A 72089-nucleotide genomic window follows, 5' to 3' on the forward strand; every position below is an offset into this window, starting at 1 on the left:
AAATCCCCCCTTTCCCACCATACTACTGCTTTTGAATCTGGTGGGTGGTGGTTTAACAGTAAGTTTGTTTCCCTGAAACTTAAGTCTGTGTCATTTTCTTCCTTTAAGTGTAAATGGCTAAATCTTTTGAACACTAAGTGCCTCTCACAGAGTAAGTGATCCCCCCTTTCCCACCATGGATTTTCTTCAAGTTGCTTGCAACAAAAATTACACATTCCCACAAGTGCTCTAAAACCCCAGAACTCAGTTGCAAAAACCAAGAACACCCCGAAACACATGCAATCCTGCTGCTAGGGCTAACCCTAACGAACCCTAAGTTACAAAAAGTGCCAAAACCTTTTTCATCATGGATGTTGTTAAAAGCAGTTTTATCCGGTATTAGACCTTCCCAGCAATGGCCCCAGAGCCGTCAACCCAGGCGAAAACAAGTAGAAGACCCCCAAACAGCCAAAAAGCAAAAGTACAAAAATGTGTCACTTTTCTAAAAATTTGCCAAATCACTCCGCGCGCGCTCTGCAGCTAGGCCCTAACTCCCCTCTGCATCCATGGATTTCCTTCAAACCTCTTGCTATCTAAACTATCCATACCCAGTAGTGCTCCCAGGCCCCGAAACCCACCCACAAACACCAGGAAGCCCCCAAACAGACCCCTGGAAACGCTACATTGAGCAAAAAGTCAGAAAAGGCTAAACCTTTTTTCCTCATGAATGTTGTTTAAACCAGTTTTATCCGGTATTAGACCTTCCCAGCAATGGCCCCAGAGCCGTCAACCCAGGCGAAAACAAGTAGAAGACCCCCAAACAGCCAAAAAGCAAAAGTACAGGTGATTAAAGTTTTAATTATATTAACTTGTGCAAAACAAAGAAAGACAGAAACACAGGAATAAAAGTCAATAAGTACGAAAAAGAAAATGTCTGAATTCATTGGCTCATTTTCAGGCCTCGGTGTCAGGGAAGAAGAGTTCGTCCTCATACTCTGCGAAATCATCAGGCAGGAATAGGTCAGTGTCACCTAACGCAGAAGAAATTCCCTCATCTAAATTGCTGTCCTCCTCGTCTTCTTGCGTCGTGCGATCTGGTACTTTGAAATCTGGTGGTATGAGGTGCTCATTCATCTTGATCATTGTCAATATCTCCACATTTTTGGGCGAGAGGCGGGTCCGTTTGCAAGTTACAATGCCACCAGCAGCACTGAAAACACGTTCAGAAGACACACTTGCGAGTGGGCAAGACAAGTAATGTATAGCCAGGCGGGAGATCTCTGGCCACAATTCTTTTTTCCCATGCCAATACGCCAATGGGTCAGCATTAACATAGACCTCTGTTGAGTCATTCAGATAATCCTGCACCATCGACTCAAAGTTCTCCACGTTTCCTCCACTTTGCTGAATTTTCGCTCGGACCTTTTCGGAACCATAACCAATCTCAGCTAGCCAATCCTCTTCATCACCCGATATTTCTGTTGTGTCTGGTGCAGATGATGCGGTTGCCCGTGTCTTTAACGGCTGAGAGGTCACTTCTGCCACAGCCACAGGTGCAGAAGTGGAGTCTTCTGACTGGGGATGGCCTGCTGATGCTGATGTACTGCCTTTTCCTTCAATTTGCTTTCGTTCTTTTTCAAACCTGATGGCTGACCGGGCTATCCAACGTTTGTACTTTGTAGCATCTTCATCACTAAAAGGAAATAATGCTGAGCCTGCCGGCCATTTTTTTGGAGCGTGGATGCAGAATAGTAGCACAAATGTAATGCTGTTCTGAGTGGATCTTTTGAAGACGTTCATCGCCACGTAGACGCTCTAATAATTTCTCCGCCAAAAGAAAAGCGTCTTGCTTTTCTTCATCGTTTTGAAACTTTGAAGACACCGCCTTCAGTTTGTGCTCCAGCATGCGCAACAATGGGATAGCTTTTCCCAAATTACAGTCCTCCCTGCTGACTGACTGCACGCGTGAAGAACTCAAAAGGACGAAGCATGTCTGTCAGGCTTTTAACTAGCTCCCATTGCGCCAAATTTAACCTCAGGTCCTCCTTCACAGCTGTACCCATTGTTAAGAAATACTGATCGAGTACCGTAAACTGCTCATACAGACGCTCAAGCATGTAGAAGGTTGAGTTCCAACGTGTTGGCACCTCCTGGATGAGTGCTTTCACTGGCATTCGACGTTCATGTAGCAGGCTCCTCAGATGCTTCCGGGCCTTAAAAGAATGGCTGAAATGGTTGCACATTTTTCGGCAGGTGACCACTAACTGGCATGCTGGACTTTCTTTCTCCAAGAATTTTTTAACAACCAGGTTTATACAGTGCGCCAAACACGGCACTCTGAAATAGTCACCCAGTTCCATGGCCTTAACTACATTGGCGCCATTATCCGTGGAAACATAACCAATGCCGCGTTTTTTTGGAGACAGCCAGTGAAAGACCTTTGTGTTGAACTCATTCAAAATGTTTTCTGCTGTATGACGTTTCTCCAAGCCAAACATGGCTAGTGTTGCATGTTTCAGAGCAGCTTTAAAAACTTGGTCCAGGTCAGCACCTGCGTTTAGCTTTGCTTTAACCCCTGAAAAAGAGACCCAGTGTGCAGTGATGCACATGTAATCAGTGCCTGCGCCACTGGTCCACATGTCTGTTGTGAGATGTATAGTGTGAACAGCACTCTTCTGCAAAGCTGCCCCAATCACCTCCAGCACATCTTCATGTAGTGCTGGAACCGCAACTCGGGCAAAATAGTACCGGCTAGGAACCTTCCATTTAGGGCAGAGCGCTGCCACTAATTCGAGAAAACCAACCCCTTCGACAAAAGAAAAAGGGAGAAGATCCAGCGCTAGCATTTTAGCCAGCTTAGTGTTATACAGACGCACCATTGGGTGGTTGCGGTCATATGGCGCGTCTGAAAACAACATTGTTTTAACATTGCCCTGGACCATTTTACGGGACGATGATGACTTCTTCGACCCAGTTACGCTCGCTGATGAACTTTTTCGCATTGGTGTCTCACTCTGTCCCACACTCTTAGTGTGGCTCCCAGGGGTACTGGGTGTAAGTGAAGTGTGTGACACTTCTTCCTCCTCGTCATCATCAGATGGAACATCAACGTTTTCTCGACTTGCAATTCGGGCTTCCTTGATCTCCTTTAGGTGCGCAAAGCATTGGACAGCGTGCTGTCTCTCAAGATGACCTCTCTGGCCTCCAGTCCCATAGTTGGTACCAAGCTTACCACGACTAACTGCAAGCTTACAAATGCTACAAATGGCTATGTTTTCCCTTTTTGTGGAAACACTAAAGAAGTCCCAAACTGGGGACTTGAAATGTCTGTGGGGGCCGGAGGAGGCGATACTGGTGGTGGCCGTGCTGCTAATGCCAGATGAAGTGGAGGATGTGTATTGCTGAACTTTACTATGTTGTGCACTTTCACCACTACTAATTGAGGTCGAGGTGGATGGAGGTCCCTTCTGGCGAGTAAGAAATATGGAAGCGGTACGTTGTGGTGTACTAGTTAACATCAATGATTCTGGTGTTCCCATTGCCTCCTCGTCGACTTCATCATCACGCTCAGCAGCTTGTCGGGCTAGGAACAAAATGTCTGTTTGCTGCATGCCCGCTGGGGCTTCAGTGACGTTAGTGATGATGACTGCGTCGTCGTCGTGAGAGTCTTCAGCAGCAGGAGTATACGCCACTTCTTATTGAGCGTCATCATCACACTCCATAACTTTGAGAGTTTCGACGACCTTCCTTTTACGCTTAGCTACCTTTGTCAGATCATGGTGTGCCTCCTCAACCTCACTCTCAGACGGCAGTGGTGCTGGTTCCCAAGTAAGATCCATATCATCAGAAGGAGGTGGGCTTGAAGAAGATGTAGACACCAACACCCTTGATCTTTTCCTTGCTCGGGATGTGGACGACAATGAATGATCATCAGGAGTGGCTTCCTCGAATGATACCTCGGCTTGATTGTCGATTTCCAGATGTGCCCCTACTTCTGGAGGAACAACTATTGTGGCCACCTCTGCTTGCTCCTCTCCTTGCGCCGCCTCTCCTTCCACATGTACTTGGGCTTGTACTTGCACATGTGATTGTTGCTGCGGCTGTGGTTGTTCAACACTCGTCAGATGAGCTACAACAACCTGTGTTGATTGAGGGACATTGCTGCTGCTTTTTTGCGATGAGCCAACATCACTGGTCGATGGTGATTGAAGAACTATACTGGCTGCCTCTGAAGCACTCAAGGGCTTGGACCTAAGTTGGCGTGGTGTTGGTGGCACTGAGTCCAATGGAGCGGAGGTGCTGCTCCCAGCTTGGTCCCCAGCAGATCCCGCTGCTGCTGCAGGCGTACTTTTTTTTATCCCAAAAAATTTGGCGGTCGTCATCACACCACTCTCCTTGGTAAGTGGCGCCACTTCCTTCTTCTGCTCCTTACTGGCAACTTTCTTGATAGAGGAGCTACGTGCAACTTTTTTTGGGGCCATCTTCTTCAGATGTCACTCTGAACAGCAGGCCGCAGTTGCACAAGTTGCAGAGTTGTCTGTGGCCACACGTGACGTTGTGCTGCACACACCGCAGCAGGACTTCTTCCTGGCACTGGTGGTTCTCTTGTGCACCTACAAGCAATGGAAGACAGAGGAACATCAGTTATACTCCCCAAAAAAGCGACAAAAACCACAAAATTCAGCACAATCCCAGCCCATCCATGGCCTGAATGGTGTTTAAATTCATGAAGACACCCCACAGAAAGACTAGGCCCATGCAACACTCACCACCCCTGGGCATAATGGATGAAAAGTAGGCAAAAAAAGCGCTGGCCTCAGACACTGCCTCTCTTCAAAATGGCCCCTTGCACCCCAAGCACATGTTGCCTGTACCAGCAGCACTCAAGATGGCCACCACCACCAACCACATGGCCAGTCCACATCAACAGTACACCCCAAAATAAAACGAAAAACACACAAAAATCACCACAATCCAATGCCATCCAGGATGTTTACATTAAAGAGAGTGAGACCCCACAAGCAGACTCAGTCCATGCACCACCACCCCTGGGCAAAGGGCCCCACCAGCAGCCCCCAAAAAACGACAAAAAACACAAAATTCAGCACAATCCCAGCCCATCCATGGCCTGAATGGTGTTTAAATTCAAGAAGACACCCCACAGAAAGACTAGGCCCATGCAACACTCACCACCCCTGGGCAAAGGGCCCCACCAGCAGCCCCAAAAAAACGACAAATAACACAAAATTCAGCACAATCCCAGCCCATCCATGGCCTGAATGGTGTTTAAATTCAAGAAGACACCCCACAGAAAGACTAGGCCCATGCAACACTCACCACCCCTGGGCATAATGGATGAAAAGTAGGCAAAATAAGCGCAGGCCTCAGACACTGCCTCTCTTCAAAATGGCCCCCTGCACCCCAAGCACATGTTGCCTGTACCAGCAGCACTCAAGATGGCCACCACCACCAACCACATGGCCAGTCCACATCAACAGTACACCCCAAAATAAAATGAAAAACACACAAAAATCACCACAATTCAATGCCATCCAGGATGTTTACATTAAAGAGAGTGAGACCCCACAAGCAGACTCAGTCCATGCACCACCACCCCTGGGCAAAGGGTCCCACCAGCAGCCCCAAAAAACAGACAAAAAACACAAAATTCAGCACAATCCCAGCCCATCCATGGCCTGAATGGTGTTTAAATTCAAGAAGACACCCCACAGAAAGACTAGGCCCATGCAACACTCACCACCCCTGGGCAAAGGGCCCCACCAGCAGCCCCCAAAAAACGACAAAAAACACAAAATTCAGCAGAATCCCAGCCCATCCATGGCCTGAATGGTGTTTAAATTCAAGAAGACACCCCACAGAAAGACTAGGCCCATGCAACACTCACCACCCCTGGGCATAATGGATGAAAAGTAGGCAAAATAAGCACAGGCCTCAGACACTGCCTCTCTTCAAAATGGCCCCTTGCACCCCAAGCACATGTTGCCTGTACCAGCAGCACTCAAGATGGCCACCACCACCAACCACATGGCCAGTCCACATCAACAGTACACCCCAAAATAAAACGAAAAACACACAAAAATCACCACAATCCAATGCCATCCAGGATGTTTACATTAAAGAGAGTGAGACCCCACAAGCAGACTCAGTCCATGCACCACCACCCCAGGGCAAAGGGCCCCACCAGCAGCCAGGGCCGGACTGGCTACCGGGCAGTTGTGTGTGCTGCCGAGCAGGGGGATGATTTCGTTGATGGGGACCTGTGTGTGCAAAACGAAATTCGTTTTGCTTTATTTATTTAAAAGCGCACGCAGGTCCCCATCAAAGAAATAAGCCCACACCATGGAGAAATCATCCCCCTGCTCGGCAGCACACACAACTGCCCGGTAGCCAGTCCTGCCCTGCCAGCAGCCCCCAAAAAAACGACAAAAAACACAAAATTCAGCACAATCCCAGCCCATCCATGGCCTGAATGGTGTTTAAATTCAAGAAGACACCCCACAGAAAGACTAGGCCCATGCAACCCTCACCACCCCTGGGCAAAGGGTCCCACCAGCAGCCCCAAAAAAACGACAAAAAACACAAAATTCAGCACAATCCCAGCCCATCCATGGCCTCAATGGTGTTTAAATTCAAGAAGACACCCCACAGAAAGACTAGGCCCATGCAACACTCACCACCCCTGGGCATAATGGATGAAAAGTAGGCAAAATAAGCGCAGGCCTCAGACACTGCCACTCTTCAAAATGGCCCCTTGCACCCCAAGCACATGTTGCCTGTACCAGCAGCACTCAAGATGGCCACCACCACCAACCACATGGCCAGTCCACATCAACAGTACACCCCAAAATAAAACGAAAAACACACAAAAATCACCACAATCCAATGCCATCCAGGATGTTTACATTAAAGAGAGTGAGACCCCACAAGCAGACTCAGTCCATGCACCACCACCCGTGGGCAAAGGGCCCCACCAGCAGCCCCAAAAAACAACAAAAAACACAAAATTCAGCACAATCCCAGCCCATCCATGGCCTGAATGGTGTTTAAATTCAAGAAGACACCCCACAGAAAGACTAGGCCCATGCAACACTCACCACCCCTGGGCAAAGGGCCCCACCAGCAGCCCCAAAAAAACGACAAAAACACAAAATTCAGCACAATCCCAGCCCATCCATGGCCTGAATGGTGTTTAAATTCAAGAAGACACCCCACAGAAAGACTAGGCCCATGCAACACTCACCACCCCTGGGCATAATGGATGAAAAGTAGGCAAAATAAGTGCAGGTCTCAGACACTGCCTCTCTTCAAAATGGCCCCTTGCACCCCAAGCACATGTTGCCTGTACCAGCAGCACTCAAGATGGCCACCACCACCAACCACATGGCCAGTCCACATCAACAGTACACCCCAAAATAAAACGAAAAACACACAAAAATCACCACAATCCAATGCCATCCAGGATGTTTACATTAAAGAGAGTGAGACCCCACAAGCAGACTCAGTCCATGCACCACCACCCCTGGGCAAAGGGCCCCACCAGCATCCCCAAAAAAACGACAAAAAACACAAAATTCAGCACAATCCCAGCCCATCCATGGCCTCAATGGTGTTTAAATTCAACAAAACAGTTGTATCATGCACCCCTAACCAACCCTGGTCCTACTGGATACTGTGGCTACCCACAATATATTTTATTTAATGTTCTGAAAAAGTTCCAAAATTGTAGTTGCAGCAACTGTAATGCCCCAAACAAACTTACTTGTGAAAGTTGATTTCTAATCCAAAAGTGATCCAAAGAAAGTCAAAAAGGCCTCAAATCCAAATATCCAGCAGCACCCACAAAAAGTAATCCTTCCAGGTCAAGGTCCAAATGAAAGTGACCAGCACATGAAGAAAGCACTGGGAGGAGCCTGCTGGACAGGAACAGGAAGTTGGAGACTGTGGGGCACTTCCTTCCTCCCCCCCCAAAAATGGACTCCTTGCAAAAAAAAGGGCATGCAAATGTCAACCCGAGGAGTGATTCTGATAAAAATCATCATTTTCTGAAGGTTTATGCTGTTTGCTGGTGGATTTCTTGTGCAGAATTGCAAAATCTCTATTTCGCGAGTGCGAGATTGTTCCTGTCCGCCGCAACTACGTGTTCGCAATTGCGTACTCTCACGAGGGGTGCTCTGCAAGGTGGCAAGCCGCGATTACGTATTCGCGGGCGCCAAACTCCCGCGGGATCCCGCAGCAAGATCCAAAATGGCGCAGCACTCGCAAAATATGATCGAGAAAAACAACTCGGCAAACGCTGAATGATGGAAAGTGAACGCCGTGCACCACGCCGCACGCCGCAATATTGTATCACCAAGCAAAAAATCCGCCGCGTGCGAATTCACGGATTTTCGGCAAATTCGCGAGAGTTCGCGGATTGCGAATTTGCAGAAAATCCGCAAAATCCGCGAGCGGAGCCGATTTTACGCCCATGCTTAATATCATCCATAGACACACTCCATTCATACACCCACTCAATCACTAACACACCTACTCACACACATTCAACCACTCACATATCCACTCACTCATCTATAGAGCCACTCACATACCCACTCACTCATACTGCCACTCACACAGCCACTCATTTATCAATACACCTACTCATAAAACCAATCACTCAACCAGTCACTCACACAGCCACTAACTTACCCAAATAGCCACTCATAAACCCAATCACTCACCCTTACAGCCTCTCATTAGAGCCACTTTATCACTCATACAACTACTCATATACCCTCTCACACACCCATACGCTAACATACCCATTCATACATCCATATAAGCATTCACATGTCCACTCAATCACCCATACAGCCAGTCACACAGACACTCCCTCTCCAATTCAAGCCCACACACAACGACTCAGTTAACCACCCACTCAAATAGCCATTCATTCACCCATAAAGCTCTTTATATACCTAGTAACTCACCCAACCAGGCACTCACACAGTCATTGAGTCACCCATACAGCCACTCACACACCTACTCACCCATACAGCAACTCCCAGAGCCACTCACTCATCAATACAGCCACTCACACAGCCACTCACTCACCCTTATAGCTACTCACACATACACTTATTCTATCATACAGCTATGTACACACCTACGTATTCACTCATACAAACACTCACACACACATGGATACACAGTCACACAGCCACTCACTTAACCTCATAGCTGCTGCTGTCAGCCGCTGAAGCACTACCTGGCTGGTGCGGCGAACGTTCAAAGGCCGACGCGGCCCCGCCCACTCTTTGGAATGCCCAGCACTGCCCCGAAATAACGGCCACAGCTAAGGCGATGATATATGTTAGAAATAGTATCACTCATTAGTAGTACACAAAGTATACCAATTTAAATGTTGTAGTACCTTAGTATATATGTTTAACACTCATAAACATTTAGAAAACACTGACTGGATGATGTCATGCCATTTGAGATGTCATCAGTGATGCCACCAACCATGGACCACGTCATGAGTGATGTAATATGTGAGGTCATAAACAGTAAATTGCAGGAGTGAATGATATAGTACGCTCAGGTAACTATACCTACTGAATTTCTATGGTTTTGTGCATGTGTAACCTGAGCCTAACTATATTATCCCTCTAACCTTTTTTTTTCAGTACATTTTCACTATACAATTTCTTTTATTTCCTAACTATAACATCCCCGTAAGCTTTGGTGTTTGCAGTGAATATATATGTGTGTGTGTGTATATATTATTCCTCATTAAATAGATTTAAAATCAAAAAAACATTAGACATTAGTTATTTCTTCAATAGTTTTATGTAAATATACTGTACTTTATTACACACCTTATTCATTCTATCTTTTACCGTAACAGTTCAGCAATGTTATTATCACAACATTAGTACACTTCTGAGGATAAGAAGTCTCTAGATTTAAAAGAGGCTTCAAAGAAAACAACAAATGAATGTATGACGTTTCTACGCATGCTATTACCAGGCATTAGGTTATTACAACGCGGATATTACATCGTCCGCGTTGTTACCATGCATGGCTTTACAATGCAAGTCATTTCTACGACTTGCACTAGATGGCGCGCTCGACTTAGGAATAGTATAAATGACTATTCCTACTCCAGTTAGCGCAACAGCAGGGAATATATTGGATTTAAAATCCAACACATTCCCTGGTGTTGCGCACCCTCTAGTGCAAGTCGTAGAAACGACTCGCGATGTAATGCCATGCATGGTAACAACACGGACAATGTAACGTCCGCGTTGTAACCTATCTGCCTGGTATTACCAGCGTTGTAAACACTGTATCCCACAACAAATAGGAAGAGGAAACCAAAAATAAGAATGTCATTAGAGTTCCTTTACAATCATTCCTTAAAGTTTAATAAATTATAATTTGAGTAAAAGCACTAGGCCTCAGCTAACTCCAGACCAAAACATGAAACATGATTTTAAAAGAAGCAAGTGAAAGCGTGGGATCCACTGGCTGCAAAACTGCCTAGTGAGCTCTGCATGGTTAAAAATACAGATACAAATATTACTAAGGGGCCACTGAATATTATAAAACATGAAACTGCATAATAGAAAAAGTTTAGGAACAAAAAAAACACATAGCCTATCTAAGGATACAGAGGGAGTGAGTAAAAAAAAAGAGGAGGAAAAAATGGGAAAACATCACAAACAGGTGAATGTCATTGCCAAAGTTGATTCAGCGGCGGACTGAAAGAAAAAACTCGCTTGGCGCAGTCTAAAACGCTATCTTCAGCGGCCAGAGTTGAACATTCTGTCACTCGTCCTGGCCGCAATTCAAGTTTTCAGAGCACGGAAGAAGAGCCTTCTGAGCTGTTTCTGGCAACCGGAGCTCTCACGATGCAGCAGCAAAGGGATGATCCTGCAAGTATGGAGAAAAATCAGGTTGCTGATTTTACAGCAGGGTCCATCAAAGATGAGGCAAAAAGTGCGAAAGACTTTCCTTTATGTAAAAAAAAACCATGGTATGTCCACTTGTAGTGCGCACAGATACTCATGAGTGTCCCGGCGCAATGCCTGAGGGGTACAAGAGGAGATTAACAAACAAAGAAGTGAGTCTTGAGTTTCTTTTTGAATATGGCAGGGTTCTGAATAGACCGCAGGGAAAGGGGGAGGGCATTCCAGGCTGTGCTAGCCTTCACCGCGAGGGAGCTGCCCCCCATCCTCTGAAGCCTGAAGCGAGGCACCCGGGCAAAACATTGAGTCACAGATCGAAGAGCACGAGCCGGGAAATAGAAGGAGAACCTCTTCTGAAGATAGAGGGGACCAATGGTCCCACGAAAAGGGGACATTGGGCCAGAACTAGAGATTTAAACCTGACCCTATCGGCAACAGGAAGCCAGTGAAGAGAGCGTAATTGAGAGGTCACGCTATTCCTTGCCGAGAGGCCCAATAGCAATCTAGCGGCCGTATTCTGGACTACCTGAAGTTTTTTAAGCAGATATCCAGGGCACCCAGCAAAGAGAGCATTGGCGTAATCCAGGCCGGAAAGGATCAGAGCACAGGTGACAGTTTCTCTAGCCGCTTGAGGGAGAAGCGGGAAAAAGGTCCGCAGAGTATTAAGGAGACCAAAGCAGCAGCCTGCCAGTTTCTTAATATGGGCAGAAAAGGAGAGACTCTTGTCAAACCATACTCCCAGGTTTTTCGCAGGCTGTCCCGACACAGGGGGCAGCGGGGAGTCAGGGGGCCACAGCTGCTCGCGAAAATCAGCGGGAAACCTGCCAAACAATAAGATCTCGGATTTTTGTTCATTGCATTTCAGCTGTGCATCAGCCAGCCATTTAAAGATGGAGACTAGGCACTGTTGGGCTGCTGAAACGGAGCTGGAAGTCTTATCCCAGGTGAACAGCAACTGCGTATCGTCAGCATAGGCCATCACCTTAGCCCCAAGCTCCTCTGCCAGGTATAAAAGAAGTGTAACATAAATGTTAAAGAGGAGCGGGCTGAGGGAAGAGCCCTGAGGGACTCCAGTGGTGACCAATTGAGGGGAAAAAGAGAAAGGGGGGAGCCAAATCTGCTCAACACGCTCTTCCAGAAAGGACCTAAGCAAACCCCAAGCCGCTCCACATACCCCAATCTCAGCCAGTCGGGCCAGAAGGAGGGCATGGGGGACCGTGTCGAACGCGGCCGAGAGGTCAAGCAAGATTAATGCTGCCCTCCCGCCCGCGTCCAGACACTCCCGAATAGCCTCCACTACCTCCACTAAGACAGTCTCAGTGATGTGAGAGGCACAAAACCTTGATTGTGCAGGATGCAGGAGTCCCTCTGTCTGAACATACTCTGTGAGTTGATTGTTGACAACCTTCTCACAGACCTTAGCAATGGCCGGGAGAAGGGAGATAGGACGATAGTTCCCTGGAGTAAGGGGATCTAGAGAGGCTTTCTTAAGAAGCGGCAGCATCTTCGCCTGCTTCCACCTCGGAGGGACCGCTGCAGTCTGAAGGGACAAATTCACAATACAGTTCACCTCAGTATTCAAGCTCTCTGCCACTGCCGCCAGGAGCCTAGCCGGGCAAGAATTGGAAAGAGAGCCCGACTTAAGCCCCCTGAGTATTTTAAGAGATTCCAGGGGAACAACTGCTCTAAAAGCTGAAAGAGAGCAGGCAGGGGCGGCAGGTTGAACAGCCAAAAGTCCCATGCAACTGCCAATACCCGAGGAGAAGGAAGCCTGGATGGCCTGAATTTTCACTCTGAAACAGCGGGAAAGTGTATCGCACCAGGCGAGGGAAGATCGAATAACACTCGCCTGGGCCCGGGGTGACGTAAAATTCTGCACTATGGAGAAGATTTCGTTAGCAGTGTTCCTAGCTGAATCAATACGGGCAGCAAAGAATTGCCCTTTAGCCACGGCGATAGCCTCATAGTAGATGTTTTGTATAACTCTCAATTTCCTCTTAGCTATAGGGCAATATCCGCTCTGGCGCCAGGCACGCTCTAGAACCTTGCAGTCATGCTTGGCACCTTTGAGAGTCGCATTAAACCAGGGTTTAGACGGGGAATCTCTGGCAGGTCTAAAAGGCCGAGGAGAGGCTGCAGAAGCCGCCGCCTTGGCAACCCAAGTGGTGAACCCTGACAGACACTCCTCCAGTTCTCCAGACAAAACAAGTCTGGAATGGTCAAGAGCCAGTTTAAATTCCAGAGGGTCGATCCTACCAAGAGCAGGTTTCTGGTAGGATAGGACCCGTGGAACTGCACTAGATAGCACCCAGGAAAAATTAGATACAAAATGATCGGACCAGGGCACAGGGCAGGGATCTCCTATGAGGAGGGGGAATTTAGAGCAGATTGGATCTAAAAGATGATGAGTCGGAAGACGGACGTGCTGGACAAGTTGAGCCAGATGGAAAATATCCAACAGGTCAGCCGCTTCCCTAGTGTCAGGACAATCCAAGTGAATGTTAAGGTCCCCCAAGATCAAATAATGCGGGAACCTAACCGCCCTAGAGGCAATAGCATCCCCACAGCTCAGAAGAAATGGGCCCACGGGGCCAGGAGGCCTATAGATCAAAGAGGCCCCCAGAGTGAAGTGTGCTGAGAAGCGCACATTGAAATAAAGCACCTCACAGTTAGCCCAAGCAGAAGAGTCCCCTAGACGGAGTTCCCAAATGTCTTTAAAAACGACGGTCACGCGCCCCCTCTGCCCCCCTGGCGGTCGGGTCTAAGAATCTTATAGTCTGAAGGAATGGCAAAGGAGACAATAGGGTCGGAAGAAGCATCAAGCCATGTATCTGTGAGGAACAATACGTCTAGAGAGTAATCCTCCAAAAGATCATGGACATCAACGTGATGTTTCCTAAGAGAACGGGCATTGATCATAGCACCCCTAATGTGAACATCCTTTGCCCTCTGAACCGAAGGGCGACCCTCAGTAGCTAGAGAGGAAGGCTCGCCCTTCAAATAGAAGCCACATTCAGAGCAGGGGGCAAACGGGGACATCGCCGCATCCCAGGCCTGGGAATGGCAGCGAGCCAAGCGATCCAATGCTCCAAGAGATGCTCCACAATAGCTTCTCCTTGGCTCATTACCTGGGGGCTTTAGGGCAGCATGACTGGCTCTGGCCGCTTCCAAGATGGTGACGGGCGCAGACGGGATTGTCTTTAGCGCGTCTTTGGCGCGCCAGCGGCGCACCCGCTGCGCGCGTCCGCTGCGCACCCGTTCAGAGTGCATTTAAATAAGCCCGTGAGCTAGAGAGCTGGAACGCCAACTACCCCAAAATGGCATCTCGGCAGCACCACGGGATGAGCAGGAAGTCAATTGGAGCCCTCACCCCGAGAGCAGCAACAATAGTGAAGTGTGCAAATGAGTCAAAGACTCGAGTGATTTTAAAATGCAAGTATGCAGGCTGGTTTAACAAAATACAGTTTTTTTTAAATCAGGGTATCAAAAGAGCAGGCACACGTTCAAAGCACGCAGCCACACGTAAAATACAGGGAGAACCCCTCAAGCAATGCACGCCCGTTCAGCGCGCATTTAAATGAGCCCGTGAGCCAGAGAACTGGAACGCCAACTACCCCAAAATGGCGTCTCTCGGAGGCACCACGGGACGAGCAGGAAGTCAATCGGAGCCCTCACCCCAAGAGCAGCAACAATAGTGAAGTGTGCAAAAGAGTCAAAGACTCCAGTAATTTTAAAATGCAAGTATGCGGGCTGGTTTAACACAATACAGTTTTTTTAAATCAGAGTATCAAAAGAGCAGGCACACGTTCAAAGCACGCAGCCACACGTAAAATACAGGGAGAACCCCTCAAATGGCTCCCCTCAAATTCATAGCCCACTCGCCGTGGCTGATGAAAGAATGGACAGAATACATCCACATCAGCCCACGACAGACCTCTTCTACATCTTCACTACTACAGGTCCAGGCGATTGGACAGGCTCCCTTCTCAGCTGATTTGACAGCACAGGAATCCGGCCAAACTCTGGTGGGCCAGGCTGGACCTTCCACTTCAATTTGTACACCCCCACTACTGCATACCCAGCTTGTTCAGATATCGGCAGTAGAGGCAACTGAAATGCAACCAGGTGTCTGACAGAAACAATATGGGACCACCGGGCCAGCCCTGAGGGGTCAGAGGGGGGAAGAGAAAGTACAACAGTTCAAGCCCTCACTGAACAGATGGATATTAGGACCACGCTAAATCGGATCCTAGAAAAATGAAGAGATCCCAAGAAAACAAAATAGCTTCTCTTCATCAGCGCCTCGGGAAAATTGAAGAAGCAGTGACCTGCTTGCCAGTAAAAATTCAAGAAGCTGAGTCAAAGATTTCCCAGTTGGAGGACCAAATGAGTTCCATGCTTCTAAGAGTGAACAAAGCCAACAAGGACAAGAATATTTTAGAGAACAAACTCAAGGAACTTGAAAATCACTCACGACAATTGAACCTACCATTAGTGGGGTTCCCGAGGGGAGTGAGGGATCTCAGGCACTACAATGGGGTGAATCTTTTATTAAGCAGAAGGTTTTGCCTGAACACAATGGAGACCTGACAATTACAAGGGCACACAGAGTTCCCTCTCACCAGTTACCTAACTCTAAGATTCCAAGCACCATCTTTGTCAACTTTGCTGGCTATCATATTGAAGAAAGGATCTTGGCTAAGGCAATTTAGCAGAGACAATTTCCTATTGACTAAGTCTCGAAATGTCCTATATTTTCTGACATGTCAGCTGTAGCTGAAGTCAGGCACAAAGAGGTTGTCAAACTTCTTTACATCTTTAATGCTCACACGAGCATCAATAGCCCAACAATCCAAGCTGCTTGTCCTTGTGAGGGGGACATTTCATATGTTTTCAGATATAGAAGATACTCAGGGTCTTCTGAAGGAGATCTCTTCTTCAAGACGAAAAGATATATAGTATATCATTGAAGTTCTTTTTTGCCGAGGGGTCGCCCAGGGTGTAGTTCCATGACACTCAACAGAGAACTAGGGTGGGTGAGATGTGGCTAGTGTGGTTGTCCACATTTCTGGAGGGGGGTTTGCTGCGTGGGGGGGGTGGTTTCTGGGAAGAGTATAGCAGTACAAAGACAGGAGCAAATGGGGTAAGGAAAACAGGATTTTGAGATTTTTTTGTAGTATGAAATATTTTTGAAATGACAAGTAAGTGCCATATTATCTTGGTTAATGTAAATAGAATGCTAAACAAACAAAAGTATGGAGGGCCTATTAGGTGGTTGGCTTCTTTTACACCACAAGTGTTATTTCTTCAAGAACCCATTAAAAACCAATTCCCCAAAGCTTTTTCTCCCCAGAGTATTTTCCCATGCTTTTTATGCATCTGCTGGGTTGGCCAAAAGAGGTGTGGCTATTTACTTTTGTAGAGGTTTGCCTTGGGAATTTGGTCAAGTCCAGAGAGACCCCTTGGAAGATGGATATGGGCCGAGGACAAATTGGGACAACACGAAACTTTGTACACTACTATGGCCCAGTAATGGATGATCCCTCAGCACTATTGAAAGTCAGTGAGCTACTTAGGGGGACACCTGGCATACCATTTTAGGAGGGGATTTTAATTTCATTCAAGATTTGAGGAAAGACACCTCTAATAAAAACAAGAAGCAATTGAAGCCAAAAACCCCAGGCACCAAATTTACCAGACAAATAGTAAATATACATGCCATTCCCGCCAATTTCAAACGGCTTCTCGTATTGATTTTTTTCTTATATCTCAATCGTTGAACCATATAGATACTGAAATAGGGGCTAACGCATTCTCTGCCCACTCCTCTGTAAAATTAGAGCTGGAAATTGAGGAGGGAAGGAGGACAGGATCTAGGTGGCAGTTGGATCGTCTCCTCCTTCAGGACCCTCTATGGGTAGCTGATGTAAGAGAATGCATACTTGATTACTTTAGGATTAATGAAAGAACGGCAGAATTATTTTCAGTTTGGGGGTGTTTCAAGGTAGCTTTGCGTGGGCAAATGATTGCTTTTTCTGCCGCCAAGTCAAAAAAGGCGTGCAAAAATTGCCAAACTTCAGCAGGCTGTGGATAGTGCCCTGAGTCAGAGAAATACCCCGTTACAGGGGGAGGGGAAAGCAGGGGGTCAGCTCGAAAGGGAGAAACAGGCACTCAGGGAATTATTTTTCATTGAAGAAATAAATAGCTCCAGGACTTATCAACAATGTGTATTCGAGGAAAGCCAAATGATCGGTAAATGGCTGGCCGGGTTAACTAAGACCAAACAGAAAGCAGCTCTAATTTCCGAAATCATAGATCCTGAGGCCAGTGACACGATAACAGATAAGGATAGCATAACCCAAGTCTTCATGGAGCATTATCAACAGCTATACGCCACTAGCAATGAGGTTAGATTGGACTCTACTCAGGAATATTTTGAGAGGGTAAATCTTCCGAGCTTGTCTGATTCGGGCATGGAACAAATCCAACTCGACATATCAGAAACAGAAATTTTAACAGTTCTGAAATCTATTGCTGGGGCGAAAGCCTGTGGAAATGATGGGCTGCCTATAACATTTTATAAGACTTTTTCTAAGGAATTGATTGCCCTCTAGTTTTGAAGAGTCTATAATTATAAGCTTTGTGAAGAAGGGCAAAAACCACAAATATGTTAGTTCCTATAGACCAATTAGTCTTTTAAATGCTGACTATAAAATTCTATGAAAGTCTGGACCCAACGTTTCACTCCCCTAGCCCAGGAACTGGTTCATAGAGATCTGTCTGGATATGTGTCCAGAAGGTCAATGTTCTCAAATACCGGGTTCCTAATTCACGCTCTCGACTTTTAAAAAAATAATGAAACCCCAACGCTCATCATGATGGTGGACGCTGAAAAGGTGTTTGACCTAGTGAACTGCGATGCACTTTTCTTTAGTCTGGGGAAATTTGGTGTCCCTGTCCAGGTCATAGATATGTTGAGGAACATCTATCAGGGTGACCAGGCGGTGATAAATGAAAATAAAATAGGGACAGTAAATATTAATCGTGGGACCAGACATGGGTGTCCGATTTCCCCCTTAATGTTTACCTTCTTCATCAAGCTCCTGGCCACAAGAATCCTTGATAACTTAGAAATTAGCGCTCCAATACTGGGTATGGTGAAACTAAAGCTGTTCGCAGATGATATTGTTCTATATTTAAGTCCCGAGAGCCTGAATCTGGACCGGGTTTAAAAGAATTTAGCCGATTTGAATTGATTGGGGGCTATAAAATCAATCAAAACAGAACGGAGATTTTAACTTTAAGCACCGACTGTGATTTTCTCCCCTCAAATCTCAAATCCTAGGACTATTTGTCTCTAATCAGCAGCCATTTAGTTTAAACTATCAAGCAATGCGGAATAAAATCAAAGTATTGCTGGAAATCTGTCATTTTTACCCTTCACTTTAATAGGCCGTGTACTTCCCCTACTAGTATTTCTTTTTATTAATGTACCTTTGAAAATCAATACTAATTATTTTGAAGAGCTAGAGTCAATGTTTAGGGAATTTCTCTGGAGTAAAAAGGCTTCCAGGGTCAAGCTAGCAATACTACAGCTAGAAAGGAATCAGGGTGGGTTAGCATTGCCGAAAATTCTAACTTATTACGAGGTAGCGATTTTAGATCTTACAGCTCATTTGCTGGAACCCAATTGGATTATTAGACAATTTTTTCTTAGATAAAATGGTACAGGACTCTGCCTTGCAAATGCAGACATTAATAAAAATATCTCAACTGCAGAAGAGGACTAGATATAAGATGTTATAGGACTATGCCTCCAGATTGCAATCCTTTTTTAAGCAAGCCGGCTCTTCCAGATTCCACTGTTTAAAGTTAGCGGAATGTAAAAGTCTGGGTCTTAAAATCCATTCTAGTCGTCTTGAAAACTGGACAGATTGTAGCTTAGAAGAGCTGGGGCATTTCTTTTTAATAATAAAATATTTACCTGGCAAGAGGTCCAAAATATATACAGCGAACGTAACAAGCTTAACTTTTTCGAGTATCGACAGATTGTACATTTTATAAGCAGATATCATTTTTCATCAAGTGGCGCCCCAACTAAGCAGGTGATCGTTCTGTATCGAGCCAAACTAAGTGGGGTGGGCAACTGGCATTCTCAGCTGGGAAAACTCACCAAATCCCCTTTGGTCGAGAAATTCCTGGGAAGAGTAACACATGAAACTAATTGCACTTTGTCTAGCCAGGCATGACAGTTAATATCCCAGTTAGGTAGTAAGGCATTAAGAGCTGCCAATTTTAAAAGGATGGCCTTTCAGTCTCGGAGGTTGGCATACTATACTCCTAAAACACTCAGCAAAAGATAGCCGGAAGTGGAGAATAGAGGTTTCCGATGATGCCAGGCAGAAGGTGAAGGGGCCTGGATACACACATTCTTCACGTGTCCAAAACTCGAGTCATTCTCGATTAAGATCTTCTAAAAGCCAGGCAATTCAGAAGAGGTTTGATCCAGAGGCCAAGGTAGCCCTCTTCTGCATCTCTAGAGTGAGGGAAGACCTGACAAAAGCAGAGGAGACCTATATGGTGGTTTGTTGCCTTGTTGCTTGTTCTTTAATCCTCCAGAATTGGAGGTCTGAAGACGTATCCTCTTACTCAAAGTGGTTAAACAAAATGAAACGAACTATGATGTTTGAAGAAGCATATGCCAGGAGGGTAGGAGCTGCAAGAAAATTCACTGCTGGTTTGATGTATTTTGTGAACTTTGAAACTATGGTGGAATAGAAATTTTACAGATTTTGCACTTCAGCACTTTGGAGTTTTAGCACGTTGTACTTTTAGCGTGCTGGATATACACACTAAAAAGCACCTTAGCACTTCTGCCTGTAAAATTTGCTCATTTGTTAATGGTTGCGATACTGTTTCAAGTAGCGCCCAAAATTGAAGAATGTAGTCGAACCATAGTTGCAACATGCCTTTTTCTATCTTCTAATTCATGCTGATTTTATGCAAAATGTATAGGTCCTTGAACAGTTTAGTGGGATTTTCTCTGGTTACTGTAGAACTCTAGCACTTTAGCATTTTAAAAAAGTTTAGGATGGGGCCAGATTACTGTTGTAATGTGCTTTTTTCTATGTTCTGCTTTCTTTAGCTGTTTTAATCCAGGTATGTTCCAGCTGGCTATTTTTAGGTTATGGTGGGAGGGCACCTCCTCCAAAACTATATCAATCAAGTTATCACTCTCATATTAATTGAATTCAAAGTTTGAGGATTTCGGTTGACCCATATATGTACTTTGATTTCTTCCCTTATTTTGTTTCCATATATATAAGTTTTCCTTTTCTCATTTTTTTCCCTCCATATCTGTTCAGCCTGCCATACATATCTAATATGTTCGGGAGAGAAACATGCATGGCATTTTAGAAAAGATCCTTGTTGAAGCCTTTCTATTTCTTCATACACAATAATTTGAATTCCACACTCCTTTATTTCTCATTCCTCCTTCAAAAGTAGGTCTTTTATTAACATCACACCATCACACCATCCTAATTATTCCCTTACCATCTTTCCTTTTCATGAATCCAACTCTTCTTATATCGTCAGATGAAATTGCCTCAAAGTTTCTATACATCCTAAGGGGCAGATTTATGATGGGAATGCGCCACGTTTGCGTCACGCAACTGCGGCGTAAATGTGGCGCATCCCTACGACCCATTTACAACGTGACGCATCTAGGCAGATGCGTCACGTTGTAAAGCCCTGCGCCACTTGTGGCCGTTTCGGCGCAGGGTGGGCGTTCCGGGGCAGGTGCACCTTGCAAAAGTGGCTGAGTGAAATCTATAAGATTTCACTCAGTCACTTTCAGGCCAATGCTGCGTCAAAACCCTGCGCCTGCTTGAAGCAGGCGTAGGTCTTGATGCAGCATTGTATAGATGGGGCACCCCCGAGCCTTGCTGGATCTGCGTCGCGCTTGCGACGCAACTCCAGCAATGCGCCACCTTTACGGCACAGATGCGTCACGCATCTGTGCCGTTTTTGCCTCATGGTGCGCCGCATTGTAAATGCGGTGCACCATGGGTGGCGGAACAGCGGCGCAAAATAACTGGCGCATTCCTGGGGACGCGCCAGTTATCATAAATCTGCCCCTAAATGTCTCTTACGAGCCACTTTGTAGTGAAGAAGGTCCACTCAGGAAGGCTGTATTTCAAGATGCTTTATTCATGTAGTTAACAAGTAGTAAGGTTCAGGACATCATGTAGTTATGTAATAGATCAGAGCCTCACCAGGAGCTGCCTGTCAGCTGCTCAGCCCATGACCAACTGTCGCTCTGCCTCTATCAGTCCCAACATTCCGAGGCATCATCAGACTCCAACATTCTAATGAGTCAGAGCACAGGCACTGGCTGAGCAGGGGTGGTAAAACACCTTACAATGTAAATGCAGGATACTACATATCTCTTTTCGTTCTAACAGAAGCATAAAACCAATATGTGAATAACAAATAGCGAGAGAGAACCAAGGAAGAGAGATGAAGGAAGAACAGCAGAGGAACGGAAACAATGTCAAGGAAATAAGTAAGCAAAGCAGCGCGAAGAGACAGGTGGAAGAAAATGAGGAGGAAGAAGAAGAAGAGGAAGAGAAGAGTTAAGCAGAAACCAATAGAGATAACCCAAACTCACAAACATAGAAAAGGTGTGAGGAAATAACAAGTAACCAGAGGATGGAAACAACAAGAGGCAGAAGGACACAGATGCACCAAAGACTAACCTCCGAACGCACCCACTGGCCAGGCAGGCAGGAAGGGAAGACAAAACAAGGCACAACGGACACCAGCCTCCACACAGACACAGGAAAGAGGGAGTAACAGATTTCCTCCTGAAAAGGGGAGGAAAAGAATGAAAATGCGAATGAGGGAAGGCTGGAGACAAAAGACGACAACACTCAGTGTAGATCCAGAGACCAAGGATGACAATGAGAATGACACCACGAGGAAAGCCGGACGAAAAGGAAAACAGAGAAGAGGCAAAGTAGGTACATACAGTATAACTAATATTAAACAATAACAATATGATGTAAGTGTAACATTGCTTTATACAAAATAGCAAAATTATAGAATGTAAATGGACAATATCAGCCAAAGGGACTAAAACCCATGACCGTCCTCTACTCCTGTGCAAGAGTGTGAGAAGCACTGTGAATGGGACTGTAACCCATATGACGCCCTATGTAGGGAGATTGAGTAAATTTAAAAGGGTATAAGACCCATAAAATTGTGACCTCTGTAAGGGTACTATGTAAATGTAAAATGGGACAGTGACCCATGCAACGGTGCCCTGTGTAAGGGTAAAAAACATATGTGACCTAAGTAGGGAAGTGTGTATGGGCAAATGGGGTTAATACCCAATCCAATCCCTGAGTAGGGAAAAATTAAGTGTGAAATGTACAAGTGTGGTGTGACCAATGGACCCCAGAAGGTGAGTACCCAAAGTTCTTAATAACAATATTTAGCCCTTGAAGGCACTTACACTCTGTGATAAATGTGGGGTAGAACCCATTGCTATCCCTAAATAGGGAAGCATAAAGTATATGGTGAACACATGCGAAAGTATCCATGAAGGTGTGTACCCTAGGTCAGATGTAAGATAATGTAGGATAATGTGCCACTATATTTCACTGAACAATAGAAAATGTGCCAATGTGTGTCACATAATTAACAATCAGTAAAAGATACAGCCCCTAGCTGTATGAAATGTACAAAGAGCCAAAACTTGAGTCAAATAGCATAATCTTATCCAAGCAATACAATAGGCATCGATACTGAATGACATTGTAATGTAAACGGCTCATAGACAGGAAGCGTAAATTTGAATTATCACATGTAATGTGGAATGTCAGCTCGTAGAAGAGGTCCGATGTGCATTTTGAATCAGGCAGTCTAAGTAAGCTAAAAAATCAAGGACAAAATGTACATACAGAGTACAGGAGTAGACTGAATAAAAGGCAATTTCTTATTCCTAAAATGTTCCAGAGTTCCAAATCTGACGAGCAATGCCCAAAACTGAAAGGAGATCTGAAGTAAAATTCTTACTTTTATTTTGAATGTTGAAATCCACAAAATGTCTTTGATTGTCTTCTGCCTGCTACAGATGGAAAGAAGAAATCGAAAGGCAGCAGGTAATCTCACTATGTATTGCAACTTACAAATTGACGGTTAGTTTCTGTGCATTTCAATGGACCTTGTTTTCCTGGGGAGATCCTAGCGAAGTGGGCAAAGCTCCACTTTCTTTCTTTCTCTGCTTTGACTGGGGAGAGTGTAGCATTACTGGCGAAGACTCAGAGAAAAAATAAATGTGGTCACAGCCTCTGCGCTAATGCCCAACAGCAGATGGCAGCACACACAGCACGTCGTGTAGGATGGCTCACAGCGCACTTCTGCTAAAAAATTGTGCCCCTCAGTAAAGCCAAGGATGATGTCACACAGGGATTCCTCGGAGATTCCAGCGCAGCACACAGATGAGGTAAAGTGCACCCGCAATAGATTGTGAGGACAATATCGCACTAAAGATTAACTGACACAGAGCAGAGGTTAAAATGCCAAAGACTTTGGGGTATATTACCAACAACTAGCGATAATTTTTGTCTCTAACTTGTTTAGAGACAAAAATTATCGCCGCACATCGGCGATTTTTATCGCAGATAAACCTTGCTATTAGCAAGGTTTATCGCAAATGCGATAAAAAACGGCCGCAATGCATGAATATCGCTGAAAAGTCCGCGATATTCATGCATTACCGAGCTAATGCTCTTAGCCATGTTATCCACCTCCCATTGGATAACATGGCTAAGAACTGCTCAGGGCGGGTGTTAGCTTTTGGAGATATTTGCGCTTAGCGCGAATATCTCCAAAAGTTGGTAATAGGAGATAGCGATGTTAGCGACTGTTTCCAGTCGCTAACATCTTGGCACGCCCACTTTGCATGTCATTAGTGATAAATATCACTGACATGCAAAGCGGGGCCCAAGATGGTCGCTATCTCCTACTAGCTGTCGCTAACTGGTGTTAGCGACAGCTTGGTAATAGGGAGATAATTTTATCTCCGCTTTCTTGGCTTTTAAAGCCAAAAAGCGGAGATAAACCCCCTTGATAATATACCCCTTTGTGTAAGAAGTGTGAAGGAAAATGCCATAAAGAAATGTCTGAACCACCGGCAATGCACCATGAAGTTGAAACTTACGAAATCATCCCAACAGACAGGTACAGCATGTTAGGCAGAATCCCAGGTAACAGCAACGCTGTAGAGCTCAGAGCTCCCTCGCAGATCATCCAAAGGCAGAACCTCAGCTTCAGAGTGTCTCAAAGCTCAGAAGGCATGAGCACACAGATGCAGACACAGACGAAAAGGTCACAGACCCCGTGAAACACTACTTGGCTGAAAGGAGCCTCATGTGAGAAACACCATGAGGCACCGTGGTAGTGAGGTGCAGCAAAGAGCAAATACTGATTTGAAGGCAGGTTGGCATAGGCACCACATCACTTGGTGTTAAAACTTAAGTGAAAAGGACAAATTTTCCTCCGATGAAAAAAAACCAAATAAAAGTTCAGGAGTTGTAGATAGTATGAGAATGTTCGTCAAGAAGTTCAGCCAAATGAAGGTGGTTACAATGACAGTACCACATGTAGAAAATAGAAAGTCCACAAAAAGTAGTGTTGATGTGCACAAGGTCACACAGCATAGGCAGCAGAATGACACAGTACATGCTGCATTGTAGTTGTAACAATTAGGGTCGTAGAGTGCGTGCCAGAGTGTGCACCAGCGTGATAAAGATGAATGTTCTGCCTGTAGAGTTGAAGAGTATGAAAGAGCAAGCAGTAGATATAAACAAAGACCAAAGTACGTAATGTAGAAGAGCACAGCACACCGGGGAAAGGGCTTTCCGGTGGTGAGGACACTGGTGGGGCTTAAAGGCGTATTGCTTCATGCTTACTTGTTTCGTGATGTCTTCTTTTCTTTTCTGTGAGAAGCTTATTTCTTCTTTGTGTCCAACTCGTTGTCCAGTGATGAACATACATGTTTCTTGTTTGCTGTAGTTACTTTCTTGTGGATACCTCCTCTAGTTTAAATTGTGGTAGTTGCCACTGTAGTTTCCATAAAATTCGCCATCTCTAGGTCCTCAAGTTTGTCGGGTACCAAAGATCTTCTTTTAGCTGTAGGTTCGTCACCTCGTTGCCAAAATATTTAGTGATGAAGGTCCACTCAGGAAGGTTGTATTTCAAGATGCTTTATTCAAGTAGTTAACAAGTAGGAAGGTTCAGGACATCATGTAGTTATGTAGTAGATCAGAGCCCCACCAGGAGCTGCCTGTCAGCTGCTCAGCCCATGGCCAACTGTCGCTCTGCCTCTCTCAGTCCCAACATTCCGAGGCTCATCAGAATCCAACATTCTAATGAGTCAGAGCACAGGCACTGGCTGAGCAGGGGTGGTAAAACACCTTACAATGTAAATGCAGGATACTACACGCTTCTATTTAGGGGTTTTAATTTAGTCCATTTTTCCCTTTTCCTTTTAATACATCCGTATATAATACAAGTTCTTCTTATTCTTGTTTGGGGCAGGGGTTTCAAATTATATGCTGATGGAACTTCACCATTTGTTTAGATTCTTCTACGTCCACCGGCCTTGTGGGTTTCCTTTCTCCTTTTCTTAGCTTCGTCCCTTCCTTTTCCTTTCTCCTTATACCCTTCTCATTCACAACATCTTCCTCTTGCAGCACTTGTATTCTGTTCTGCATATTCTTAGCTAATAACTTTTGTTTTTGTGGACCTTGCGTCAATACTTACATTTTTCTTGACATTAATGCAGGATTTTACCTCTCACTGATGTTTTTAGTATCTTACTGGTTCTCTCTGATTCTCAGTTTGAGACCCATCCAGCTAAATTTCCCCTCCCTATTTTTATGTCCTAATCTATGTGACCAATTTCTCCTAAAAAAAGAGTAAATCTCCTTGCTTCTTTACCAACACTTGTCAATGTGACTCGAAAAGTGAGGTTGCCTCTGGTTGGGTAACATCTGAGATTTCTATGGGGTCCTCTACCAGCGTTTATAGTTTTGAGTTTGTCGGCTATTGGTTGTAGAATGGTAGCTTCATATTTTGTTGCTTCGTTATTTAAAAGGACCGATTCTAATATCCCTTGCAGTGCTCTCTGCGTAAGCAGTAATTCAGCAACATAATTGGTAAGTTGAAAGGCTGTAAGGTGCTCTTGTTGAGTGTTATCAATATGCAATATATGATGTGAGTGTGTGAAACAACCCCTCTCTACAACTGAGCATCCATGTTTTCAATATTTGAGAGATAGACCAAGTCTTTGCTGTTTCCTGAATTAATGAAGAAACCAATGCTTTAATTTGTGAAAAAATAAGTGCTGAGGCCCTTGCAAGGAGGCCAATGCAGATTGTAACACCCATTGCTCCTCCCAGCACTGCCAATGACAGTACCAGCGCAACTACTATCACACTCCTCCAAATGTGACAATTCAGACTATTCCAGGCTCAAAAACTATAAGAATTGTTTGGGCAGCAGGTTTTGGTCATTTTTAAAACATATTGAATTACCACACAACTGAAGTTGCGCTCCTCTCTATATTAGACAAGCAGCACCACCATGTGGCAGACTATCATAAACGCATGTGTTGACTAGTAAGTGCCAGTGCTGAGCATTGGAAACCACTGGCTAAAATTAAGCACTGGAAGAAAAGGAGGGTCATTGTGAAAAACATAAAAAAGGGTGTTTGAAAAGAGCTGAGACCCAGCTGAAAACTATTTTTATTTATAGAGACAATGAAGCAGGGAAAACTACACTGCTTCATGAGATGTCACAAAGATGCTAAACAAACTTCAGGTAAGGAAAACTGAAAATCAAAGGATAAAAACATATAAGTCAGTGAATGATGCACTTACTGCAGACATCTCTGTGCAATGTTGTTGTCACTGATTTCTATTCTAGATGTGCATGTGTAATATGTGAGTGCAAGGTGCCAGTTAGTGAGTTGTTTTTCCCCACGTAGATATCTGTGACTGCCTTCTACGAGACCACTAGATGCAGAGGTATGTGTCTGATTTGCTGCTCAGAGGTACCATACCAGTTAGAACCTCTGTGGGTAGTTGTATGTCCGAATAATACCTATAGGCATACCATTTGACAGAAATATTGGGGGCTATTAACAAAGGTAACTTACACTTGTGAATAATTTACACATGGAATTTACTCTTACAGTTTTGAGTAAACTTACTACTTTTGGCTATTCACGAAATCCGAGTGACAATCACTCAAAGTGTAGACTTACACGTCTCCACCCTATGTAAAAAGAGGCGGAGCCAAGTTTATCAGTGTAACTACTGCCGAAAACGAAACTGTAGTAAAATGAGGACCACACAATGCCAATAACTGATAAAGCACCACCCTCCCATAGAAAATCATGGTGATAGGGACTTAAAATAAAACCCTATAGGAAGTAATGTTAAATTAAATAATTAAAATATTTTAAAATCTACAAATTAATAGAATACAACCTTTAAAAAATCTAATAATAAAACATATGTATTATTTAATTATACAACATTTTAACAATCTATTTTGAAGGTATAGATTATTGTAACAGAACTTTTCTTAAAATACAATGTAAGTACTCTTAATTATTTCATGCATTGCTTTTAATAATTATTAGTGAAGAATAACAAACTTTTTTCACGTTAGGTGGGAATTCCTTTTTTGATGTTCATTTCAGAACAATGGGCCAATTGTAGGTGGCCTAATACCGGGCGGTAACGGTCGAAATTCGGTAATTTCGGCCATTACCGACCGGTATTGGGCATTCGGGATGTTGGGGACCAAAAAGTAGCTGAATCGGTAAAGTCTCCGAATCGGTAAAGTTACCGAATCGGTAACGTTACAGAATCGGTAAATTTACCGAATCGGTAAATTTACAGAACCGGTAAAGTTACCGGTTCGGTAACTTTACCGATTCTGTATATTTACCGGATCGGTAAGGTTTCCGAATCAGAAAATTTACCGATTCGGTAAATATGAAATGGTAAAAATGAATTTCGAGATGTAGGTCCCCTTTCAAATACCGAATTTGCATGAAAATCGGTATTTAAGAGTCGCTATTTACCATGGATTGAAAGCAGGTGGTAACCAGGTGCAGGCTATAAAAAAGGACCCAAAATGCACCACTTACACCAGAATGGCGGCATTCTATGTCATTGCGAGGCAGCTACGGCTCCAGGCAGAAGGAGAGAGGGTCTGGAGGAGGGAGGAGCAGGTGTATAGGCAGAGGATCACAATATTCCAGCTCACTGAGCCTGAGATCCTACAGAGGTACAGGCTGGCCCCACAAACAATCCTGGACCTCATCAGGGACCTACACCCAATTTTGGACCATCCTACCCCAAGGGCGCACGCCATCCCACCCCATGTGCAGGTGCTGTGCAGCCTACACCTGCTTGCATCTGGAAGCTACCAGAGTGTGGTTGCTGCGGTAGGTGGGGTGTCCCAGAGCTGCTGGTCCCGTTTCTTTAAAAAATTTCTTGGTGCCATGTTGCAGAGAATGCAGCACTACATTAGCTTCCCTGCTACGCATTCAGAACTGCTAAGGACAAAGACAGACTTCTATCAGATGGCGCAGTTCCCTAACATCTTTGGCTGCATTGATGGTACCCACATACCAATATGCCCACCTGCTGCCACAGAGTACATTTATCGGAACCATAAATCCAGCCACACCATAAATGTACAGGTGATCTGTGATGCAAAATACATGATCACTGACATAGTAGCCAAATTCCCAGGGAGTACCCACAACTCCTACATCTTCCAAAACAGTGGGATCTACGCACGCCTGACTGCGGGAGAATTTGGCGAAGGATACTTGCTAGGTGAGACACTGTGTGGAAATCACTTGAATCGTAGTACAGGTGGATGTGTGTGAGCATGTGATTAATGTCAATTCCTTATTACTAATAGGGGACAGTGCATATGCCCTCCGGTCCTTCATCCTCACATCCTACCTCAACCCTACAACACCAAGTCAGAGGAGATACAACAGGGCACACAAAACAACTAGAAACATTGTGGAGCGCACCTTTGGCATGTGGAAGAGCAGGTTTTGCTGCCTCCATAAAAGTGGAGGGGCCCGCCACTACACACCAATCAACTGCTGCAAAATGATTGCAGCCTGTGCAATGCTGCATAACCTGGCGGTCAAGAAGGGCACAAAAGTGGAAATGTCACATTATGAGGACCATGATGACGAGGAAGCAGTCCCTGAACCACACACATCTGGAGGAGCAACATCAACTGATGGCAGACACAGACGGGAAGAGGTCACACGCAACAATTTTTAAGTTAGTAAGGAGACAAAGACAGGCATAGTATGCTACAACACTAGTTTAATTTTGTAATGACGTTGGTTATTTAAAGCACAAAAATGCAACAAAAAGCATTTAACTGCAATGCTCTCAGTTCTGGTTAACTTCACCATGAACTGTGAAAGTTATTTCCTTGCTCGCTTCCCGGTAACACTAGTAGGTTGTTCAACCTGCTCACTGTCTTGCTGGCCTGTGGCCTCAGCATGGCGCCTGCTCCTCCTAGTTTCAGTTACAGGGGTGCTTCCAATGCTGCTCCTGCTCGTGCTCTCCTCACTTATAGGCACATCCAGAGCAGCTCAAGAGCACTGGTCATCCTGCCCATGCCCCTAGTGACCTCATTTGTGTTTTGCATCATAGCCTCCTGCATGTTGGAGCTTCTCCTGAATAACAGGGATGTGGCAGTGGCCAGGCGGTTGATGGCTGTACTTTGGACATGTGCACGACGCCTATCCCTGTGCCTTGCAGCAAAATCATTGTCTAGTTTGGTGCATAGAAGCTGCACCGAGTTGTTGATTCCCTGCATCCCTGCTGCCATCTCCTTGTTGACCTGTACCATCTCACTGATGCCCTTTCCTATCTTCCCAATGTTACTATTCAGGGACCTCAGCTGTCATTGGCATGCCTGGATGGCTCTTCCCTGCATCCTTTGTATCTGCACCATGCTCCCCTCCAGACCAAGGAACACACTTTGACCCTCAACTGGTGCATCTGCTGGCCTTTCTTGCACTCTGCGGCATCTTGCAGTATTATGGCCCATCCCTGCACTGGAGTGTGTTGTGCCAGGGCTCACTACTACAGGCAAGTTCTGTTGTCCGTCACCCTCCATGTCAGCTGCTACGGACTCCAAATCGGGGAATGGAGCCACGACATGCCTCCTGCCTGGTTGTGATGGGGTTATCACATCATGCTGTGATGCAGGCATATCTGGTGATGACAGCAGGAGGGTGGACTGAGATCTGCTAGGGGACGCCAGCAACTCTTGGGCCATTTCTGTGTCTTGGGCAGGTGGATGGCTACTTGATGCAGCTTTCTCCTGTGGTACGTTGGGAGTACTTTGTCCTGCATCCTGGTGCTCCTCCCTCTCAGGTGGTGTCCCTTCAGCCTCCTGCGAGCGCCTGCGAGACGTTTCACCTGTGGACACTTGAGCGTACATTAGCTAAGCGCTACTGTCTCACAGTCACTACAATTAAATAATTATCACATTGGCCATGTTCTATATGCAGTCATTACATGAAGTAGTTGGTTGGTGTGCTGTATGACATGTCCTTACATTTCCTGTCTACATATCGCATCATGCATTGGCCCTGTATATTGCTAGCAGTACTGGACTTGGGTTCACTTGCCCACTAAGGGTACAGGTAATGGTGTTGCTATTGGGGGGAATGCAGTGCATTTGTCTTACCTTTTTTGCTTGCAGCTCTGGCCGAGCTGTCTACTTCTCCCAGTCCGCAGACGCTGTCTGGTTCTAGGTTTGAGGCCACCACCTCCTCCAGGTCAGTCAGGGGGGGTGCTGGGTTCTTGCCTCCGCCTGTTTTTGATGCCTGCTTGTGTTGTTCTGCCATTTTCTTTTTTGTTTGGCTCCTCAGGTCATAAAAACGTTTTTTAAGGTCCTCTATGTCCCTGGTGGTCACCCCCACGGCATTTACTTTCTCCATAATGTCCAGCCAGATTTTTCTTTTGGCTGAATTAGCCACAGTGAGGGACTGCCTGCCAAACAATTTGTGGTGCACCTTGACCACCTCCTCCACAAGGACCTGCAGCTCCATGCTGCTGAATTTCAGTTTCCTCCTCCTCTCAGGCTGCTCTTTTTCTTGGCTGCTTGTCATTTTTCACTTTTAAAAGTGCTCCAGACCCTTTCTGATGCTCCTGCACTCTGCTTAGCTCCAACTGCCTTTCCAGAAGCTTCTAATTAGTTGCAGCTGCCTGTGTAGCCACTTCCTGGTAGGGAGGGGAGGGTGGTGGCACCTGATTGGCTGCCTACTTGAGTTTCACTTTTGTTAGCTTGCCGATTCGGAATGTACCGAATCGGTATTCCCTATTCATTCCTATGGGCCTTTTGGCCCATAGGAATGAATGGGGAATACGGATTCGGTAAATACCGATTCGGTAAATACCGATTCGGTGAATTCCGATTGTCCGATACCGAATTTTACCAAATCGGTATTTTTTTCCGATTTTTTACCTACATCCCATTTTCCGATTCTAAAATACCGATTAGGTAAAAATCGGTATTTTAGAATCGGTAAAATTGATTTACCTACATCTGGCCCAATATTTTTAGTTATTTTAATACTTTTAAATTAGCTGAAGATTTAATTCAAAAATAAGCTATTTGGGCTGTAACTTTTGTATTTTGTTTTACAATTAAAATAAATATCTAAAATTACTTTATGTTAATATTTAACATACAAATATTTTGGCACAATATAATTGTAAACTACATTTGGGACACTGTGGTCCAGATTTATGAATCTTTCTTGCAGCGCAACGCAGCAAGACAACTTGTTGTGCAGCTCTGTGCTGCGTCAAATTGACAGGGCTGGAATGCCCTATATCTATCAAGATATGATACAATCCTGCTCTCTCCTTGTGCTAGCGCAGTCAGTACAGTCATTCTTGTGTCATAGTGCAAACGTGCTTGTATTGCAGGAAAGATAGTTTTTGTGCTGGAAGGCACACCTTCCTGAACAAAAATAATCCTTAAAGGCTTAGGGCCTCATTTATGAGAAATGACGGATCGCTGCGTGAAAGCAGCGATGCATCACTTCTCAGTGCCTACTCCTTGCATCATGATTGATGCGTCATATTTATAATATGACGCATCATGTCGCAAGGAGTTACAGATACGTCAGTATTTCTGACGTATCTGTAGGCACAAAAGTGACAGATTGCTGGAGTGTCTCACAAAAGTGACGCAACTCCAGCAATGTGTACTTTCACATGGGCAAGTCCCATGTTGTTAGTGCTTGCGTCAGTCTTACCTGGCGCAGGTATAATGTGGCGCAGGGGTTTACAAAGTGACGCATCTACTTAGATGCGTCACTTTGTAAATATGGCTCAACAAGGCGCATTTCTTACGCCACTGGTGCGTCACAAAAAGTGACGCACCAGCGGCGTAAAAGTGACGCACAGCCTCATAAATGAGGCCCTTAGTCTGGTACATCTCCTGCAGGTGTCTGCCCCTGCTACAGAGATATGTTTATAGGTAATAGATTTCGGTCCCGGACCTCCCTCCAGTAGTGTGCTGACAGAGAGAACTTCAAAAATATTAAAACATTTACCCTTAAAAACTCCCACTGACACACTCAAGAGCCCTCTCTAATCTGTCCCCAATAACCCCTCCTCTGTTCATTGACCCTCGAGCATTTGGGTCACTTTGTCTTTCCTGGAGGATGAGTGACACAACAATAAATCCATTCACAATGATGTAAAACTTTCAGATTCCGGTAACTAGTTGCAAAAGCGACGAGATGTGTGTCCACTCCTCACCATGAACTAATTACTTTCTCTCCTATTCTCCTCAACATCAGACGATCTTTAAAAAAACAATATGTGCAAAAACAATGGGCTGCATCTGAAGGTGAATTTTAAATCGGTAATTTTAGATGCCACTCTCAACAAAGGCATGCTTTTTCCTTTCCTGCTAGAAACAGCACCTTATTTGTCAAGCAGATGTGTTAATAAAAATGTCCTGTTTTGCAGTTTTTACCAAACTTGTGTTGGCCTTTCACGCCCTTTCAAAAGTGTTTGCTTCTGTTTCCGCGCGAAGGAAGTGTCTTTTTCCATTATGTAACTGAGATATGACTGACAGTCCTAACAGACCTTAAAAGCTAAAACTTTCAAAATGTTAGCCTAATCAAGGTATATTATTTGCAATGTCACCTGCTGCTTTTTTTTACGCGGCCAAAACTTTACGTTTGAAGAAAATGGAACAAACTAACCCTGACTTGTTCAATGGGGCACGAAATATTGAAGCGAGCAGTTAGCGCTGTCAAAAAATGCTTTTATCCAGATTTCTACCTTGCAGAATATTCATGCACTCCAGTGGAGCACATCAGCTCACCTTAATACTTGAGAAGTAATTTTTACATATATTTCAAATGTCTCAAATATCTCTGTGGTCTTTTCTATTTCCTGCAGAAACACATGTCCTCCCTCAAGTTCAAGTCACCCTTTATGAAATTGGATACAGCAAATTATGCGGTTATTTCGTCTTCAAGTAATAGGAACTTAAAGGTATCTGGGTAGGTTCCCAGTCTAGCTTCATTTCTTATATTTCTCTCCATACCTCTTTGTTATTATCAGAGCTGCAGGTACTGATTTCGGTTATTTCTTTGAGTCGTGTTTGCTTTGCCCTATGCTATCCTTAGGCTTCCCTAAACCTAGGAAGCTGAATGCCTCCTTAGGATACAGAGGCCAAGGATCCTCAAACGCTAACACTGAGTTCATGTCTAACCACAGATCTTTAGCTGGTCTTCCATGCATCACATCCTCTCCAGAATTGGTTGTTATGTTACATTTTTCAACCTCAGTGACTTCCAGTTGGGATTTTGTCACAGGCTCGCCGGAATAGACATAGGACAAGCAGGTGCTTTAAAGCATCATGATGACCTCTTTGCGGCATTCAAAACTATTGACCACAAATTATTCCTCAACGCACTGATGTCACATCCAGGACTAAGGGTAGGCACCTAACATGGTTCACTTCCTTCCTGGCTCCACCAACTGAAGTTGCATCATTTTGTGTCAGTGACTACTCTCATCATGGGGAAGGTCCCCAAGCACCGTCCCCTCTTCCATTCACTTCAAAATTTACAAATTTGAGGAAGGAACGGGGAGGGGATCACATGATCAAATTGAAAGAGCCTGAAGCAAGTCCAAAACTGGATACACCAAAAATACCATTCCTAGATGAGTCAGACGACAGAAACATCTGTTAACCCCTTCGATGCTGATGACAAAGCCAGCTCGTCATCAACGTTACCTGCGGTGCGCGGATGACGAGCTGGCTTTGTCACGATCAAGCCATTTTTGAAATTCCCGCGTACAGCGGGAAACCGCGGTAGCGCGGTAGCGGTTAATGAACTTGTTGGCCTCTTACTCCTTCCTTTTCACCCGTCCTGCCACCCTGGGTCCGCCTTCAAGGCCAACTCAAAAGGCTTGCAATGACTGTTACCCTGCTTGTGTCTTTCACCTTTTCCTTGAGAGCATACTTCCTTTCATCCCAAAGATTGCCTTAGTCCTCACCAAGGTGCCATCTCACCTTGCAAAAGTATTCTCAAATCCCTCCCTAGGGAGCCTAGAGAAAAACTGCAATGAGGTAAACATGTGGCACATCTGATAAATTGACTGTAGGCTTGCTTCTCCTTTCCAAACCATTAATATTAATAGTAACAATCATCATCATAAGCGTCATCTGGGAAATATAGGACAATCGTATGAGTAATTTATGGTGCTTTTCATGTAAATAACAACAGTAAGGCATGGTTCAGGGCTTTTGACCAATCTTCCTATGCATGATCACCTTTATAGCTGTTTTTAGAAATTTCCCTAAATTTCTGAGTAGAACATTTATGCCACACCCAGGAAAATACATGGAATCAAGTGGAACTATAACAATACTTTTACATAGTTATCACCACAGTAGATTGACCAAATCCAATGGTACCCAATGCTATCACCATAGTATAGCCTGCAAAGAGCATAACATAAGTCATATATTTGAATTGCAGGGATTAATGTGCCATTTCCTACACTGGTGGTGGAGCAGCATCATGACACTTCACCTTTTATGAGTCATGCTTTTCCAAGCATATAGGAACAACATGATCTATTACGGCTGCTGAGTTTTCAACACAGCTGTGGCATAAAGGCAGGCTGCGATCAGTTACAACTGGTGGAGTCTAGCAACGATGGGGCATAACTATCCAGCCAATCAGGGCTTGATACAGAGGTCGATTTTCTAGAGCCCCTGGCACTAAGAACCATTATAGAACCCACTGAAGAATATCTGAGCAAGAGGTGTTCTAACTAACAATAATGCACATGAGCTGTTAAGGGAACCCCAAATATTCTTTCATTAAGGAATAACACACTCAATAACCTCTAGAACACAAGGATACACTTTAAATATTCATTAGTTTACTGAAGACAATATGAACTATACCCACAATTAAGACAAACACTAGAGCACCTGCAACATAACGGTAACATCAACAGTTACTAGAAGAGTAAATAATAGATACCACTTCAACATGATTGCAGTTAATAGTACCCACTTTCTGCTACTTCTAAGAGCTTCTCTAATTCTACGATTGTAGCAAAGTAGAAAATAAAACCCATTGCAAGCTTTAAATATGGTACACACCCTTATACCTGTTAAAGCAATGAAGGTCTGCGTTTGAGAAAATATCTATGCCTGCTATTCTCTTACGAGGCTGATGGAGAGAATGCTGAACATTGTCAAACATTCACCACCAATCACAGATCTGGGTTAAATCCCAAAATATTGCTATTGTCACCCAAGTGCGAAGGGTATGCCTTGACATGGGTCAAGTGCTCACCATGCCATTGGATTCAAGCTAGCATGGCTGATGAGGGTGATACCCCACAATTCGTCCCAGGATGCTTGTTTTTGGTCCAGGAAGGACCTGTCTGGTAGTTCGGGCTAGACCATCCCTATGGGGAGCAGGGTCAGAACTGATTTGCATATGGCTGGATATAAACTGGAATGGCATGGTGAGCAAAAAAACAATGAATTTAGGCCCTGATCTCTGTATTGGGGTTGAATGTTTGACAATGTTCAGCATTCTGTCCATCATCTTTTTGTGTTGCACTAATAATTCAACTCATGAAGGCAAAGTGCCTCCTATTCTGGTAGCCTTCAACAGGCACTGGAGATGTGACTATATGGCATGTCCGTGTGTTGCCTATTGTGAAGACTTCCCTGTGACCTTCACTTTCTGTGTTCACATTTTGTAACATAATCTCACAAAAATAAGTGCCCAGGCTCTCTTCAGGAGGCCACTGAAGCTTGCACCACACATTGGTCCTGCTATGCTGCCAATGATAGTAACAACATAACTACTAACCATCACACTCCTCTAAGTATGATGATTTGAACAGTTTCAGGCTCCCAAAGCTGTAAGAATGACTTGGGCAGCAGGTAATAGTCATTTGTAATGTATATTAACAGTGGCGGCTCGCAGCGGGAGTGCATACGACGGAACGAAGTAAAGTAAGTAAATAAATAAATAAAACTATTTACCTTGCGCGCGCTGCATCGTCATTTACGCGATGCAGCATGTGCAAGGTAAATAGTTTTATTTATTTATTTACTTACTTTACTCCATTCCGCCGTATGTCCGAGTCCACTACCCTTCCAGCCTGCCCCTCCCCCGCCCCGCCCACTGCCCAGCAGCATTCCCTCTGCGAGCCGCCACTGTATATTCAATTAATAATTAACTGTTGTCGTTGTCATCTCTAAATTAGCTAGATAGCGCCATCTGGTGGCAGACACCCACAAGCGTTGACAGTTAAGTGACGGTGCTGAGCACCGGAAACTACCATCTCAAATCAAAGCACTGCAGTTAGTAATTCTTGGTGGAAACAAGTGACAGAAAATGGTCTGATGCACTTTTAATTGCTTTCATTCTATTAGATTACGTTCTGTTTACTATCACCATAAACAAAACACATAGTTATTAACCTTCTAGAAATTCTTAGAAATTAATAACAGCTGCTGGACCTGCCCCTTTTTGAAGAGTTATCCCCAAACATTTTGTCTTCCTCCTGTATTTTAATGAACCTCCTTTTGTTCGCTTTAGGACTCTGGGCACTTTAACACTGCTATTCACTGCGGGACGCGCGTTGTTCTCATTAAGCTAAGTGTGTGACCTCATTTGTTTGCTGGGGCATCCTGCTTATTTTAACCTCGTTAAAATTGCTAAACATTTTAATTGCACTACTGTTACCTACCTGCTCTGAGCCGCACCGCACCCCGGTCCACCACGGGTCTTTGTCCCGGTTGAGTGGAGGGAGTGCTGGCCACGACTTCGCTGATTTCCCCTCTTCCGGGTTGGAGAGCAGAGAAGGCGGAGTCCCGCAATATCATTGAAATTGATGCTTTCCCGACCGCACAGCGGGAGCGCCGAAGGCGCGCCAAAGGCAAGCCCGTCTGCGCCCGTCCGAGCCCGTTCGGGGCCAGGGGCCATACACCATGCCCGATTTTTAACATACTCCTCACCAGAACTTAAACTGTGGCAAGGAGCTGGGAGTATTAGTCCTCACACCAAGGACAAATTAAACCTACTTGGGATTCTCATGCAGGGGAATCCGCCTCCTGCTCTGTCTTTGGAAACTTCTGACCAAAAGGCCCCCCGAGCAACAAATGCTTAATAGCTCCATCTAGCCCTATATCTCAGGCACAAAAAGGAATATCAGTATGTTATCTAAACACACGTTCTGTGGTAAAACACCAGCACGAGATATTCCATCTCCTGGACTCTGTTAAGACAGACATTCTTCTTCTTTCTGAAACATGGCTTACAGATGAATCAGGCCCTGATATTCGTGCGGCACTCCCCGACAACTATTATATTTTTCGGGCTGATCGACCCGCAGGGAAGGCAGGAGGAGGGGTGGCTGCCATAATCAATCAGAAATACAAACTTACCTCCCTGGTTCCCTTAGACATCCCTCTAGTCGATAGCCTGGCACTAACATTTGAGTCTCATGAGCTCTCCTTCGTCTGTGTACTACTTTATAGACCCCCATCCTATATACCTACATTTCCTCAGTTGGTGGCTGACAGGATGGCCGAACTGGTGGTAAATAATTCTCGCGTATTACTTGTCGGAGACATCAACTACTGGCCCAATGATGTACATGAAAGCCCATATTCTTGTGAATTTACCGAATTTTTAATGGGAATGAACTGCACCCAACACATAAAAGTAGCCACCGACATTAAAGGGCATACCCTTGATTAGGTCTGGACTGCTAACTTGGACATATTTCAACTACAAGTGGCCCCGTGTTCATGGTCGGATCACTATCTGATTCAGAAAAGGGGGTGGTGATGAACACTATCACTATCTGGTCACCTTTTTTATTCCCTCCGTCCATCCAGACACCACTTCTCTGTTAGGCAATTTCCAAGCCAGAAATTGGAGGAAAGTGGACATGGAAGAATTTTGCTCCATGCTAACTGTTGCGGCCCCTACTGCTGGAGAGGAATCTCCTCACATTCAAGCAGCCAATATTAACACCTGGCTGGAGGGGGTCAGAGACAGCTTAGCACCTTTGAGGAAAATTAAAATAAAGAGGCCACATGATGCTCAACGCTGGTTTTCTACAGAGTTGAAGGCTAAGAAATTATCCCTTAGGCAAGCGGTACGCAAATGGCGACGCAATTATTGCCCTAATCTTAAAGTCATTTTTTTATCCTCATTTAAAGACTACAAAGCACTGATCCTTCAGACCAAGGCTGAGTATTTCTCATCTAAAATATTAAACTCAGCTAATAAAGCCAAGGAAATCTTTTCGATAGTGGAGAGACTTTCAAGTTAGACAGAGTCATCGCAAAACCCACTCCTTCTCAACTTCTGTGCGATTCACTTAATCACTTCTTTATTGAAATAATTGTTACCATTAAGGCAAGCATACCTAAACTCTTAGATCCTTTGCCTTATCTTTGCAGTGACCCAAATACTGCCTCTCTGGACCATTTTCCTATCATTACCTTGGCCTTATCAAGAAAACTGGTTCCGGCTACCCTCTGGATAGTTGTCCTCCTCGCAATCTACAGGAAGTTATTTACGCTATCCAGACACTCCCTTATCGCTTATACACAATTCACTTGCCCAAAGGATTGTTCCAGATTTATTCAAGATGGCTGAGGTTGTCCCTATCCTCAAAAAACCTAGCTTAGACCCGCAGGTCCCGGGCAATTATCGCCCCATATCTTTACTACCCTATCTGAGCAAGGTAATGGAAGTCCTTGTTGCCAACAGCCTCAGCCTGTTCATAGAACACACCCACTATCTGGACCCTCACCAAACTGTTGTCCTGGCAGTTTTGGTTACGTTCTTCGAAAGGGAGCGGATCAGGGCTCCACCCAGGCCCTGGTGCTCCTTGATTTATCGGCTGCTTTTGACACGGTCGACCACCAGATTTTGCTCGACTGTGTCAACTGTGCTGGGCTCCAAGGTCTAGCATTGAAATGGATCACCTCCTTTCTTAGTAATTGCTATCAATCTGCTCGCCTTGCCAGTTTTAGGGCAGAACAAACAAAACTGACTTGCGGGGTCCCACAGGGCTCGTCTCTGTCATCTTTAGTTTTTAATGTGTACATCCTCCACCTGATTCTAGCCTTGTGCAAGAGAAAGGTTGTGGTGTTCAATTATGCTGATGACCTTCAGTTGATCTTTGACATCAATCCATCAACCTCATCCATCACTAACTTTCAATCTACAATGAACTTTGTTAGTGGCTGGATGAATGCTAATCAACTCAAATTAAATCCAGACAAAACAGAGTTGATTCTTACTGGTGGCGTTGCTAACCCGTAGAATTCCAGCTTTTGGCCTCTCTCACTAGGGAGCCCCCCTGTCCCGGTCCCGTCAGTAAAAAGCCTGGGAATTATAATCAGTAGTGATCTCTCTATGAAGGCTCAGGTTAGTTCAGTGGTGTCAGCATGCTTTTTTCATCTGCGCAGAATCCGGAAAATCAGTAGATTCGTCTCCATCGAAGCCCTGACCCAAGTGGTTCTTGCTTTGGTCATCTTGTGTATTGACAACGCCAACTCCCTCTACGTGGGTATTCCTGCATATCAAGCACACCGCCTGCAACGGGTTCAGAATCAAGCAGTCAGACTCATTCTTGGACAGCCAAAGCACTCTCACGTGAAACCACTGTTGAAAATTGTGCATTGGCTACCTATTACCCAACGCTGCTTGTTCAAGCTGGGCTGTACTATTTACAAAGCCTTATCAGGTTGCGGCCCCGCTTTCATTGCTCGTAACACTCAGCGGTATCTTCCCCCCGTGATCTACGCTCCTCCCACTCTTTTAAACGGAAAAAACACGGTGGTCTTAGATACACTACACCAGCTCCTCAATTCTGGAACACCCTCCCCCCTTACCTGCGCACGTCGGATTCCTATTCTCAATTTAGGAAATCACTTAAAACCTGGCTTTTCTCCCACGCTTATAACTGACACTCACTCTCTGCTCAGTAGGGCGTTCGCTCCTACTGTTAGCGTCAAGAAACCGTCTGGTGAACGTGCGCTCAAGAAATAAAGTTTAACATAAGATTTAACATATTCAATGCTCTTTCCTTTAAACATGGTATCATTGGCTTACATCTGTTTGGCAAATTTAATTAACCTGTAAGTCCATTATACAGTAATTCCTCACCTGAAAGGAGTAACATTGCCATGTTTGGAATATTTGTGATAAATCTTCCTTATTACTGTAGATGGATTTCTCATTACTATTATAGAAATGCCACTCTTTAGAAAGTGGGCATTTCTCTGTGCTTATGACTCTATGTGCTTTGTAGCCTGACTCCAATCCACGTCTAGGGCAGAGTGATGGCTATGCTTTGTGCATACTTTCCTGACAGCCATCACACTATTGGGTGTAACAGGGTTGCATCTACATTCATCCGCATACTAAATGGTCTTTCTAGGCTGGCAGAGAAGGAGGCAGGGTGCACTTGCATTTGTACAGACTGTGTCCTGACTTCACACACCAGGTCTGATATACCCCCTGCTGTTTGTCTGGAGCCAGCGCTGGGTTAAATGTAGGCGTTCTGAACTTCTAAGGTCGCTTTTGAAGTTCCCCCATATCAAAGACATTTTGAGTATAAGTACAGGGGCTCTGACCCCATGTTTTTAGACACTTCATAGGACTTGTAACAAGACGCTGCTGGCTCTACATGCTGCACCTAGCCAAAGGGCTGCCTGTAGGAACAACCATTGGACATGACTGCTTTGAAGAGCTGACCTGCTTTATGGACACAGAGAAGGACTGTCACTTTGTTTCAAAGATCCTTGTGATGGTCCGCCTGCCAATGCCCTGCTTTTGGTAACCACAGGGTTCTCCAGGGACTCATGGGATTGCCTCCCCTCCCCCTGTTCATGTGAGGGAACTCCTAAGAACTCCTGAGGCGGAAGCCGGGAGCACCACTTGCTTGTAACTTTTTAAAAAGATTTGTGTGTTATTTTAAAACTTATTTCTCGTGTGCACTTACCACTTCTACTTTCCTCTCCTCCTCACTCACTTCGCTTCACCCGTACAGCCGATTAGGCGCTGTAGCGGGGAACGCTGAGTATAGCCGCCATCTTGGGAGAAGCCCCGGGTTGCCAGTGCAGTCGCACGGCCACTCCCATTCTCGCCAGCACTTATGTCGCGCTCCTAGCCTCATGCGCAGTACTGACGGAACTCTTAAGAACTCCTGAGGCGGAAGCCGGGAGCACCACTTGCTTGTAACTTTTTAAAAAGGTTTTTGTGTTATTTTAAAACTTATTTCTCGTGTGCACTTGCCACTTCTACTTTCCTCTTCTCCTCACTGCACTTCGCTTCACCCGTACAGCCGATTAGGTGCTGTAGCAGGGAACGCTGAGGATAGCCGCCATCTTGGCGGAAGCCCCGGGTTGCCGGTGCAGTCGCACGGCCACTCCCATTCTCGCCAGCACTTAAGTCCTGCTCCTAGCCTCGCGCGCAGTACTGACGGAACTCTTGAGAACTCGGCGGAAGCCGGGAGCACCACTTGCTAGTAACTTTTTAAAAAGATTTGTGTGTTATTTTAAAACGTATTTCTCGTGTGCACTTACCACTTCTACTTTCCTCTCCTCCTCACTGCACTTCGCTTCACCCGTACAGCCGATTAGGCGCTGTAGCGGGGAACGCTGAAGATAGCCGCCATCTTGGGGGAAGCCCCGGGTTGCCAGTGGAGTCGCACGGCCACTCCCATTTTCGCCAGCACATAATGATTATCCCTCCCCAACCGCGCAGCGGCCGCGCACAGCGGGCGCACGGTGGCACGCCGAAGGTGCGCCAAAGGCAAGCCTGTCTGCGCCCGTCTGTGCCCGGCCGGGACCCGGGGCCCATCACTATGCCCATTTTGTAGACTACTCCTCAACACAATTACAGGCATTTCAAGGCAATCGGCCTCTCAGGGCTCCAATCCTGTCCGGCATTGAAAATCTTGGCATATCCGCCCCAAATCGTATCACAATATTGTCACCTACGCCTCGACTACAGAGACTCTCGCCGCTGACTGTTAAACCATGAGGCTCCCCTCCCTCCTCTTCCTACCTCCCCCTCTGTGACTACAGCCTATATCCTTAACACCCGCTCAGTGGTTAAACACCAGCTGGAGCTCTTTAACCTCCTGGACACAGCCAAGCCTGATATCCTGTTTCTTACCGAAACATGGTTTTCATCTGATTCCTTGCCTGATGTCCTAGCGGCCCTTCCTGATTCCTACTATGCTCTTCGAGCTGATCGCCCGTTGGGGAAGGCCGGAGGTGGAGTGGCCATGATTGTCCGTTCCAAACTTCAGTTTCAACTTCTTTCCTACCCTTCCATCACTGCAGTTGACTTTTTAGTTGTACGCTCTGTCTCTCTAGCGCCTCCTCTCACCTGTGCGCTATTCTATCGCCCCCCTCAACCCATGCCTTATTTTATCCCAGCTATGCAGGAATTGTTGGCCACCTTGGTGGTCAACAACTCCTCTGTTCTGGTATTGGGCGACTTCAATTTTTGGCCTGGTGACCCTCGTGAGGACCACACGTCTAAAGACTTTACAGAATCCCTTCACTGCTTGAATTTCACTCCACAGATCCACCTCCATACGCATATACATGGCCACATCCTCGACCAGATTTGGTCAGCTAATCTGCCCATCTCTTACCCCACAGTTCTCCCTTGCACTTGGTCCGATCACTCCTTGATCTTCTTTTCCCTTGAACTTGGGGTTGGCAATAAGCTCTCCCTCCTAAAAATGTTTGGGCTTGGAACTGGAATCGCGTGGATCCTGCCGTACTCTGCTCTTCCCTAGCGGCCTCGTCCCCCAGCTTGACCGATGTCTCCCCTAACTCTCAGGTGGCTGCCATCAACAGCTGGCTCTCTGCTACCTGTGACTCAGTTGCCCCTCTTAAATTGGTTAGAACGTGTCGTTCTCACGAGGCTAACAGATGGTTTACCAACGATCTCAAGGCTCAAAAACTTGCACTCAGGCAGGCTGAATGCCACTGGAGGCGTGGGTATTGTCCTATACTTAAAACACAATACACGGTCCTCCTCCGGGATTATAAAAAAGCCATCCTCCTAGTCAAAACTGAATATTTTTCCTCAAAGATTCTCCTTGCGGCAAATAAATCCAAGGAAATATTTACCATTGTCCATGAGTTAGCAGCTTCTAACAGAATCACCCCCAAGCCATCCCCCTCTCAACTTCTCTGCAACTCCCTCAATGATTATTTCATAGAGAAAATTGTGACTATCAAACGCAACATCCCCTTGCCTTCCCCTTTCTTTTCTTGTCCCCAACCTCCCCCTATCTCTCCTTTCCTTGACCAATTTTCTCTGATCTCCAAAGAAGTTTTTCTTACTCTACTTAAGAAAGTCAAATCGGGGTCCCCCTCCGACTGCTGCCCCACTCACATTCTGAGGGAGATCTTTTCCAGTTGTCCTGAACCCCCGCTTAAATCAGCCATAGTTATTCCCATCTTAAAAAAACCTGACGCTGATCCCATCTCCCTTTCTAATTTCCGACCTATTTCTCTGCTTCCGTTCCTGGGAAAGATCCTGGAGAGCCACGTTACCACCTGCCTTACTGCTTTTATCGAGGAGAACCACCTCCTAGCCTCATCAGGCGGGCTTTTGCCCGGCTCACTCTATGGAGTCTGTTGTCCTCTGCGTTCTAGACGAGCTTAGGAAGAGTGCTGATACCAACTCCCCTCAGGCCCTGGTCCTCCTCGACTTGTCCGCAGCCTTTGACACAGTCGATCATTCCATCCTTCTCGATCGTGTCGGGGGCGCTGGCATTCGGGGGCCGGCTTTGGCCTGGCTCACCTCTTTTCTAGAAAACCACACTCAGGCCGTACAGCTGGAGGGTTTTTCTGCCCCCACCTGCTCTGTCTCTTGCTGAGTCCCCCAGGGCTCTTCTCTTTCTCCTCTTCTTTTCAATCTCTATATCTATCCCCTTATAGCTGCTTTGCAAAAAATGGAGGTCACGGTATTCAATTATGCCGATGACCTTCAGCTTATCTTCAATCTTTCATCTTCCTCCGATTCTATCCTAAAGTTCCAATCTACACTGACGTTCATCTATGACTGGATGAACTTCAATCACTTAAAATTGAATCCCGATAAGACGGAGTTGGTCCTAACAAGTGGCTCTTCTAGCCCCTGGACTTCTGCCTTCTGGCCCCCTGCCCTCAGTTCCCCTCCCCTACCATCTGCCTCTGTAAAAACTTTGGGCATTAAAGTCAGTCAAGACCTTACCATGCGCCCTCAGATCAGCACTGTGGTCTCATCCTGTTTCCTGTCCCTTAGAATCATACGCAAAATCTCCCGCTTTTTCTCTGTTGCAGCCCTTAAACTCATCCTCCTTGCCATGATCTTATCCCGCCTCAATTACGGCAATGGCCTATATGTAGGTATTCCTGCCTATCAACACCGGTGCCTGCAACTAATCCAAAATCAGGCAGCGCGCCTTATTTATAGACTTCCTAAGTCCCATCGAGCTACCCCTTTGCTAAAATCCCTTCATTGGCTGCCCATCTTGGAGTGCTCTTTATTCAAAATGGGTTGCCTGATCTTTATGGCTCTGGCTGGCACTGCCCCAGATTTTATCAATTCTAAGATCAGTGCATACGTTCCCAGCAGAAGGCTTCGCTCCTCCACCCAGACTCTCCTTAGCGTCCCTCGCTTTCGGAGGAAAAAATTCGGAGGCATGAGGTTCTCCACCCTTGCCCCCTCTTTCTGGAATGCCCTTCCCTTTGCTATTAGGTCCACTCCCACCGATATGGACATCCGTAAAGCCCTAAAAACTCATCTTTTCTCCCTAGCATACCCGTCTCAGTAACCCTCCTGTTGCCCACAGTGCTGTCCGTCTGCAGCGCCAAGAAACCGTACAGTGTTAGAGCGCTTTATAAAACTTTTCAACTTCAACTTCAACTTCCTTGAACATTTCCAGCGTGCCTTGGGACTTCCAACCTTAGCACGAAGGGAGCGCTCTGCATCCCCCTTCACCAGTGCTTGGTGAGCACTAGTTATGGTTCTGGCCTACTCAAAGAGTCTGGTGAGATCTTCACTTTGTGGGCAGCATGTGTGGAGAGCTGTTTAGGGAAAAGTGTGTGAGGAGGACGCACTCCGTGGCAGAGAGGAGTCGGCTGGCTCAGCCCGTTTGGAAGCACTTCCCCAATTCCCGAAAAGCCAGTGCATGTCTTTGGTGCTCCACTCTTCAGTTGCGATGGAACTCTACGGTCCAGAATCCAACGTCTCCCATGGATGGGATCCAGCCACCAGAGGAGGCTCCTATTGAGAGCAGAGTTTGACAGAGGCTTTGCTCTGTGTCATGCCAGGGCCTGCGGCAGAAGAAGGCCCCATCTGGGGCTGCTGCTCTTGAGTAGCCTGTACAGCCCGACGCTGACTGGTGGGTAGCATGCTGCCTTGACGTCCTGGCCCTGAGGGGCCTGATCAGTGTCCCCAGTTACCCACCAAATTGATTTTGGCAGCTGAGACCCCTGTTCGTGGTCAGCTGCCTTTACCTGTTTGGTATGCGGGGGACCTAGCGAGGTATTGCGACCGATGTGTGAATGGTGATTCATGTGTTCTCCCCATTACATGCTGCATTTCATGCTCTGATATTGATTAACCCTGGGCGGAGTTAGAAGGAGTCGTGCTACGCTGACTTCCGCGAAGTTGTAAAAACACTCTACGAGCTATGCGGAACTACGCAAGTGCGCAGAGTTGCTTGTTCCACCCGTTCGTGATTTGTTTTTCCTGTTCGGGAACGCGTATTGCATGTTCGGGACGCTGTTTGCGTGCTTGGGGGGAAATATCTTAGCAATTTGCCCATGTGGTCGCCAATGGGCGTGATCATCTTGTTTTTCACTTGTCCCACCCGTTCACGATGCGTATTTCCTGTTCCGGAACGTGTATTGCGTGTCCCCGCCCGTTAGCGATGCCTATTTCCTGTTCACGAACGCGTTTTGCGTGTTCGCGATGGTTTTTGCATGCTCTAGGGAAAATATCTCACGAACTGGCCGATGCAGTCGCAACCGTCTTTTTTTTCACTTTTTTGCTATGTTTCTGGGCCTGCTTTTCTATTCTCCCTCTATCTTTTCAATCATTTGTTTCTGAAAACTTTTTTTTTGATCTTTTTGATTTATTCTCTATCTCTCTTTTTTCCTGATTCTATATTTTTAGTTTTTTTCAACTTTTTGTGTGTTTTTACTACTTTATCACTCTTTTTCTATTACTTGCTTTTTTCATTTCTTTTACTTACTGTTTTAATTCCTACCTTTTCTTTTGCGCCCGAGTGTCCAGAACCGTGGCAAAGGGCAAGGCGCGTCGCCACAGCCAGAGCTGTGACTGGCTTCCACCCAATAGGGGTGCAGGCACGGGCCTTATTTGGAGAGGCGGAGGTGGCCGCACTTGTTTTTTGTATGCAGCGCCACCTCCCCTTAACCCCAGCAGCAGGCTTCAGGCCTGGGTCTGGGTACGGGCTCAGGGAGCATCACCAGTTGTGTGGAAGGGTGCACCAGGCAGTGTTTTGCTGATCTGGGGTCCGGTGCACCCCTACCCATCTTTCGCACCGGTGGTCCGAAATCCTGGACCGGGAGCAGGACCTGCTGAACCTGCTGGTAGTTAAGGTCCTGGGGCTTGGTGAGTAGCTAATTAATGTTACTACTTTGTGTTCTTCTGCTCTGTGTTATATATTGAGAATATCATTTTTTTCCAAATAGCAAGAATGCTGCTGCTTACATTGCAGGTAAATTACGTTTAAAAATCTTCTGTGATTGTTATGCCACAGGTGCTCGGCGCTACTAATTTTGCTTGTTTGCAACTTCGCGCTTGCTTGGGCTGATTATATAACAGTTTACTTTAGAGAACTTAAATTAGGTAAGGCAAAAGAGACTCTAGTCCTTCCTTTGTCCTCCTGTCACTAAGAGATAGTGGTGGATTGATAGGTTTAGTTATTAATTATTATGTAATTTTTTAGCGGTCTGCGTGACACATCCTCTGTTACGTCATGTGATGCTGAGTGCTTCTTATCCCAGTCCTTAGTAGAACCTTTTGAAGTTTGTTTAGTGAGTGGTAATAGGCTTAGCACTAGCAGAATATCAGCAGCCACCATTCAACAATTTGGTGTATGCAAAAATGTATGCATGTGTTCTCCATCTATGCATTTTTGAGGACTAAAATAAATAGAAATGTAGACTTAGTGAACAATTTACCCATCTGGAATAGGTGGGCTAGGTCAAGTGGTACTTAGGCTTAGTTAGTATTCTGGAATCAGCATGGAACACTGGATTAGTGTTCAGAAATAATAACTAGACGGTCCGCGAATCCCGCTACAATACTACTAGTCGACCAGATTAGATAGCTCAATTTCATTGCAATTGTTGTTCCCATAAATGTTTTTTTTAGCGTTTTTAAAAATATTTTATTTGTTTCACACCAATCATCAATGTTTGTTTTTTCTTTCTTGTATCTTTCATGATCAGCCTCCAGGGGCAAGAAGATAATTATACTTCGCTAACTTTTACTGCACCTTATTTTTTCCGAACTATTATTTCCGTTCCCTAATTCTATTTTTTAACCAATTCTTCTTAGATCTAAACTATCTTTTTCTAAATTCTTGTTATCCCTGCCTCTAACTGCCTCTGCTATGACTCTCTGTACTACTACTATAAGTCTGTCTGTAGCTAAGCTTGCCCAGTTGGTCACTCTTTATTTAAAAGGTTTCAAAACTCAGATTCACCAATAGCTCTAGCCACTGAGTCCAGTCCTTTGGGTTGTCCTCTTCTAGTCCTCTTAATCTTGAGGCTTTTCAACAATTCCCACCAACAAAATGCCCAACCAGATATGTTACTATTTTTGATAGTATTGGACATACTACTACTAGTCTACTCTACTCCAGTACCCAATTTGTACTAGTGATGTATGATGTATATGCATGCATTAACTTTTCTTTCAATCTTGCTAGTGAAAAAGAATAAATAGGTTGAGGTGTACAGGATACCCTTTGGGTGGCAGCCGCGCTTAACAAATAAATAAATACATACAAATAAATACATATATGGCATCTAAAATATGTGTAATGTTTTTTCTAGGCGTACTGACCACCAGTGCCGGGGCCAGCGGCAAAGGCGACGTGGCCAGTAAGGAGGGAGCAGAAGATGCGGCAGCTGCAGGGGGTGAGCCAGCAGCAGTGTCGGGTGGTGGTAAGGTATATTCCTTACTTATTAACATTGCACTCGCTGCAAGGGTGTACACTGTACTGTTGAGAGAGACTAAGTTGAAGAAGACACCCTTTACTTAGCATTAGCAATAGCATTAGCACCAGGAGCTGAGTAACTAATGGTCTCTTCTATCTGCCTTCAATTCAGCTGTGAACGTTTTATGGAGAAGACTAAGAGTCAGATCAGATGACCTTGATGGATGGGTTGAACGAAAAGGGAAAGACGGGTGGAAGGAGGAAGGACGGGCGAGTAATATTTATGACTGGCAGAGAAGGATACGCCGTATGCATGTATTGGTGGCTGATAGGAAGGAATCAGATGCATGGGTGGTTGAAGGATGGGTGGAAGTTGAAAGAAAAGATGCCTGCCTGGGTGGGTGGGTGAAACTGTATGGGTGGATAGCAAGAATCCTCCAGGGTGTTTCATGGGTCAAACTCAAAACCAAGGCAAGCAAGGAAGGAAGGACGCATGGGTGGGGGTTTAAAAAAAAGAATAAATGTTTGTTGTTGGTGAAACAAACTGAGGTTTGTTGAGAGATTAAGAAGAATTATAGACATGTTCACTTTGAATGGATGGATGCCTGGATGGTATTCAACATAGATAGCATAGGTGGAGACTGTCACTGGATGAAGAGTCTTAGTTTGAAGAGAATGTAAAAGAAACTGTGCCAGAGTAGCAAAGTCAAGGAGAATAGAACAAAGTTGTACTTTCATAATACACCCATGACTCACAGTAGTTTGAAAACACAGCATATATATTGTGTATGTATGCTGTTATCAAGCGCCTCCCTCCAACTCCAAGGCCCACTCCCTACCTATGTTAATTTATTTTCGAAAGTGTCAGCCTGCCATGGGTGGCCTATCGGCTGCATGTTTATTGTTTACACAATCAATCAAAACAAAGTACCTCATTTCGTCCCATATATAAGCAATGATCATTTGGATCAGATATCATCTTCCTTTTTGTAGAAGTCAGGGCAGGGTAAAAGTGAAATTGCGCAATTGCCCTTGATGTAACAGAGTATGGCCAGTGCCACCTGTAATAGAAAAATACAATGATTGTGTACTCAGCTTAACCTCCTGCAGGCAGTAGTACATAAAACTAACGTGGGTCTGCGATTGCGTCACTCATAACTATGTTTGTCTGGGCGCAAGCTGACTGAGCTGGCATGCCGGCTACAACAAGGTTACATAATTTCGCTAAACAAGAGAGGAGAAGAAGACTGGTGTACTGTGTACTCGAGTACATAGTGCTAGTATAATGCCTGAAACTCCCACAAATGTTAGAGGCCAAGGAAGTGGGAGGATAGATACAGACCACAAATGTTATGTACTGTGCTTGCTAGTGGTACTGTGCCACTATGTGTAGAATTAATTTGTCTTACTGTTTTGCTAAGAGTATATTGTTTCAATAGTCTTTTTTTTCTTCTTGATATAGCTACTCCTTCCAAAGGGAAATCTAAACCTGACAGGAAGGATTTGGCAGCCATGGCCCAGCACCGCAAGCTGGAGGCCATACAAAATGACTACCGGCGGCTGGTGGTTCTGGTGGAGGAGGAGGCGGCAGCAGCTGCTGCCTCCTCCAATGCCCCGGGCCCTGGCCAGGCCCTTCCAGTGGTACGGTGCTACGGTCAGGCAGCCACCCACCGCCGCACTACATCCAACACTGCTGCCTCCCGTGGATGCAATTGTAGGGCATTCAAGCGCCACATACTCCTCCAAATGGCATGCCTCAAAGAGCACCTAAAGAAGCGGGTAAAGATCCTGGTGGACAAGCAACTGAGAGCCTGCCGAATCTGCTAAGAAACTAAACACCCCGTTGGATTGCCCCTTTTTTATTCCTTTTTTTAGTGGGTGGGAATTGGGTGTTGGGGTTTTATTTATTCACCGGACATTGGTTGGACTTTTTTTTTATTGGACATTGGTTGGGGTTAGGGAGAGGGGTGGACCAGGTTTTGTGGGATTTTTTACATAGTTTATTTTTGTTAGGGGATTAAATTATATTTATACTTAAACTTTACATCTGATGTTAATGTTTTGTAGTGGGGTTACTGTTTTACGTCACACGGTTTCCTTGCTGCTGCACGGCCACAGTCAGTGTTTGATTTAAAAATAATCTGCTGATTTTGTAATGCACAAACAGATAGATGCAGTACCCCTCACTGAGTGACTTGTCCTACTAGTACTGTCAGTCTCTCCTCCTAGTCTATGCATTCTGCAACAGGAGGACTCTAGGGGTGTGTGAATTAATTAATTAATCATATTAATTATACCTCCCCCAAACCTCTTCTCTTACCTGTGATTGATATTTAACTTAGGTACAGAGATGGCTGCATGGCGAAGATGGTTTGGTTTCCCAACATGCCATGGTTGTGGTGGTAGTAATAGACACTGGCAGTAGCATTTACAAAAAAAGAAAATGATACAGTCAGTCGCCTGAGAGAGACTCTGGGAGGAGTAGTAGAACAAAGTACAGTACATACACAAGAAGACTGCCAAACAATAATAATAATGCTGATTAGCAATGCTAAAGTAAAATAAAACATAATGGTGGCAGGAATAGCCTAGTACAACAAGTTACAAACTGTAGTTGTGTTGAGTCACTCGACACAAGCGTAACCTTTAGTGCTGTGTAGGAGGATGATGAATCCAATCAATGCCGGCAATTTATTATGATGGATTAGGTTCCTTTGGAAAAAAAATTGACTTGCAAATATACTGAGCATGGGTGGGCAAGCAGAAGAAGATCCTCGGCCTGCCTTGACATTGAATTAGTGTTGCTTTCACCACATCCGCCCCAGCAAGTGGGTGATCAATTATTAGTGTACATTAAATTTAGGCACATCCCAATATAAATCACACATCCCAGGGGAAGAGGGTTAGGGTTTGATGAATGGGTGGGATGGGAGGTCTCGTGAAATGTTTGACAAAAAAAAACACTATGCATGGACAAACAACAAAACATAATCTTGGCAGAAGACCATCATATCCATAAATCTGTTGAGGGAGAAAAAGGAAATGCATGCATGATGATGATGACTTGATGGTTAATGATAAGTAGTACTTACTAACTAGACTAGTAGACAGTACAGGGCAGCAGTATATTATTAATTATTATGCAATGTGCCATGCCTGTCTGCCCTCAGAGAGACCCAAATTACATTATTTATTACTTCTGTTGTACCGGGCTTACTTTTTAAAGGTAGCAAAGAAAATTAAAAAATAGCTGTAGGGATGAATTATAAGCAGAGAGCAAACAACAACAACAACACACAGTCGTAATGATTGAAGAAAAAAAAATGTATCAAATTATTTAAAAGATGATGAATGTTGGTACTAAAGTGTTACTGTATGTTATCCTGGTCAAATTGGGGAGTAGCATCTCGGCATTCCTCTCGGTCCTCCCTTCCATGGACGCTGCGTTTGTCAGTCTTGGGTACCACTGCCTGCAGGGCGGATGCGGATTGGTAGGTGAGTGTGAGTTGTTTTTCTCTGTTTAGCACAGGGTAAAAGCCGGCCTGTAAGTGTATATGGAAAAACTAAAGGAATTTAAAAATCTAGGAGAAAAAAAACATAAATTACAGACGAGTGCAAATACTTTTAGAGCCGCATGGCTAAATCATGTCCACTCTGTTGTCTGTTTCCAGCATTAACCTAAAACAGCAACAGGACAGAGCAGGCCCACGGCGCCCACCCAACCTCCACTTAGCTTAGATTTTGACTAAGACAGACAGAGTACACATGTCACATATACAGCAAGAAAGCATTTTCCAAAGTAAGTAACTAAATCAATGGCATGCACAGCTGTCAGTCATACCACCACTACTACACTTGTGACTTGACTCCACCACTACACAGACATGTAGGTATGCTGTGGTTGTTCTTGACATTTATGCCACTCATGAAATGCCCTGAGTTATTCCATCAATCATCTCCGATCCTGCTGACTGACTGCAACAATATTATGTCACTGTGGTCATCGTCATGATGTTTTCCAACTCAGTCTGCAGTGTACCGAGTGAGTCCAGATTCCATATTCAAAAATGCAATGAATCGGCCGCAGTAGAGGCCAAATTTTGTTATTAAACAACAAGAAGGGAAACAGTGACTTGAGTCACTATTAGTGTGTGGATTAAATAGTATAAAATGAATTCACTTCATGCACAACAAACAACAACACAAACGCCAATCACTCAAGATCAGCGTCCAATGCATGCCATCATTACCTGTTCCTTGTTCTCATCTTAAATTAAGGGGCAGTCTCTCTTGGTTTTGAAAGGAGGATAGATATAGTAGTCATCATGTTCCACTTCTTTTGGAGGGACTCGACGAGGCAACATTTTTTTTTACTTTTCTACATCCACTCATCATCTGGCTTGAGAGAAATGGATTTAGGGTGAGTCAGGAGGATGGAAAAAGACGTGGAGAAGTGGACTTAAGTTAGATGTACAGAGCTGCAACTACAATATGGAAATAAAAAGATTAGAAGATGGTGGTGATGAATTTGTTGTGATTCGAAGTTTCGAACCAGAAAGACACACACAAATAAAAGTGAAATAAGGAAGAAAGAAAGTAAGTAAGAAGTTCAAAGCCTAGTTGTCAGGGAAGTATAGCTCATCCTCAAACTCTGGTTGTTCAATTTGCCCAAAATCTTATTTAAATACGCAAAAAGGAAATTACACAAATTCTGCACACCTCTACACAAGATGCCATGAAATAAATCAAAGAAGGTACACCCTCTCTGGCACAACAGTAAACTCCCCTAAAAGCCGTGGCCCAGAGGATTGGGTATCCCGTCATCAATCCCCGAGGAAGTGCAACAGCACCTCAGACACAGGGGATTGTAGAAAATGGGGCGTGCACTCTCAATGCACAGGGCTTGACTCCCCAACCTCTTTTGCCTCTGCAGCTTCCCCTACCTCTCTCAGGAGATCAAATTAGCGAGCCTCCAGAATCTTCTCCCAATGGACCATGGGCACACTACTGAAGCTATAGGAAGATGCAATTTATTTACTATGAACTAACATTTAGATGTATCTACTGGCAGCAGCATGCTTGTTATTATACAGCCTACTTAGGTGTAAAGGGATTTTAGATTGGTATCGTAGGGATTATCTAAAGCGAAGTATTTAGTTTATGTTTGTAGATAACTATTTTTATTAGAATTTTATGTAAGGATTCGATGGAATTGTTATTCTAAATAATACTTGTTATTTATTAGAATCTGTTGTATTTCTTAAAGAAATCCCAAACACTTACAACCATTTCTTATGAGTTGTTACATCTATGTTTGCGAATTGGGGCCACTTCAGTTCGGCTTCCTCTCAGTAAGGTCTATTGTGAGGAAAGAGTAAACTAGCCATTGAAACACTTGCAGCTGCACAGGACCATGTCCCATATAAACAAACACACAGACAGGTCACAAAGTTGCAGATAAGATTGTGTACCCACTATTTGCAACCTTTCGGTAAAATGTGTGCTGTGACTAATGAACTGATAGGTTATGTTTCAAAATCTGAAATTGCAGAGGGTTGCAGAATGACCTGCTTAATTAATAATATATACGTAAGTCACTATTTGTCTCCCTCGTTATTGGCTATAAACATAAGGATAGTAGCCTGCCTGGAACAGGAGACCTCCATGACTATATTTCAACACGGAAACTTTTTTTTTTTTAAAGTTGCCCATGTTCTTTAAAGGAACCAATGCTTCTTCATAAAAATGCTTTTTGTTTGTTAACATATTGCTGGACCAGGCAGTGGTCCCCTGGACCACTATGTACTTCCCTTACAGTTGCCTGACACATTTCCATAAGGGAAGATGTCCAACAAAGATGGGTGCCCCTTTACAAATGAACTACCACCTCCTTTGAGGAATTGGTAAATGTTCAACGGTTTATTGATACATCACACTGATATTGCAATTCATAAGTGGGTGCTTCTTTCTCAAAATTTTAAAAGAGGTTTGATAGAGAGTGTTGCAGTGCAAGTGTGGTAACATTACCACTCTAACCGAACTGGGCCCTTTGCAATCAGGCAACCTGTAGCATTTCCATTTACCACAGAGACGATGATCCTCTGATGAATCAAATCACCACATTTGCTGCCCAATGAGGACCATTAATTGTCAACCAACTCACAAATTTGAGAGCAGATTTAGGTACACCACTCTTAAAACCATGCTGTAGGAATAAAGAATAGCAACGGGAATACCCAACTTCCTGAAGAAGTCAGGCAATTATTATGCCAACTAGAAGCTCTGCAATAGCAACACAGAACAAAAGAAGTGATACTTGATGTTGTGATAGAGCTTGCTCATTCTCCCTGCAACACATTTAAAACATCTCTAAAATAGCACAGTGTAAATGGGAGAGCCAACAAGACTCCATAAAAGACTCAGACATGTATTCAAATATTTTGGTTATTGAATTAAAGATAATTAATTTATAGCCATCGGCGGTCTTTTATGAATTTCAGTTAAGAATATCACAGCTTGCATTAAAGCATGAAAAATGTAGGCAAGGCTTTATTGAATGGTTATTATCAGAATCAGTGTACAGGGTTACAGAGTCTCACTGCCATTAAGCCAGAAGGATATATTGTTTGTCTAAAAGCTCAAATCCTACACATAATGGCAAAGGGTTTAGATTTAAAGTCCATTAAGAGCAAGTCCATTAGCATAAACAAAGAAATAAAGGCAATGAAAAAAGAAAATTGTTCGGCATAGAAGGTTTCAGTCAATCAGCTACTGAGTGCAGCATCTGAAAGGCAGTCTAAAGTAAGTAAAGTAATCATTAAAAATTGATCAACATGGCATCCTCTTACATGGGATAAAAAAAGTATGGCTTTGGGTCAAAGACCATAATTCACTTCTTTGGGGCTTCTTCTTTTATAAAGTCTCTAGCAAATTCCGGTGATGTGGCATCACACCACCATCGGCAGATTTACATATGCTCCAATTCACATAATGTCACCAAGGACACTTGCAACAATGAGCTGCTTTCCTATGCTGGTTATTAGAAACTAAAGATCTGAGAGTCCACATAGGCCTAATATCAGTGAAAAAGAAATGCAAAGTATCCAGCTATAGCAACACCTGAAATCCTGTTCCTACAGGAATATTTCACTGTGAACATTGAAGAAACATTTAGGAATGTCGAGATATATACATGAACAGAACTAATAAAGCAACATTGCACTAGTTGTAAATGGTCCATAGTATTAGGTTAAGTGAAAGGTCAGAATTAGTATTGCTTTGTATTTATGTTTCTTTATCTTGCCTTGCAAAGCACGCTTTTACTGTGCTACAACTACACTTATCTCAGTTGTGTCTAACGTGTGCAAAGTGCACTTTCAGCACTCGTGTCTTTAATCAGTAAATGTGCCTTGTTATGATTTTTCAAATCGTGCTTCATCAATAGCAACCCTGTGATTTTGCAAATCACACTGTTTCAGACCACAAATTGGCTTTTTACATCCCACTTTACTTTCATTTTCCCACACACATAATAAAATGCCACCAATATCTATCAGCAGCTCATTGCACATGTCTCAAGACATCACTCCAAGAGACCCACAGGAGCTGCTGTTCCAGAAGACTCTGCTAACTAAGTTAATGAACTTTAAAAATAAATGACATTACATTAAAAAAGCTTTTGTAGTCTGCGCACAATGATGATGTCTGAGAAAACATCAAGCATTAAACCGCTCTTTGGCAAGTACAGCCGCATGTTGTTAAACATGGCTCTGAAACTGCCTGCTTAGGGGGTGCTTTTGATTCATGTGGAATAAATAAGAAGTCTGTGATTAATCCCGCCAGAATCCCAACCGAGTGCAATTATACATGAGGCGGAATAAGAAATATGGGACAACAATTACTCTAATTAGAAGGAAGTTATTGACGCTGTCAAAATGTCGATCTCCCGCGATGAGCTGGGAGGAAAGTGCTGGCTAATGGATCTGTTGCTAAACGCCTGCACAGTGGAGGCATTTATTATCTGCATAAATATATCAATGACTTGAGGAAGTGGAGCAGACACAGCATTGCCCTGCAGACAATCATTGTGAGATGCTTGGCTGTAATTACCAGAGCTTTAATTACTCCTATGGCATGACAACGCACTCCTTCTGCAAACTGTTTATTGATGTGAACTGATCCCAGGTCATGACTACTGGCCAATCATCTAACACCACTAAGCATGATGGGACTTGTAGTCTCATTTTATGCGCATGGATGTCCAACTCACAGTATACTCAGGGCTTCTAGGTGAAAACCAGGGCTGGCTGCAAGTCTCACCATTGACATGGTTGTAGTACCACTTGCTCTATTAAAATTATGGTACTACAGTTCCCAGCGTCCTTAGCGTGCTGATCACAAACTGGCTTCTAGTCATCCTAATGACATTAGTCTGTGATTAGGGACTCATTTAAAAATCCGGAGCAAAGAAAGTGACCGGAGGGGAGAAAACATTCTTGCTATCCCACAGCTTCAACAGAGCCTACCGTGGGTCCAAAATACTTTTTATTTATCTTAATTCTCTCTCGCCTGTCCATTCTTTCTCTGTTACCTGGGGCAAGTTGAACACGCTGAAAAAGCCACCAGATCACCTTCTCTTAAACTGAATTGTTTTGATGTATTGAGCTGAACTTGTAATGCATTGTATGTGGTTGTCGCTATGTGTATTGAAAGGTGGAAAGGGCAACACATCTGTACACACAATGACTGACGTAGGAAGCTATGTCAGGGCACATGAGGTTTTATTTTAGAAGAGGTGATATTTTTATCACAGTGGCAAATTGGAACTACCACTGACAGTGAAATATCTCCCACTTCCAAAGGGAAACACGGCCTACCTGCAAAAACGACCCCTCCACTGTAAAATATATTCAATGGAAAACATACTTCTTTTCTGCAGCTTAAACAGTCAGGGCGGGACTGGCTACCGGGCAGTTGTGTGTGCTGCCGAGCAGGGGGGATGCTTTCGTTGATGGGGACCTGTGTGTGCAAAACGAAATTCGTTTTCCTTTTTTTTTTTTCAAAGCGCACGCAGGTCCCTATCAACGAAATACGCCCATACCATGGAGAAATCATCCCCCTGCTCGGCAGCACACACAACTGCCGGTTAGCCAGTCCGGCCCTGTAAACAGTGGTATGTTGTTACCATTGAGAGGTAATATCTTAAAAATATGTATTGAAAGGGCAATGTCAAGGACCCTGTGCAAAAACATTTCCCTGTTATTACCGATCACATTCAGCCTACCCTTTGTGTAAAGGAAGTGGTTATAGGTTTATGTTATGTCCTGTCAACGAGCCATATTTCCGGTATCTCTGTGCTGTGATGACACTATACCATGGAAGGCATCTCGTGATAGCTGGTGTGAGACTATTCCACTTTGTGTCATTTAGGGCCTGATTTGGAGTCTGGGCCGTGGCGATAGCAGTCCAACCACCGCCCGACTGGCGGCCCAATCGTTCTATCACAACTAGGGCCCCAATATGCTTGGCAGGACTGCCGCAGTCTTGCTTAGCATATTCCGAGTTTCATCTCCACCACAGTTTTCATGCGGGTACCTACTCAATGAAAACCATGGGGTGCATGTAGGGGGTACTTGTCCATGCTGTGCAAGTACTATCTTTGACATTCTCATTGCAGTGCCTATTTCAAAGTCACCACCATGTAACCGCCAAAGAACTGCCCGCCAGTGACAAAAAAGTCAGAATCTGGCAGGCACACATCAGTTTGGTGCTGCGAGCTGTCGGCATGGCACTCCCGCTCTTGCACCGCAAAACTCGTAATCAGGCCCTTAATGTCTGCCTCGGAAAGTCCCTGAGTGAGGGACAACACTGCTCATGGTGGGGTATGTACTGTTTCATCTGAATACAGCTGCATTGAGGAAGAAGTCAATCTTTTCTGTTTGGGTCAGTTTCAGACAAAATATTGACCTATCGAGGGGCTAATTATGGGAGAATGTAGGGTAAGGAACATGTGCCAAGACTGGAAACACTAATATTACACTGAAGCTCATCTCGTCTGAGGCTCATCTACAGGTGTGTACATCTCCCCTCACATTCAAGTTCAGTAGCGGCTGCTACCTCTGGCCGGAAGGGTGGGACTAGGGAATGGAGGGAGGGGTGACATCATTTAAAAAAAAAGACTTACCTTTTTACAGCGCCTGCCGCCTGTTCTTTCTCTGTCCTCCTCTCTGCACGGCAGGAAGCACACAGTCTCCCAGAATCACCTAGCCAATTACAACGCTGCTTTAGCAGCATTGTGACTGGTTTGATCGCTGCAGTTCAACACTCAGACAGGGGCTGGCAGGTTGTGCATATTCTCCATGCATGCTGTAATACAGCCTGAGTGGAGAACATGCAAAGTGCGCATGACACTTTGGTCGGCCCCAGACGGCCTGTCACAGCATCATGCGCACTTTAGGTGCTGCCGTCACTCCTCCCCCTGTGACATGGGGAGCCCAGCCCCATCAAACTGGCTTCTGCTGCGGGCTGAATTCAAACTAAATGCAAAAAACTAAATGATAATAACAAAGTTATTTTAATTTTATTTTTTGCATTCAGCTTGCAGCTGAAGTAGTGGGGCGACACTCCTCCACCTTAGCGGAGGAGCCGCCATTGTACAAGTTGCTGAATCACTGTTCATGGTTTAGGTCTATGCTCTCACTCAGATCTGCTTATCCTTAGGAAACTTCACTTTTCAATGATCAACAGGTCCCTGCAAAACCATGGACCTCAGGTCTGGAAACATATGTTCACCCTCAGGGACCTGTGTATCCTACTTACTCTAATGCCTTGAGACTCTTGCCTATCATTAGTTGGCTCTCCAACTACCCACGTACCCACACAACCCTAAAGATCAATTACTATCTTTGGTCCCCCTGCTCTTGCTTCGACACAGTTTCTTGAGGCTCGTTCTCACACTGATGACCCGGATGACTTCTGCTGACTCCTTGGTGTCCTGATATCCATGTCTCCTCCTTAGACTCTGTAGCTCTTGCTTGGGTCAAACGCCTCATCAAAGTCTCCGAGAATCCTGTTTACTCTTAGATTCCGAGATGCTCCACTCAGACAATGCCCTCAGGCTCAATGACAGCATTAAAAACCCTCCTCTCGCTACCAAAATCCAAAGGAGTTGCACACTCTTAGGTTTCCACCAATAGCTGTGTTCAATTTTGACCCATAGGCTTTGCCTCACCCTCAGGATCCAAAGGCAATTGCTCACAGTCAGTTCCCTGAGGCTCCAGCTCATCTTCAGAGTGCTATATTTTCTTTCTAGCACTCAAGTGGAGCTCTTGCTTCACCTCAAGAACCATGAACCTTCTCCTCCCTAGTAGGTCTCTGAAACTCCTGCGGACCATGGAGTCATAACGGTCCTGTCATCCTCAGGCGCCTCTTAACATTTATGTACCTGAATGTGCTGTTCATGCTTAAAACACTGACATCCCAGGTCACTTTGAGCTCCTTTAGACAGTCAGTCCTAAAACTTCCAGAAAACCCTTAGGCTTCCATGGCTGTGACCATCCTCATCTTTCATGGCTTCTGTCAGGAATTGTGTTTTGATTTGGTATGGGGTACCCCATCAAAGTCATAAGCAATATCTGGCTAGGTCACCCCGCATTTTATTGAGACATTCAGCTTAATCGCTGGTAGCTATTGCCAAACAGCAGACAATTTCCCAGAGAAAACAGTTTTCAGTTCAAGATGTACCAAATAAAACTAAAGTTAAGAATACAACACAATAACATTCCCTAAACAATTTATAAAAATAAAGAAAACGTGAATTAGTAAAATGACAGGAGAATAATGGAGTTATGGATCTTTTTTTCGTTTTAAGGCAGAATAGAGGCGAGAAATGGCAAAGCACTAATGAATTTGAATGGTCATGGTAGATAGGACCAGGTTCAGTTTCAGGCCAACTGCAATGGTGTGGGGGTCTGATAAGCTTAGCAGATCACACTAATCAACGTTTTTAAATACTTTATTGAGTAATTAACAAATTAAAATACTGCAAAATATTGTAATATACAAAAAGATGAGACGTCCCAGTAGGAATGGCATTAATTATGAAGAAAACAATTTGAACGTAGAACTAATAGCGTTTTATGAGCTTTTATTTATTTTTTAAGGAGAGGGAGGAAAAATAAAACGGGGGAAACTAACTATACCATGTAAGTTTTGATAAGGAAATAAAAAGGAAATAAGCATGGCAAGGAAATGATGGAACAAAGTAGCCAATAGGTATGCATGAAGAATGAGAAGGGTAGTAAAAGTGATTCATGAAGAATGTAAAGGGTAGCAGAAAGTAATGAGGGAGGATTAGAAACTTCAACATTTCCAATAATAATGGTATCGAGATTCGATAGGTAAGAAGTCAAAGGTAGCCATAGCAGACCTCGCTTAATGGCAATCTGTCGTGTGGGTTAGTGAGCAGTATCCAATCTATGATTGCGACAAATACAGTTCTACCATGTTAAAAAGAAACATTATTAAAGTCCTTCCGAATAAAGAGGTAATAACCTGAAAGGCCATCACCAGAAGAAGGTCCACCAACATACTCTTAACCTGGTCTTCGAATCATATACCTGAACACCCACCAAGAAAGAGATGGACACTGTTGAAAGGAGTCAAAATAGAAAAGAGTTGAGAATGTTTGTGCCATACTTGCTGCCAAAAAGTAAAGACCTTTGTACATTGAAACACCATATGAAGAAGGTTTCTGTTAGAGGCATTGCAAGGCCAGTAGTAGCTATTGTTTAAGATTTCATTTTCAATAAAGAGCAAGGGGCTAAAAACAACCTGCTGTAAAAGAAAAACATGGTCTCAGTGGTACTGGTTGAATGAGTATAAGTATAATGGATTTCAAACTATAATTTATTCCAATATGATATGGAGAAAGTGGACTAAACGTCCTCTTCCCAAGAGACTTCAATTTTAGTTTTGGCCCTATCTGAATCTAAGATATAAATCTGTTTGTATAGACAAGAAGCTTTGACTTCTGTGGAGAAATCATGAGATGTATTGGGATCGCCAGGGGACTGAGAGGAAGTAGAAGAGGAATCTATGACATTTTGTCTAAGAATGTCTAAGGGGAGAGCATATTTGGGTCTATATGAGGGTGGGAATTCGAAAGTGAATGGATAATTCCTCGAAGGAGATAAATAGATTATTATAGAGGATCTGGGAGATCGAAGTAATACCATTTGCCAACCAGGGAGACCACTTGGGAACTTTGTTGGCTATGGTGATGTTAGGATTTACCAAATAGGGGATAATAGCAACTGCTGAGTAGGTGTGTATATCTGTATATCTGAGTGCTCACATTTTTAGCAATATGACCAGAATGAATTGATAGCGAAGAAGACATAGGCCCAGATGCATCAAACAAAAATCCGCTCGCAAAGGGACAGATTCTCAGAATCTGCCTCTTTGCGACCGGTATTTTTGCATTTGGCATGCATCATCCCAAATGCAAAAATCGCAAATTGAGAATTCGCTAAATTGCAATTACTAGCATTTAAGGAATCTCAAATTGAGATTCCTTAAATGCAATGCATTAAAGTTGAAAAATTAGCGATTTCGCTAATAGGGCACGCAAATTACCATGAAGTACAACTTCATGGTAATTTGCAAAAACTTTGGAAAATGCACTAAAGTGCATTTTTCAAAGTTTCATGTTGCGCACACACATGCCCTAAGGGCATGTGTGTGCGCAACATATGTGCACAGATCAATTTCAGTGGTGCAACAGGGTGTCCTTTGGACACCCCTGCACCCTTGAAATCGCAATCTCAATTTGCGAATCGCTATTTGCGATTCGCAAATTGAGATTGTCTTCCCATTCATTCCTATGGGCCTCTAGGCCCATAGGAATGAATAGGGAGTTATTCCTTAATTGCGAGTCGCAATTTGCGAGTCGCAATTAAGGAATTTTAAGAAATTTCAATTTTTTTAGCAATTTCTTGATGCATTGCATTTTGCGATTCCTTATTTGCGATTCCTTAGGAATCGCAAAATGTATGCTTGATGCATCTGGGGGTTAGACCTAGGTGTTTGAGCCAAAAGGGAAAATGTAAGAAATGAAAAGGGAGATATTATGGAATGCTCAATGGAGTGCAGAGGTGAAGGGAGGTAAAAGGTGATGTACCTAATAAGGAGCAAATCTGTTTGAGGATAAGGGCTAAATGATACGGTGAAAAGGCAGGAAAATTAACCCCAACATTTGTTTTTGTCTTTTTGAGTTTGGATAAGGAAATCCGAGCTCATCGCTTGTTCGATAAAAACTTGGGGGCAGATTTACAATAACTGGCGCATCCCCAGGGATGCGCCAGTTATTGTGCGCCGCAGCTCCGCCACCCATGGTGCGCCGCATTTACAATGCAGCGCACACCATGGGGCAAAAACGGCACATATGCGTGACACATCTGTGCCGTAGAGGCGGCGCATTGCTGGAGTTGCGTCACAAGCGCGGCGCAGCTTCAGCAATGCTCTGGGGGGCCCTATCTGTCGAATGCTGCGTCAAGCCTTACGCCTGCTTCAAGCAGGCGCAGGGTTTTGACGCAGCATTGGCCTTAAAGTGCCTGCGTGAAATCTTGTAGATTTCACGCAGGCACTTTTGCGAAGCGCACCTGCCCTGGAACGCCCACCCTGCGCCTGAACGCCCACACTGCGCCGGAACACCCACATGTGGCGCAGGGCTTTACAACGTGACGCATCTGCCTAGATGCGTCACGTTGTAAATGGTTTGCAGGGATGCGCCACGTTTAGGCCGCTGTTCAGTGACGCAACAGCGGCGTAAACTTTCCCCTTGGATAATTAACAGTCAATGGATCAGAAGAAGGTTTGGGATGACTGGAGAGGAAGCATCTGCAGGTAGAGGTTAATAATAGGCAACAACATCATTTTAATTGTGTCAAATCTACCCCACCATGAAAGATGAATGGGGGACCATTTAGCGGTAAAGGTAGAAATGTTTTGGTTAAGCAGTTCTATATTGGCCTTAATGGTCCCTTTAATCGGGTGAGAGTACTAAATACGGAGACATTTGATCCTGGAGGAATTCCAAAAGAAGCCTGTATCCTTAAACATATCCTTCAGACAGAATTTGTTGAGAGGCATTACCTCAGATTTATCTATGTTAAGTCAGTATGCAAAAACGGAGTAGTACCTCGGTTTTATCTATGTTAAGTCAGTATCCAAAAATCGAGGAGTAGTGATACAATAGTCAAATAAGCTCAGGGATTGAGATAAGTGGGTTGGAAATGTAAAGCAAAATATAATCTGCAAACACAGTAAATTTACTTTATAACTGTCTCTGATAATAGCCAGTTTAAATGTGGGATCGACGTGAAGATTCTAAGAATGTTCCCAAGTAAGGATGAAGTGTAATGGTGATAGGGGGCAACCCTGTTTGGTACCTCTTGTAAGGGGGAAGTATGGAGACTGAAGGTCGTTAGAGAATACCGAGGTGGAAGGGGAGGTATAGAGATTTTTGGCACACTGCAAACATCTGGGATCGAAACCATGCCATTTAGGCTTTGAACAAGAAATTCAAATTTACACAACTGAAATCTTTTCCAGCATCCAAGGCGACAGCTGCTAAAGTGGTTTTGCTTCTAGAGGCACCATGTATAATGTTTAGAAAGGTGGGAGGATTGTCAGAAATATTTCAGCCAATGACAAACAGGACTGCTCAATTCCAACGCGAGAAGAAATTACCTAATTTCCATGGAGCGCCAACATTTTTGAGGAGTACATCATAACTGCATACCATTCAATTTAACAAAGCGAAACAAAGGAACATGTTATTGGAAAAGAAAAGAGGAAAGGAGGAAGGGAAGGGAAAAAAGGAACAAGGAATGAGTCAGTAGAAGACCCGAAAGATATAAAACAAGAAAAGGATGGTAGAAAGTCAGGAGGAACAGAACCATAGGAAGAAAATTCGGAAAAAAGGAGTAATGGAGCGCAGAGGATCACCATGGGGGATGGACTGGCTGGAACACACTGTCTGAAAAAATAGATTATAGAAAAGTAACTGACCGGAGATGAGAAATGAAAAGGAGATAGGGACAGAAGCCGGATATAGCAATAAAGAACATGCATAACTCATAAAAAGACGTCTTACCCGTTCAGGAGGGGAGACTTGGGTTGGGCGTTCAATTGAAAGAAGCCTAGACAACATCTGAGTAGTGAACAGTGAAATGACACCAATAGCAACAAGCAAGGGGCCTGGGGAGAGAAGAAGAGAAGACTTTGGTGAAAAATCAAAGAAAGCAATATAATAATGTCAGCCGATTGAGAAATAAGAACAGTAAACAAAAGAAACAAAGTATAAATGGGACTTCAAATGCTATCAGTGTCCATGGCTTCTACTTTGTGAAGATAGATGAATTCCTTAAGTTGGGCTGGAGAATCTAAAGACATGGCCCTGCCCTTGTAGGTAACCTTGAAGGTACATGGGTGGAGAAAGCTGCATGTTGCGTTCATAGCACCCAATGAGGGGCACAGGTCCAAAGATTCTTTGCGACGAGCAACTGTGACTGCCAAGACATCCTGTGAGAGGAAAATCCTGTGGCCAGGCTAAATGCTATGTTATGTTATGTTATGTTATACACATTTATAGAACGCATGGCTGCCCCAGCAACAGGGTGTCCCAGCGCTAGCAGACAGGTAGCCAGAGGAGAGAGGCTAGATGGAAGAAAAGCCAAGTTTTAATCAGTTTCCTGAATGCCCAATGTTCCTATGTAGTGTGGGCATCCAATGGAATGGAATAGAGTTCCATAGAGCAGGGGCCTGGGCCTTGAAAGAGGGCCCGCTGCTCTATGCCAGTGCACCAGGGGAGTGCAAACCAGATGCAAGTCAGTGGAGCACAGTGCTCGAGATTGAACATATGAAGTACACAGCCCCTTTAAAATTTGGAGACCCTGGCCGTGTAGAATCTTATGTGTGGTGCAGAGGGTTTTAAACTAAACCCTCTGTTTGATTGGCAGCCAGTGAAGATGACAGAGAAGATTAGAGATGTGGCAATACTTGGGTAGTGTTAAAAGAATGCGTCCAGTCGCTTTCTGTGCCCACTGTAGTCTTTTAATAACTGTTTTATTCATGCCAAGCAGGAGCCCATTACAATAATCCAGACGCGATTGAATACAGATTGAACAATCAATTGTTGGGTAAGGGCATCAAAGAACCCCAGTCCTTGACTGTGGTTTTCGGTAGGGGCGGTGTACCCAGAGCCGCGGGCCACCATTGGTAGTCCGATTTATAGGTATCTCGGCTAGGGGTGGGCGGAATTTGCATAGTCACGCTACGCAAAGCTCCGTGAAACGGAAAAAATCTCCGCGAGCACGCAGACCCTTGAGGCACACTACAGCTAAGCGGGTAGACACTAGACAGATAAGGCGGGGCATGGGCCTGAAATGAGCGCTCGGATAGAAAAGAGGCAAACCAGGCCAAAGCACCACCTGTAACCCCAATCTCCTCTAGCCGTTGAAGAAGGATCCTATGGGAGACCATGTCGAAGGCCGCTCTAAGGTCAAGTAAAAATAGTGCTGCAATGTCACCCTCATCTAGCGTGGCCCACAACTGCTCTGTGACCGCCAGAAGGGCTGATTCCGCCCTGTGTCTGGCCCGGAACCCATTGTGCGAGCTGTCTAAGATCTCATTGGCTTCCAGATATTTTCTCAGAGTGATGTTAACATGGGACTCCATAATCTTTGCCAAATATGGGAGCAGAGAGATTGGCCTAAAGTACTCCGTCAGGGACGCGTTGAGTGCGGGCTTTTTCAACAGTGGAACAACCTTAGCATGCTTCCATGTCTTAGGGAACACTACCGACCAAAGCGATCAATTGCTGAGTTCCCTGCACGCAATCCTAAGACAGTCGTAGAATTTCCTGAAGATGTCCAGTTTTATGGGGTCATCAGGGAGCCTGATTTGACCTTTGCAGCCAGGACATCCAAGTCTTTAAGAGACATGAGTGGAAGATTTTGCAGGGAGTAAAGAAGAACTGTAGGGGTGGAGATCGTCAAGGATTCGGAGGCACACAGCCTCATGTCGAGTGTGCTGTAGATGCATTCAACCTTGTTGATGAAATACCTTGCCAATGACTCACATTGTGCATTAGAGGATATAGTATCATTGCTTCCTGTCAGGAGAATTGTAACATATCCTTCAGAAGAGAAAAAATTGTTTGGGATAGATTAGAGCTTGATAAAATCGAGTTAGCGTAGAACGAGGCTTTGGTCTTTTGCACTCATTTTTGGTAGGCATTTATTGCCATCCTATAGGTATTGTTTGCAGAAGCATCATAAAGTATGCCTCCTAGCTCGTTTCAGGATTTTACATTTTTTCTTGTCTGCCAACAGGATCTCTTTATACCAAGCGTGCGTTTGCTTGTGCTTAGCACCAGTCAGTTTCTTCGGGATGCACTGGTCAAGCGTGTTGCTGATCCAGCCCCTGAAGGCTGTTTCGGCTGCCTCCAGATCAGTAGGCCAATCTGGGCAAGATGAGTTTAGGGTAGATACAAAGGTAGACTTGTCCAATGTGTGCCAAGGACATTTCATAGATAACAGACAGGGGGACCTCAAGGGAGCACCAACAATACTGAGACGCATAGAGATAAGAGAGTGGTCCGTCTATGTCAGAGGGAGGGGTGTGTTGACTGTCAAGGTTTGAAGATTCAGAATATTGGATCCAGTAAGTGACATGCCAGGTGTGATGCCATCTTCATTTGTTGCTTGAAGGGAGAAGGACTTGCATTACGAGGGGGTATTGGAGGAAAAGGATGATATTTACTTGGGAGTCAAGTTTGTGCTGGAGAGTCTGGGTCCAAGATGATGGGCTCTTTATATGGTAAGAGGGAACTGCTGGTGAAGGTGTTTCGGACACAATATCAAAGGAAAAATATTGTGTGACATAAATATTATGTCAAAAATATCTTGACACATAAATATCGCTGTCTTTAATATCGTTTCCAAAATCGTTTTCCAAAATATAATTGTAGGTGTTGTTTTAAAAAAAATGTTGTTTAATATCGATGTAGTTAATACAGTTATGTGCAATATAATTTTTTGTGATAGTTTGTAATATTTTGCATTTTTGTTTTATATGTTTTTTATTTATTGTTTATAGTTTTTTAGTAGATTTTTTCTAAGATTTTTTTTCATTTAATTTGTTTAGTTTTTTATTTAGTATAATTATATTTTTTAGGAGGAGGATTTTGGGTTTCAATAAATGTTTTAAAAATATTGTATCAGTGTATATGTTTTCATTTTAACCAAAAAAAATAGAGCAGGATGTTGGGTCTATAGAGGAGAAGGGTGGGAAGTATTTTATAAAATTAAGTAGCATTGTGTATTTTTTTATGTTAACTTAAAAAAAGAAAAAAATTTGAAAACAATTACAAATCTTAGGTGTTGGATGCTGGGTTTATGGGGAATAAGGGAGATGAGTACTTTAAAAAATATGTATTAGTATATATTTTTGAATGTGTATTCATTAAATTGAAAGCAGTAGACCTAGGAATGCGCTAAAACTGCTACGCCTCCTCAAGTGCATCTGCAGCACACATACAAGGAGGAAAATGCATCAGGGGACACTTCCTGCACAATAACAATCTCCTGATGCATTTTCCTCTTTGTATGCACCCCTACCAGCCCAAAAACAATCCTGCTAACAACCCAAACACCCTTGCACTGCGGTGCAAGGATGCCTGCATTGGGACTAGGCAGCACATTGTGCACCAGCACTGGGAAAAGGCAGACATGCACCGTATAATGTTAAGCACAGCATTTGTGCCCTTTCCTTTCACAAAACACAAGGAGATGATGGACGGAGCGCTAAAACGTTTCAGACACTCACACCCAGTCACAGATCCGGGTTGAATCCATCATCATTCTTTAGCTCACTTCACCACCTCAGTTCAGACCTAGCTATATGCAAATCAGTCTTGACCCTGTGCCTCATGGGAACAGTCCAGCCCGAACTGCCTAACCAGGTCTTCCCTGAACCAGAAACAAGCATCCTGGTACCGGTTTCTGGGTAACACCCTTCATCAGCCAGGCTAGCTTGAATCCAGTGGCCAAGTGAGCAAGAGACCCATGTCTGAGCATACCCTGCCAACTTAGGTCAAACAAAGCAAACACAAGGAGATGATGGACGGAGCACTGAAACTTTCAAGACACTCACCCTCAGTCACAGATCTGGGTTGAATCCATCATCATTCTTTAGCTCATTTTGCCACCTCAGTACAGACCCAGCTATTTGCAAATCAGTCTTGACCCTGTTCCTCATGGGAACAGTCCAGCCCGAACTGACAAGCCAGATCTTCCCGAACCGGAAACAAGCATCCTGGGACCGGTTTCGGGGTAACACCCATCATCAGCCAGACTAGCTTGAATCCAGTGGCAAAGTGAGCAAGGGACCCACATTTGAGCATACCCTGCCAACTTAGGGAGAACAAAGCAAACACAAGTAGATGATGGACGGAGCGCGGAAACTTTTCAGAGACTCACCCCCAGTCACAGATCTGGGTTGTATCCATCCACGTTCTTTAGCTCACTTCCCGACCCCACTTCAGACTCAGCCAAATGCAAATCAGTCTTGACCCTGTTCCTTATGGGAACAGTCCAGCCCGAGCTGCCAAGCCATGTCTTCCCTGAACTGGAAACAAGCATCCTGGGGCCAGTTTCGTGGTAACACCTTTCATCAGCCAGACTAGCTTGAATCCTGTGGCAAAGTGAGCAAGGAACCCACGTTGGGGCATACCCTGCCAACTTAGGCCGAACAAAGCAAACACAAGGAGATGATGGGCGGAGCGCTGAGACTTTTCAGACACTCACCCCAGTCACAGATCTGGGTTGAATCCATCATCATTCTTTAGCTCATTTTGCAACCTCAGTTCAGACCCAGCTATATGCAAATCAGTCTTGACTCTGTGCATCATGGTAACTGTCCAGGCCGAACTGTCAAGCCAGGTCTTCCCTGAACTGGAAACAAGTGTCCTGGGACCGGGTTCTGGGTAACACCCTTCATCAGCTAGGCTAGCTTAAATCCAATGGCAAAGTGAGCAAGGGACCCACGTCTGGGCATACCCTGCCAACTTAGGGTGCACAAAGCAAACACAAGGAGATGATTGACGGAGAGCTGAAAATTTTCAGACACTCATCCCCAGGCACAGATCTGGGTTGGATCCATCATCATTCTTTAGCTCACTTCGCCACCTCAGTTCAGACCCAGCTAAATGCAAATCAGTCTTGACCCTGTGCCTAATGGGAACAGTCCAGCCCGAACTGCCAACCCAGGTATTTCCTGAACCTCAACCAAGCACACAGCACAGCACAGCAAGTTGACTTGCTGCTCTGAGTCATTTAATAATGGTAAATATGGCCTTTGGTACATGGACCTCAACAGTCTTCTTTGGTTTAGAAGTGGAAATTTCATTTTCCAGCATGTATAAATGTCTTCACTAATTAGAGTTTTAATTATAGTCACTGGATGAAAGGCAGTAGCAAAACTGGGTTAGGTCTAGTTGACTTTCAGGCAACAGAAAAAACACGTTTTAAAGGTATCTTTTCCACTAAATACAAGCAGTCTACTTTCACCACATAATTACATTTTAGATAAAAAACAATAAATAAATTTCAAGCAAGCTTTCACTCCAGGCTGATTTATAAAAATCAACTTTTATTCAGTTTGGCCCACTCAGTACTATTCATACACACTACCAATACTAAAATTATCCAAGTTTCTGAGTAGTATTTGACTAAATGTTTGTCTACTACTTCTAAATAATTTAATTCAATGTAATCGAAGGATAATTAACCCTTGCACCAATTCAAGAATAAAGGTGACTTTTTTTGATAGTGGAAGGTGCACCAGGAAAAGAGTCCAGATGCTAGTAAGGAAGTCCTTTAAGTCTCTTTTATACTTTACAGCAGCACTGTAGCCCTTCTTACTGGTAGAGTATCCACAGGTTCAGAGGTGTACAGAGTTGTGGGTGTCAGAGGTCTAGTCCTTATACCCAGATGTGTCTTTAAAGTGGAGGGGACTTCAAAGAGATGCCTTTGAAGTGCAGAGTGTTCCTTCCCTTCCTGTCCTCACTCCAGACTCACTGCAGGGGGGTATGCAGCCCTTTGTGTGAAGACAGGACACAGCATATTGAGGCATAAGTGTGAGGCTGCGTCCAGCTCCTTCCTTCCATCCTGCCCAGGATGGCCCATCAGGATGTGGATGGCCCATCAAGTCACACCTAAGCTATCTTTGTCTAGAGGGAATGCACAATGCTCAGCTGTCATACAACCCAGACCTGCATTCAGGCAGCAGGCACTAAATGGCTAAAGTAAGAAAATGTCAACTTTCTAACAGTGACGTTTTCAGAACTACAATTAAAAACCAGACTTCAACATAATTTGTGATTTTAAATTGTGATTCCAGGGACCCCAAACCAAGGAGTCTAATCGTTTCCCACCTAGAAATTACTATTATAAATGGAATAAGGTAATGCCAATGCTATCCTGTTGGAGAGATAGGCCTTGCCATAATAAAAAACAAATCTAAGAGTTTTTCACTACTAGGACATGTAAAACCTAAAAGTGCATGTCCTACTTTTTAAATACACTGCACATTACCCTTTTGCTGTCCAGGGCATACTTAGGGGCGACTTATATATATTAGAAAGGAAGGTTTGAGCTTGGCAAGAGGGTGAACTTGCCAAGTAAACAGTGCAGTTTAATACTGCACACACAGGATCTGCATTAGCATGTCTGAGACATGTTTGAAGGGGCTACTAAGGTGGGTAGCACAATCAGCTGCCCAATAGTAGCATTCAATGTACAGACCTCGGCACAGGTAGTGCACTTTACTAGGCACTTACACATAAATTAATTAAGGCAATGATGTTTGAGCTAATTGTAAAGAAGCACACCGGAGGCAGGGTGATGTTGGAGGATTTCCACAAGGCACCCCAGAGATAACTGACTCTGTTTACACTTAGCAACAAAGTCTTTCAGGATAAACATTCCAGGGCACCTAAAGGTTCCATGTGAACTAGTTGGTTGGTAGGCAGTAGCATGTCAGGCAAATACCACACACATGTTACCTTGTTTTAAGCTGTGAACACATGTACGTTAGCACTGGTTAGTAGTGGTGAAGTGCCCAGAGTCCTAAAGCCATCAAAAGCAAAACAGTCAGCAAAACAGGAGGTCTGAAGACAAAACATCAGGTAAAACAA

This window comes from Lissotriton helveticus, chromosome 6 (genome assembly GCF_964261635.1).
Source record: "Lissotriton helveticus chromosome 6, aLisHel1.1, whole genome shotgun sequence".
NCBI lineage: Eukaryota > Metazoa > Chordata > Amphibia > Caudata > Salamandridae > Lissotriton > Lissotriton helveticus.